The sequence below is a fragment of the Papaver somniferum genome, chromosome 10 (genome assembly GCF_003573695.1).
Source record: "Papaver somniferum cultivar HN1 chromosome 10, ASM357369v1, whole genome shotgun sequence".
Taxonomy (NCBI): Eukaryota; Viridiplantae; Streptophyta; class Magnoliopsida; order Ranunculales; family Papaveraceae; genus Papaver; species Papaver somniferum.
In genome coordinates, this window is record NC_039367.1 from 54,382,400 (window position 1) to 54,454,488 (window position 72,089).

The 72,089-nt window shown below is 37.2% G+C and overlaps 4 protein-coding genes and 1 long non-coding RNA gene across 6 annotated transcripts; 2 read left to right on the forward strand and 3 right to left on the reverse strand.

Annotated features, from left to right (window-relative positions):
* Positions 1–9,125: 9,125 nt before the first annotated feature.
* Positions 9,126–16,383, forward strand: LOC113318076 (protein STRUBBELIG-RECEPTOR FAMILY 8-like). The gene is made up of 16 exons (XM_026566201.1): positions 9,126–9,469; positions 9,579–9,711; positions 9,825–9,896; positions 9,999–10,064; positions 10,143–10,214; positions 10,339–10,410; positions 11,602–11,673; positions 11,764–11,829; positions 11,922–11,987; positions 12,148–12,461; positions 13,566–13,813; positions 14,271–14,542; positions 14,628–14,763; positions 15,031–15,170; positions 15,290–15,446; positions 15,881–16,383. The coding sequence occupies exons 1-16, from the start codon at positions 9,346–9,348 to the stop codon at positions 16,031–16,033; spliced, it is 2,163 nt and encodes a 720-aa protein (XP_026421986.1). The 5' UTR covers positions 9,126–9,345; the 3' UTR covers positions 16,034–16,383.
* A 750-nt stretch (positions 16,384–17,133) lies between these two features.
* Positions 17,134–18,476, reverse strand: LOC113318077. Of its 2 annotated transcripts, none has more exons than XM_026566203.1 (2): positions 18,097–18,476; positions 17,134–17,970 (listed from the first exon to the last, which is right to left on the reverse strand). In XM_026566203.1, exon 2 carries the CDS (start codon positions 17,949–17,951, stop codon positions 17,436–17,438), a length of 516 nt encoding a protein of 171 aa, XP_026421988.1. In that variant the 5' UTR covers positions 17,952–17,970; positions 18,097–18,476; the 3' UTR covers positions 17,134–17,435. The 2 variants fall into 2 exon arrangements, with proteins under 2 accessions (XP_026421988.1, XP_026421987.1); XM_026566202.1 differs by having other exon boundaries at positions 18,092–18,476.
* Positions 18,477–27,798: 9,322 nt separating this feature from the next.
* Positions 27,799–29,200, reverse strand: LOC113315650. Its single transcript, XM_026563913.1, has 2 exons — positions 28,271–29,200; positions 27,799–27,966 (listed from the first exon to the last, which is right to left on the reverse strand). Exons 1-2 carry the CDS (start codon positions 29,198–29,200, stop codon positions 27,799–27,801), a joined length of 1,098 nt encoding a protein of 365 aa, XP_026419698.1.
* A 36,871-nt stretch (positions 29,201–66,071) lies between these two features.
* LOC113317791 (ATP synthase gamma chain, chloroplastic-like) lies at positions 66,072–67,651 on the reverse strand. The gene has a single exon (XM_026565923.1). The coding sequence runs from the start codon at positions 67,518–67,520 to the stop codon at positions 66,399–66,401; it is 1,122 nt and encodes a 373-aa protein (XP_026421708.1). The 5' UTR covers positions 67,521–67,651; the 3' UTR covers positions 66,072–66,398.
* Positions 67,652–68,266: 615 nt separating this feature from the next.
* On the forward strand, positions 68,267–69,073 carry LOC113319257. The gene is made up of 3 exons (XR_003345276.1): positions 68,267–68,313; positions 68,805–68,879; positions 69,010–69,073. It is a non-coding gene; the product is annotated as an uncharacterized LOC113319257 (long non-coding RNA).
* Positions 69,074–72,089: the final 3,016 nt, after the last annotated feature.

Below are 72,089 nucleotides of genomic sequence, written 5' to 3' on the forward strand. Positions count from 1 at the left end.
CTGCAAATTCCGTTATTGCAACTTTTCTTCTTTCTTCTTTCTTCTTTAATCTTTTTAAGTTCTTCTTCATCTTCATACTATTTCTTCTGCAGATTTTCATCGTTTGTAATTTTCTTCGAAATAACCTTCCTGCTACTGTTTTCCATGGATTCATCAAGGTTAGTTTTCTTTTTTCTTCTTTACGGGTTTTGCTGAAATTGATCTTGTTTATTGTCTTATTTGATGTTGTTTATGTGATTCCCATACTCTTGTTATTTCAGCAAAAGCGCCTCCAACACTAGATTTACAGTTCAGAACCTTAATATTCCCAAACCGTAGCATAAGGTTGTTGCGCATAAAAGAATGTCTGCGAATGAGAAGGTAGTAAGAAACACTATCCTTTTCTAATAACAATATTGTTGCCTCTGTTTCTTATCTGGATTGTAATTCACAGGGTGATAAAGATGTCAATAAACCTCTCAAGAAATCTCGCCACCTTAAAACTGTTCCAACTTTTGTTCCCTTCCACTTACTCATCTCTTCTAAATCTCCTGCGACATCTTCGCAAGATAAACCTTTATCTCCAATTCGCGAAAAAGCTGCCTCAGACTTCATTTCTTCAGCTGACCTTTCAATGATTGAAACCCCCCTTGTTGATCCTTCTGTGAATGAAACCTCTTCTCTTCCTATTGAGAATGTTTCCCAACCTTCTATCACTACCAGTTCTCTACCTAAGTCTCTTCCTCTTTCGAAAGAAACCATGGAAGGAATAGATATTGCTTTCAAAGTTTTATCTGAAGTCCTTGATGATGGCAAGAAGTCTTCTATTGATCCTATCAAGTCTAATGTTTGCGAAATTCTGAGCAAGCATTTAGGTTCTGACAGAGCTGCTTCAGAGACAGCTTTGGAAAAAGAATGTAATGCTCTTCGTCTCGAAAATCAAAAGCTTCAGAATGTTTTGCTGGATCGTGACAATCTTCGCAAGAAGAATGATGAATTGAGAGGTATGATTTTCTTATCTGTGTCTTTAATTTGCCTTTTTAATGGTTTTATCCTTCCCATATTTAATTATCCTTGAAATCCCTCTTTCGCATGTTAAGTCTTAAACCAGAAACGAATAATGGAGAGATAGCAATTTGAATCTGCTGTTGAAGAAGCCCGTGTTGATAAAGAAATCTTGAAGGATCAATATAACCAATTAGATAACCTTTATTCATATTCTTTTGATCATATAAATAATCTTACCAATGAAAATACCCAATTAGTTCAAAGACAAGATTTATTAAGTAATGAAGTATCTCGCCTTTCTTATTCTTTAACTAAAGCTAATTTAGGGATGGAAACTTTATCAGATGAGAATAAAACCTTATCTCAAGAGAAGCGAACTTATTTAAACAAGATGGCGATATCTTCGCAACAACTTAGTATTCTTCAAAAATTATGTGATGACCAAAAGCAATCTCTTCGCTCTTTGAGAAATGAACTTAAAGAAGTAACAGAGTCATCTATCGCTGAAAGAGATACACTCATTCAAGGTAGAACAACTTTAAGTGTAAAGGCAAATCAGCTTAAAGAACAATATTCCAAATTAAAAGAATCTTATTCTTCTCTTGCGAAGAAAAATGCCTTTCTTATTTCTAAAGAGAAAAATCTTCAATCTCGACTTAAAGGTTTAGTTGGAGATAAATTTTATGACGCAATGGACCGTTGGGAGAATAGTTGCATGTCCTTGATTCAACACCTTATTTCGCAAAAGGAAGGTAGTCATAATAGTTTGACTGCCTTAATTATGTTTTCTTTATCATATCTTTCTGAATTCTTCATTTTAATAAAATTTTGTATTCTATCTTTCGCAGAGTCTGAGAAGAATCTTCACTCTTCCATTTCTGTTTTGGAGGCTAAATATGCCAAAATTCGCAAAGAAAATGCATTGCTCGTCTCTGCCCTTACTGGTTCTCGTGACCGAGCAGAAAGAAGACTTGATTATCTTGCTTATTTTAAGGATATTCAAGATAGGAATCATCAGAGAGCACTTCTTCGTCAAGTTCATCTCCGGGCTGAAGTCCTTGTAAATGACATTTTATTGTCCAAATCTCTTCCTCCTACATCAATTGATCCTTTAGAAGTAGATAATGATGAAGTTCCTCGTCCTGCTGATAGTGATTATGATTACGAAAGCAGTGCAGAGGATAATTTCTTGGAAGATGAAGAAGAGATTCCTTCTAAAGAAGCATCTGCTGGTGTTAATCAATATGAGAAAGAAATTTCTCCTAAAGAAGTAATTGCTGACGATAATCAAGATACTAGTCAAGGCGAAGATCAAAACCGAAATGAAGGAGAGGCTTGCGAGAATATTGGCGAAGAATTTATGTTATCTCCTGCTACTGAAATTAATATTGAAGCTTGAGCTTCTTATCTAGCTTTGTCTTCTTAATCTGTCTTATTTTTATCACTTTTGCGAGTTACATTTTTCAACCAACTTTGGAATCAACTTTTCCTTTTAATATTTTGTTGATGAGAAAGATAATGCTTCTTGTGTATTGATTCCCATACTTGCCTCTCATTATCCTTCTTGCAAAAAATAATCTGTTACGAATACTTATAAATATTTTGTTTTATCATGTGGTCTTATTTTGCCTTCCTAATTAAAGGTCTTATTATGCCACCTCTTGTCATTGCGACAAAATCGCAGGACGTCCTTGCACTTTCATGCAAAAACCCATTGATCTTGCCTTAACTTTTTCTTTTGTATTATGGCCTCTTCAGGAATGTTGCGACAATATGACAGGCCTAAATATTCTTGCGAAAATAAATCCCCATGACATTGCCATCTTGCGACGAAATCGCAGGACGTCTTCGCACTTTCATGCGAAAACCCATTGATCTCGTTTTATCTTTTTCTTTTGTATTATTGCCTCTTCAGGATTGTTGCACAAATATGACAAGCCTTAATATTCTTGCGAATAGAAAGCCTCATGACATTTGCGTCTTAAGACACTTATCAGCTCCCTAATGGAGGGTGCCTCCCTTATCTCCCCCCTGGTTGCCCCTTCAAGGAGGCGTACTTCTACCATACAAGGTTAGCTCCTCCCATCTAGTCTTAACAACAACCAGTTATTTTCGCAGCCTCTTATCCCTTTTACCTATAGGGTTTATGGTTACGAGACTGCACCCTAAGTGGGGTTTTTTTCGGGCCGAGTGCAGTATAAGTCAAGACTTGTCAAGAATGGCAAGGTACGCTTCAAACGTCCCTGGCACTCTTGACTCAACCGTGTACCTCGGCGCCTTGATATGATCTGCACTCCTTGGGAGAGTCCTTATTATCTTAGTCTCCCAACCCAAGTCATATGCTTAAGCTGAGAATCCAAGGTGCCTCTCCCGGATGGGCTTTATTGACCCCAAATCTCCATGACTCAGGTTCCGGTGGCGGTGTACCCTTTCCCTGAGCCATGCAACAGGTCCCCCCTAATATGACGTACTTTAGGTCTTACATTTGCCTCTTACGAAATTTTATTCGCGAACTAGGGTGTACGCCATAAAGGTTCGCCCCTTTCTTTTATGTCATTATTCTGTGATTATCTCTACGAAAATTTCGCACATCATGATCTTGTTTTGATATGAGTAGTCTTGCAATTATTCTTTCAGAATCCATAACTTCTCAAAGCTTCTTACGGATAATATCTTTTTAAGTACAACCAGTTCCATGGTCTGTCTAGTCTATGACCAACATCTCTACCTTCTGGATCCATTAATCTATAAGCTCCTGTTCCAACTATCTCCTTAATGATGTAAGGTCCATCCCATTTTTTCGCTAATTTTCCACCATTTTCTCGCTGATATATTGGTGTATCTCGCAAAACTAAATCTCCTGGTTGAAATTCGCGTATTTTGACACGTTTATTATATTCTCGGGCTAATCTTCGCTGATAATTCTCCATATGTTGTAAAGCTTTTTCTATTCTTTCTTCTAATTCATCAAGTTTATTTAAGATCAAACCCGAACTAAGATTTTTCTCCCAAGCTTCTCTTTTTGTTGTCGGAATAATAACTTTTGTTGGTAACACCGCTTCACCTCCGTATGTCAAAAAGGTGACATTCCAGTAGCTTCTCTTCTAGTTGTATTATAAGCCCATACTGCATTATTTACTTGTTCGCACCATGCTCTGTGATGTCCTTCCAATTTGTTCTTTAATATATCTGCAATTGTTTTGTTTGTTGCTTCTACTTGCCCATTAGCTTGTGGATACAAAGGAGTAGATTTTCCACATTTTATCTTGAATGCATTAAGTAGCATTTTTATATTCTGTCCTTCAAATTGTTTCCCATTATCAGATACCAACTATGCAGGAATTCCGAATCTGCAAATGATATTTTCGAATATGAATGTAAAGATATCTTTGTCGCGAATATGTTATATTGCCTTCACTTCTGTCCATTTTGTGCAATAATCTGTTGCGACTACTAAGTATCTTTTTTGTCCAGATCATGGTAAAAATGGCCCCACAATATCTAAGCCCCACTTTCCAAAAGGCCATACACTAGTTGAAGATGACAATGGTGCTCTAGGTGCATGTGTTTTCTTTCCATGCCGCTGACAATCTTCGCAACGTCTTGATATTTGTTTTGCATCTTCATGCATGTATGGCCAGTGATAACCCTGCATTTTTGCTCTATGTGCCAAAGATAATCCTCCACTATGATTGCCAGCATCCCCACTATGTAACATTTTTAGCACCTTTTCTCCTTCCTCTCGTGTTAAACATCTGAGTGATGGTCCATTAAAGGACTTTCGGTATAGCAACCCATCTCTTAATTCATAATTCGTTGCACGGCTTTTTAACTTGTGTGTTTCCAATCTATTTCTTGGTGTTTCTCCTTTCGCCAAATATGCATGAAGTTCCATTCTCCAGTCTGCGATATTGTTCATTTGTTCTTCTTCTTCATTGTCTATTATCATCACATCCACGTCTTCTTCTTCTTTATTGATTGATGGTGACAGAAGTGTTTGTATTTTTATGCATCTCGCAGTTGGATCTGTCATCATGCTTGAGATGAAAGCAAAAGCGTCTGCGAGTCTGTTATCCTTTCTTGAAATGTGCCTCCATTTTATTTTTGGGATTTTCGCTGTCAAATCTTCAACCAGATTTTTGTATTTCTTCAAGGATGGTTCATTTGTAGTATACTCTCCCTTTATTTGGCGAATAACTAGCTGCGAATCACTAGTGATCCTGACATTTTCTAGTTTCATTTCTATTACGAATTTTAAGGCATGTATCACAGCTTCATATTCTGTTTCATTATTAGTGGACGCAAATTCCAGTCTGAATGAAAAAGCCATCTTTATTCCTTATGGCGAAATTAAAACAATTCCAACTACATTTCCTTCTCCATTTGATGATCCATCTACCAATATCTCCCATCTATTTGGTTCTGTTAATAAATCTTTTGGATCTCCATGCTCTTCTTCTACATCCATCATTTCTTCTACTGCTTCATCTTCTTCTAAAGGAAATTCTGCCAAGAAATCTGCAACAACTTGTGATTTTGGTGAAGACAAAATTTCATATTTAATATCAAAGTGGCCTACTTGTGCATTCCATCTCTCCACTCTTCTTGATCTTTTAGAATTCTTCATCACTGATTCAATTGGTACTTTTGTTAATACCTTTATCTTGTGCGCTTGAAAGTATATGCAGAGCTTAAATGATGCATAAACTAATGCTAAGATTAGCTTCTCAATCTTTGAGTAATTCTTCTCGGCAATATTTAAAAGTCTTGCTAATGTAATAAATGAGTTTCTCCACTCTTGCGTCTACTCGCAATAACACGACACTTAATGCATGTGACGTCGTCGCAAGATAGATCAATAATTCTTCTCATGATTCTGCTTTTTGTAAAATAGTTGTATTCATAAGATGTTCTTTGATCCCTTGAAAAGCTTTTTCACATTCATCAGTCCATTTAAATTTCGCACCCTTCTTGAGTATATCGAAAAATATTTGCATTTGTCTGATGATCGCGAAATGAATCTCCCCAGCGAAGCTAGAATCCCATTTAACTTCTGTACACCTTTTATTGTTGCCGGTGTTGGCATGTCACGAACTGCTTGCACTTTTTCTGGATCAACTTGTATTCCTTCCTTTGATACAATGTAGCCTAAAAATTTTCCCGATGCAACTCTAATAGTACACTTCTCAGGATTCAATTTAATGTTATACTGCCGCATTTGTTCAAAAATCTCCCTCAGGTCTTGTACATGGTCTTTAGCTTCTTTACTCTTTACTAACATGTCATCCACGTATACTTCTAATGTTTTTGTATCCATTTTGCGAACACCTTCTCTACCATTCTTTGGTATGTCGCTCCCGCATTTCGCAAACCAAATGACATTTTCGTGTAACAATATAAACCTCTAGGGGAAAGAAAGCAGTATGTTCTTGATCTTCTTCAGCGAGAGGGATTTGGTTATACCCTTTTTACCCATCTAAATACGATACTCTATCGTTTCCCGCTGCAGATTCCACCATTTGAGGAATATCTGTTAACGGAAAACTATCCTTGGGGCAAGCTTTGTTTAAATCAGTGAAATCTATGCAAATCCTGATTCCTTTGTTTTTCTTTTGGACAATTACCATATTCGCTATCCATTCTAGGTATTTAGCTTCTCTTATGATTCCCGCATCAAGCATTTTCTGTAGTTCTTCTTCTATTTGGGAATGGTAAGTTGTTGCAATTTTTCTTATTCTCTGTTTAAATGGTCTTACGTTTTTTTTAATCTCCAACTTGTGGCATGCAATTGATGGATCTATTCCCGGTATCTCATCCATGCTTCATGAGAAAACATCTTTATATTCTCGCAACAAGTTAACAGTTTTTTCTTCTTCTTCCACATCCATTTTGGTTCCAATTCTCAATATTAGAGGTTCTTCTATAGTCCCAACGTTTATTTCTTTTGTTGGTTCTGCGACAGTGTAACTGGGTTTAGGTTCTCCCACTGGTGTTGGTTCTTTTATTGTTTTCATAGGTCCTTCTCCTTCTTCCGAAATTTCGCTGGGTATTCCTTTGCCTTCTTTTGCCCTTATCATATATACTCTAAATTCTTCTTCTTTCTTTGCTTCCTTTGCCAACTTTCTGCGAAATTGTTTCTTTTTTCTTGTCCTTCATAATGCTTTACTTCAATTTGATGACATAATTTCGCATTGTCAACATCTCCTTTGATTTCACCTATTCCATTTGGTGTGGGGAATTTAATACATTGATGCAACGTTGATACTACAACTTTTATCGCATGTATCCATGGTCTTCTTAATAACATATTATATGGTGATTCCATATCCACCACGCACAGTGTTACATGTGTTTCGATCTCTCCAAGTGGAATGCGTACCACTATCTCTCCTTTAAGTTTTGTTGTGGATTTTTCAAAGACGTGAACAAAATATGTTGAACTGGACATTTCTTCATCTTTAAATCCCATTCCCCAGAATGCATGATAAAATAATATATCCACTGAACTTCCTGTATCGATTAAAGTTCTGTTCAATATCCATTCTCCCATGGATTTTGTTGTTGTCTCCTTATCTTTTCGCGTAATAGGCACTGTGATAACCAATGGAGATGTGTGGTTCAAATTTTCTTTTGGTACTTATGCCGCCATGAATGTAATTTTTTTCTTTTCCCAATCTTTCAATGGTGATGTCTTTTCTACCGCCATAACCTTCCTTCCTTCAAAAATTCGTTTATGTATTCTTCCTTTGATGTTTTCATGGAATTCATTAACCATCGTTTTTGTTATCATATTACACTCCAATCTTTTGTCATCTTCATTAATTATAATCATCTTTCTTTTAACTGGTTCACTGATTTATTTAATCACTTTCTTGATTTGAATATTCTCAACAACAATCTTCAACTTTCGATCTTCAAGGTCCCTGTTTCTAGCGCCATTATGTAGTTGCAGGAAATCCTACACTACACCCCTCGTATGATTTCATTATTAATCAACTCATTTATAGGTTTATACTCTTAATTTTATTGATCAATCTTTAAATGTTCTTACAAGAAAAGATAAAGAAATCAAGAATGACCTCTGCTCTAGACTTTCTCTCTCCTATTTACTTGTTTCTTACTCAAAAAAGATCTCTCCCTTCTTTACAACTTGAACGACTATTTATAGGAAAACACATAGTGGATGACAGCTAATCTGTCCTTTATTTTTGGGTATGGTCTGCGACATTCTCGCAACCTTACAAATGTTAATTTCGCAAGTTCTCTAATTTTCGCAGGACTATCACATCTTTCTCGTGATCCTAGCTGGCGTCGTTTATCGTATCATTTCTGAAATTGTTCTGCGACGCTGTTGTGTTGTGTTGTTGATAATTTCGATAAGATATTATTGTTGCGAGATTCTGATCCTACACTCCTTCTTCGTGTATCACTTACTTGTTTAGTGGGTCTTCTCATTCTTTACAGTTTTTCGTTGCTTCTGACTTCTGCTTCTCCAGAGGTAGAATTCAGAAGCAGAACTATTTTGATTCACAAAAAGCTAACTTTTCTGCTTTAAAAGTCGTTCTGAAATATTATTGTCAAACTGACTTCTGACTTTTTAACTTCCAGAAGTCGAAAAATAACTTACGAGTGTGCATCCAAACACACTATAAGTTCTGTCATCGTATATTTTATGATATGAGTGGTTTTACTTTCAATTCAAAAATAAAATTTCCACATATCTAGTAGATAAAATGACTAAGAAAGCATAAAAAATTATACAATTAATTGGGGGATATTTTACTGTAGCTGCTGGCATGATTTTTCAATGCCGGCAATCCATCGACCATGCCGACATCATTGGAAAATCATGCCGGCATCTTATCCCCCAATTGCGCACCACAAAAACCTTTTTTTTTTTTTTTTTTTTGAAGGCTGATCTCCGATCAAAACCTCTTGTATCCTTTTTTAAAATAGAGGTCGCCTGACCGTGTATCTACACTTTACCTGACGCGGCGACCTATTCCTCAAAATCTCCAGGGTCTCATGAGTCATGAGTCAGTGTTACCTTTATAGTAGGACTGAGGACCCACAACATTTAATGAAAAACATACAAACTCCATTAATAAAATCCCCTTTTCTTTGTTTACTGTGTGATAGCGAATTTTGTTTCTTACCTCCATACCTTTCTTTGCCTAGTATAGCCGACAGACTTCCACACTCTCTCTCACTCACTCTTCAAAGCTTCGAATCTCTCTCTTTAATGGTGAAGAAGAAGAAGATCTGAACTTATAAAGTGTTTTTCTTCTTCTACTCTGCATTTCAATGGCGGCTTTGCATGTCTATTAAAACCAACAAATCATTAAGAAAACAGTAAAGATGATGGGCAAAACATCAAAGTTTTCTTATTCTTTTACTTCACCTTATTTCTTCTTCTTCACTGTTACAATCTTGATTTTTGTTTGTGGTTCTCTCATTGAAGCTACTACTGATCCAGCTGATGGTAAAAATTTCTCATAAATAAATTAAATAAAAATAATAAATCAGATTTTGTTTTTTTAATTTGAAAATGACTGACTAAGATTTATTTATTGGGATTTTTGGTTTTGCAGTCAGAGCTCTACAAGTCTTTTTTACTTCATTGAATAGTCCGTCTCAGCTATCTGGTTGGAAATCAGATTCTGGTGATCCTTGTGCTGAATCATGGAAAGGGATTACTTGCGAGGGTTCTTCTGTTGTAGCGATGTGCGTTTTTGATTCTTTTGATTTCTTTTCATCTTCTTTTTTTGATTCTTTCTGTGATCGATTTTGATGTCTTGTTTTGTTTTTTACTCGTGTACTTGAAAAAACAAAAACAGTCAGGTTTCAGGATTGGGGCTAACTGGAACTTTGGGATATTTGCTATCAGACCTTTTCAATTTGAAAACACTGTAAGTAACTTTTTCCTTTGTAGAATTTGTCATAAATTTGATGGATATGTTAGATTTAACTTCTGTCTTGGCTAATTTGTTTGGTTGTTTTGTGTTTTGTAGGGATTTAAGTGACAACACTATTCATGATTCAATACCATATCAATTGCCACCAAATCTTACAACCCTGTAATGTCCAATTTCATTTTTTCTTTTGTTGATTTGGTCATGAATTGTTTGTTTATTCAAATGTTTATTACAATGCAGAAATCTCGCAAAGAACAATTTAACAGGAAACCTGCCTTACTCCATTTCTCTCATGACTTCGCTTATTTACTTGTAAGTTGCTTTTAAGTTTTTTGGGTCTCTCGTGTTTTTTCTTTTTTTTTTTTTGTTTTCTTTTAGTAAAATTCAGATCATATGCTCGGTGTTAAAATTTTAATTCTAATGTTTTAAATTCCAGGAATGTTAGCCAGAACTCTCTGTCACAGCCAATTGGGGATATACTTGCCAATCTTCAGGCTGTCTCGCTCATGTAAGAATTTTTTATTTGCTTTGGAAATCCAATATCTTGACTGCAAAGATTTTACTTATGCAGTTTTGTGTTCGCCTATTTACTCTTACTGATTCTGGAATGCCGAAATAACTCGTGTCACTAGGTTTGTTGTGGTGTGCCTTGTGTGTTCATGTGAAATAGAGTATGTTGCATTATAATGTAACTTTCAGGATCCACAGTGGCTACATATTAGATGCTAGAGAGATAAAGCATTGTGTAGGTAAAATCGAAGACGAGATTTCCCAGATACTAAGAATGAACAGTCTAGGAAGCTGTCAATAGGTAAATCTCAGGACAGCATTCTACCGAGTAACGATACTTGAGTGGAAAAGCAAGGAGATTCCCTGAGTTATTCTTCTTATGCAGCATGAACGACATGCGCATAATAGATGTAAGCACATTATATGGGCAATGTATATACAGGTTCAAAGTTATGAAGCAAATCCTCAGAGGCATGCATTATGCTTATACTGCTTGTATTTTGTGGGGAGTGTCTCCAGTTATAAGTACCAGTTGACAGCTTGAAATCTGAAGTGAAAATTCCTAGAGTGCGACGGATGTCTTTTTATGCTTCGATTTCTGTGGCTTAATAATTGAAAAGATGGTACTGTAAAACATCCTATTTAATGCCATCCTTGTGAGCGTATTAGATTAGCGAGTATCAAATGTTTATCAATAACTATTATCTGTATGTCATGCCCCAGATATAGAAATCCATGCAAGAGTTATTCATGTATCATACCCTCGTCTAGATTTATATGCAGGAAGAATTCCTATGTTAATTTCACCAATGTAGTTTTCGTATTTCCTTCATATCCTCTTGTGCAAATTAAAGAAAGGAAGTTGTTAGGTATCATAAATGATAAATGTAAGCAAAGTGTAACTTTCTTTTATTGCTTGTTATCTTAGATTAGCTTGATCCCTATGATCTATAAATAGTGGATCATTAGTCTTTGCTCTGTAACCTTTTACACACTTGAATAATTTTGATGTAGAACTCTATCAGAAGTTATAGGACATGGCCAGTGGGTACAGGTTTTGTAGTTAGTCATTCCAGCTGCAGAACAAAAATTTGACATATATCATGTGTCCGGCGTATGCATTTGGTTACTTCGATTGGGAACTGTTCTACCAGTTTATTTTTTGCATGTGGGTGTTTTGTTCGTGCAGGGATCTGTCATTCAACAACTTCGTTGGAGATCTTCCAAATTCTTTTAGTTCCATGTCCAACCTTTCTAGCCTGTGAGTATGCCAGGAACACTAGATCTGCTTCAAGGTTTGTCTATATAAGTATTTGCGGGTTTGTTATTCATAAATCTAAATATATGGCAGCTATCTTCAAAACAATGAGTTAACAGGTTCGATTAATGTTCTTGCTGGTCTGCCCTTAACCAATCTGTGAGTTCCTTGCATTTCTCTTCTTTTTGTCTTATAACTTGAAGTGTCAGTAACTGAAGCTCCGTTGTCTCACACCTTTCCTTTTGGAACAGAGATATTGCAAATAACCATTTCACTGGCTGGATACCATGGGAGTTTAAGTCAATCCCTAATCTTATGTAAGTTCTATGCGTCTTAGTATGTGATGCATGCTGTCCAAATTGCTTTAAAAGCATGTATATGTTGTTAGTAGTTGGTATTTTATTTACTTAAGGTGTACTCCTATTGGCTTCATTACAATAGACTTTTGCATTCTTCTGACTTCACAATAACTAACAGATCTGATGGGAATTTGTTCGACAATGGCCCTGCTCCTCCCCCACCACCATACACCTCACCTCCTCCAGGTATATCTCATGATAAGCATAACCGTACTCGGGGGGATGGATCTGACAGCGGGGGTTCACATTCGAGTCAGCAGAAAAAGTTGAAAGTGGGTCCTATAATAGGCATAGTTGTGGGTTCTATAGTGGTGCTTGTATGTGCAATGCTAGCTCTTGTTTTTTGCTTCAGAAGATTTTCAAAAGACAAACAAGAGGATGAAAGGAGTTCACGGGATTTCTTAGGAGCTCTTTCTCTTGGTGCGGATAAAGGTAATCTACATATTTGTATTTTCACACGTCCAAATTTTTTCATCTCTGGCCAGAATTCCTCTTTTATTCATTATAACAACTATGGGTTGCTAGTACTGTTTGATATTTTACTCTAAATGTAAAACTGGTCTAATTTGCATGCACCTTGCTTTGACGTCTTTCCTCCTTGTTTACCACTCCAACTTCTCTTTTTGAAATAATCCTTCAGGACAAGCACAATATTTAGTACTGAGCTAGTGTTGAATAGACTTTTCTTTAGGATTTTGTACGTTTGTGGTGTAGGGTGTCAGTACAGGAACAATAAATCACACACTTAGATAAAACTTCTCAACTGGAAGCAAGTTTAATAATCCTTAATTCCATGAATAACAAAGAAACAACACAGCCTTTTTATAGGCTTCTAAAATCAAATGCTATAACCCTAGAAAATAAAGCTACTACAGAACTATAAATCTAGACAAATGTAGAGAATATGAGTCCATGCCATCAACCAGCAACAGAATCCTTATTCCTTGCTAAAATGACTCAAAACAAACCAAACTCAGACTAAATAACCAAAATTAGTTAACGCTCCTGTGTTCGGCGCTCCCCTTCTTCTAGGTACGGGGTTCTGCCGTTTTGTGTCCTACATCAATTTGCTAACACTAGATGATCAGATGGAATTGTCCGTACTGGTAACTTGGAGAACCATTGCCTGAGAACGTTTTTGTGGCAGCCCACGTACCTTCATATACCACATAGAGATGACAGTCAAGAATGTCTATTCATATTGATATCAAGTATTCATTGGGATAAGGTATACCAATAGCGTTATTTTTGTTAAGTGGGGTAGTTGCCTTCATTACAGCTGCATCATGCTCAAATTTTTGAATGTCAAAGTTGAATAACATGGAAGTCATTGAATAACTAAATTTCATTGGTCAGGATATCAGATAAACGTGTAATTTTAGGAGTATGATTTGGCACTTCTCCCCTCCCTCATAATTCCTCTTCTTTAATGGGTCTCATTTTGAACAAGTCTGGATGGATGTTCTCTAGTTATATGAAGGTGAACTTTACTGTGGACCAGCTGATTTATCATTTTTCCCCTTGTAATTAATGCAGAAGTTCAAGACCCAAGGATCAAAAGTACGGCCACTACAACAGATCTGAAACCCCTGCCTGCAGAAATTTTGATGGGCGAGCGAGCATATGGTAAACCTGGGTCTGTAAAGCGAACGAGTAGCCCTATTACTGCAACTTCCTATACTATCGCTTCTCTGCAAACTGCAACAAACAGCTTTAGTCAGGAATGTCTAGTTGGTGAAGGTTCTCTTGGTCGTGTCTACAGGGCGGAGTTCCCCAATGAAAAGGTAATCAAGATACTCCTTCAATAAAATTCTTAAAGTAGCCTCTGATCTTTCTGCATGTATACATCGCATAATATGAATTTCTGGGCATTCCTCTGAAGATTAAGTAAATAAGGTTTCCCTCTGGCTGTAAAATGCATTTGTCAAATTGTCATTATCTAACCCATCATCTCTATTACCGTGTATGTGTCTATTTGAAACTGAGTAATTTACAAACTAGCGATGCCCTATCCTAAGTTCTTTTGATCTTAACGATGCTCAAATAGAAGTATATAAGAAAAAAGTTGTTATGGGCATAATTTATCAGATCCATCTACTTCTGGCAGCTATATTCGACTAAAAATTGCCAAGAAAACCTATCCATGGCAATATTTTGGCCAGATGCAGTTGTAACCACAATTCATCTCTTTTGGTTCAGTTTTCTCATAAGTTACTGATTTCGCTCTTGTTCTTTTGATAGATTTTGGCAGTTAAGAAGATCGATAGTGCGGCATTGTCATTGCAGGAGGACGATCATTTTGTTGAAGCTGTTTCAAACATGTCCCGTCTTAGACACCCTAATATTGTTACACTGGTGGGGTATAGCACCGAGCATGGACAACGCATTCTGGTGTATGAGTATATTGGAAATGGAAATCTACATGATATGTTGCACTTTGGGGATGATAGTGGCAAATCACTTCCATGGAACGCACGCGTTAAGGTTGCACTTGGCACTGCTAGGGCTCTGGAGTAAGTACACTTTGGAGTACACCAGAGATCTGTTATGTTGTCACCTGCATATCTTTCTAAAGAACGTTTCTTCTGCTGTCTCCAGGTACTTACATGAAGTTTGCTTGCCATCTGTTGTGCATAGAAACTTCAAATCTGCAAACATTTTACTTGATGAACAGTTTAACCCCCATTTGTCGGATTGTGGACTAGCTGCATTAACACCAAACACTGAGCGGCAGGTAACACAATATCAGATTGGTTGGGTTTAATGGATTGCATGGCATGTTAATGTTTTAAGAATATCGAATGCCGTAGGATAAAATCATCCTATTGGGCTGAATTTACCCTATTGTTATCCAATTTGAGGCTCCAATAAATTAATCATCTGTTTCTTTAGTCGCAACGCCTCATTCCTTCGTAGCAACAAATTTTGCAATAAGTTGTGTGCTATTGGGATTATTGTGTGAATTGGCCTTCCGTCTGATGTTCTCATACAATTTATACAGGTTTCCACTCAGATGGTTGCTTCTTTTGGTTATAGTGCTCCCGAATTTGCTATGTCAGGGATTTATACTGTCAAAAGTGATGTGTACAGCTTTGGAGTTGTTATGTTAGAGTTGCTGACGGGTCGGAAGCCACTTGATAGGTATACTGCGTAGTATTTTTGTGATGTATTGCTCTTTTTGCTGGAAATGTTTTCATGACTGACTCAATCTCTTGATGCTGTTATTTCTGAATGATCTTTGAATCTTCAAATTTGTGCAGTTCAAGGCCAAGAGCTGAACAATCTTTAGTCAGATGGGCAACTCCACAACTGCATGATATTGATGCGTTGTCTAGAATGGTTGATCCTGCATTAGATGGCATGTATCCTGCGAAGTCTCTTTCACGGTTTGCTGACATTATTGCCTTATGCGTCCAGGTTTGCTTCTTTACTAATGCTCATGATGAACAGTTTTCTGAATCTCTCTTTCCAAATGTTGAAAATTCCAGAAACCCTCATTTGACTAGAGACATGATAAGTCTAACCTTAGCAAAGCACTTGGTCTCTAAAAGTAAACCTACGCACGTAAGTATAGAAATTCACATGGCATGCAATACTATATTTGTTGGGTCCTTAATTCCAGAAAGCAGCTGCCTTGCTCCGGGCTAGAGTAAGCTTGTAAAAGGAAGTACTGAGTATGAGATATAATTTTCTATTTTCTTTTCATTTAATATAATTATGAACACACATAATCCTTTACAGTATATCCAGTTCTATTTGATACGTTATTTTGTGCTTTACATGAGGAAATCCTTTCTTTCTCTTCCTACATGAACGCGTTATACAAACTGTGTTTTTTTATGATTTTGTAGCCTGAACCAGAGTTTCGGCCTCCAGTTTCCGAAGTAGTGCAAGCATTGATTAGATTAATGCAAAGGGCAAGTGTGGTTAAAAGACGTTCAAACGAAGAATCTGCATTTCCATACAAACTTTCAGATTATGAGGCCATCGAGATGTCATTTTAAGTGCACGACTAATTCATTGAGTTGATAATCATTTTGTAAATGGCATTTGCAATTTTGCGGAAGAGAGTGCAAGTGTCAGAGGTTTCACACCACAATTTCTATACACACGAGGGAGGAGATGCACAAGACATCAACAGAAAGTAAGGGTAAGTATGACGGTGATGTTTATAGGTAATTATTTGGTACAGATTTCCTTGATTGGCTGTTGCTATGTTAGGAGATTCATATCAAGTTGTATAGTTCTTACAGGGTATTATAATAAATTAACATTAATACACTCATTTGTATTTATAAAGGAAAAATCTTGAAAGTGCAGTTTTCTGGCTTTCTGTTTTGCGGTTTGGATAAAAGCCCTTCTGATATATTATTTTCTTCCAATGAAAATAAAAGGAAGACCAGAACAGAACAATGTGATTTTTTCAAGACCAACAAAGAGTTGAATCACCTTGAGCAATAATATAGGATTAGAATAAGAATCACCTTAAGCAATAATATAGGATTAGAATAAGAATCACCTTCATCATGATTATACCTAGTGGGCTCAGATATAATCAATACTAGACCAGTTTGGTGAGATTGGTGATACAACAAAAGAAAGTCTGATGCTGCACTTCGTTTTCTTCAACTAACTAAATTTATTAAGATTAAGACATAACTATCCATTTGGAGATAATTTGTTTGAAATGTCACTTGCAAACAATAATTGGTGAATTAAAAAAAGGAATGCGCCTTAACCAGCAACAACACCTACCCTAAAAGCCTACAACCTATCATCCCATCAATGAAATCAATTCCAATCTTCTTCTTTTCAATTCCCGGCCAACCCACTCCTAGAAGGGGATGCAACTTCCCCTCCTAGAAAGTAGACAATTTTGCAAAATGGTTACCTATAGGTATTGCAAAATGCAAACAGATGTGGCTCAACTTATCATCAATAGAAATGATGCATCTATAAAAAAAAATTAGAAAAAAAATGGGATGAAAATAATTAAGATTAATTAATTAACTAATTATTATTGAATTTTACTTTCTTCACCAACACAAAGGTAGCTAGATGGGGATTATATATTCTACCAACACAAACAAAAAAGAATCCCACAAAAACAAAATCTCAGAGACTTCCCTAATATATAATAATTTTTAAGTAATCAAATGGAAATCCCCAAGTTCCCATCATCAACCAAAATGCACCTCTGACTAAATCAGCATTTTCGACTTCTACATTCATTCCATTTCACTGGAGGAGTTCACATCCGAACTAGATAAGAACTTCTAATAATTTAGTTTATAGTAATATAAAAACCAACAAAAACAAAATTATAAAATTAGAGATAGAGATCATGGAACCCATGATGAACTAGTTCCATGATGCTGATATGTTAAAAATAAATAAAAATAGTTATTACTCTAGAAAACCAGTTCTGGTGAGAACTGCATTTCTAACTTTGCTCATGTCTCTCCCTTTCAAAGTTCTTCCAGCGCCTTCACAAACAGAAAAAGATGAAATCTGCGATTTTTCAAGTTTTTTAGCAATCCATTCATGAGGAGGAACCTTAACACCATTTGCATCAACCCCATCATCTTCATCATTCTCAACAGTACCAAAACCATTACCTTTAGAATTTTTCATGTAAATCTTTGACCAGTCAGGAACATTAACAGGTGCAGATGATTGCTGATGAACTTTTGCTTCATTATTGATTCTTTTTGGAATAATCATTCGTGCCCCAGTTGGAACTCCTCTTAAAGCAAAAGATGATATATCACTTGATGATTTTTTGAGCTTCCTTGGACTTGTTTCTCTTCTTTCTTTTCCTATATTCCAAATATCCTCTTCATCAAAATCTTCATCATTTTTATCTTCTCTTGAGCTCTCACCCTTTGAACCCTGACTGAAATAACCATAAGCTCCTGCCATTGCTGATGATCAGTAATCCCTGAAAACCTCAAAACAAACATACAATGGAAAACACAGTGAGCAAAGGGGTGCCATTTTTCTTTCTACCTGATCAATTGATTAAATAAGGGAAATTTTCAAATGGGGTATCCAGAATATACCTTACTTTTTGCTTGGAAACCTCCAAAAACTAACAGCTTTAATTTCTTCAACAGAGGCTAATGATTTTAACGTATCTCTATATCTAAAATGTAATATGTGGATGGTGGGTTTTTATTGAAGTAATCAGTAGTTCAGCACAAAATCCAAATCCTACTGAGAAGAAAGAGCAGTGAGAAGAGAAGCTGTTGCTACAAACTTTCCACGACTTGATAAACTCCAAAAAATGATTTGCAGCTTTTGACAGACTTTTATTGTCAAATATGTAAATCTGCTGCAAAATAAAAGAAGGGATCGATTCTATTAAAAGACAATTTTTTCGAGAAATGGTTTTCTTTTGTCCCAGATAGTCAAAAAGAGCAAAGAAAGTGATGGGGAACCCAGTAGTCTTTCTTCATTCTCTGCAAACCTAGACAGCCAAACCAAACATGGTTTTTCTAAGAGCGTCCAAAGTTGTCGACTAAACCCAAATATTTGGTCTTTTGAACAGACGTAGTGGAACGTACTATCGATCAAATTTTGATCGACGACTAAAACCCAGAATATATTTGGTCTGGGACCAAAACTAAACCCAAATATAGTCGAGCGTTGGTATAGTCCACACCCCACCACCAGGCGGACGTATAGTCCACGTCCCACACCAGGCGGACGTATAGTCCACGCCCCGTATCAGGCGAACGTATAGTGCATGCCTGATTTTTTTTTTCTTTTGTGTGGGGCGTGGTTTATACCAACGCCCCACTGTTTAAAACTTTCAATTGCATGGGGCCGGCTTAATACCTCCGCCCCATTTTCTTCATTCTTTTTTTTTTTTTTTGAATTTCTCTTCACCGGGAGAACGTATAATCCCCGTCCCACACCAGGTGTTGGTATAGTCCACGCCCACATCAGGCGAACGTATAATGTACGTCTGACCGAATTTATTCTTTCCACCGTAGCGTACTAAACCCAAAATTTGGTCTTTTTTTCCCTCTTTGATCTTTGGTTATACTCGCACCACTGCAATCGCTCTAAAGAGATAGAGAGAGTGGTGGTGAAATGAGAGAAGAAACGAACCCCAAAAGCCCACGGAAAGAGACGTTTATTTTTATTTGAATTTTTTAACAACTTATCCAAAACTCTTCCAAATAAAATTTTCCATCTTTAGAAAATCCTTTGATTTTAGGAGGAAGGCTATTATTGGGGCGCCAAACTCCTTTAGAGGGGCTTCACTTGGATTCTTAGCGTCCAAAAAAATGGTTATGGGATATCCTAATACCAAAGCAAAATGTCTAGATTACCCTTGAACTAACATGAAAACTTAAAAACCTAATATTTTCTATTTTAATTCAAGAAAAAAACTGCTCCTCTTCATCTTTCTTCTCTTCCTCTCCTCGGAACTTCAATTGTAATTCTATTCAACTTCAGTTACGTTTCTGCTGGTGTTACGTCTGGGTTCGGGTTTAATTTCTAAATGTAAAATTTGATTATGAAGAACTTACATCTGGGTTCGGGTTGAATTCAACCGTAAAATAGGATTTGCATGTCGTCTTACGTCTAGGTTTTGTTTTAATCAAACCGTAAAATATAGTCTTACGTCTAGGTTTAGTTTATTCAAACCGTAAAATGTAGTCTTACGTCTAGGTTAGTCTTAATGAAACCCTTTAGTGAATATGGAGAAAAAACATCCTCTGGGTACCGAAGTATGCTTGTAACTTAGTGAATGTTGTTACAAATGGCCTAAAATATCATCAAAATCAAAATTGTAACAAAAAAATTTCAACCAGGTCAACAAAGTTCGGTTAGATTATATGAAGAACATGTAACCGAACTTTCTGCAAATGCAGTCCAGTTAATAAATCCAAAATCACAGGCAACCGAACCAGAGCTTTAATGGAGTTTTTGTTTGTTCGGCTAGCTAATGAAAAATCAAATGTAATCGAACTACCATGCTTGAGTTTACAGAGTTTGTTCGGTTCAGTCGACTCGAACACGTTGTAACCGAACTTTAAACAAAAGAGTTGGGTAAGTTCGCAAAAAAATTTTTTTTTGCGATTAAACCGAACTCAACATTTGGCTATACAGAGAAGAGTTCGGTTTTGAAATTATTTCTGCGAGTTAACCGAACTCATTATATAGGTTTTCTGAGTAAGTTCGGTTAGGATTTTTTTTTGCGATTAAACCGAACTCAACATTTGGCTATATAGAGAAGAGTTCGGTTTTGAAATTATTTTTGCGACTCAACCGAATTCAGGTGTTTGGTTAGGCAAAAAAAAATTCTTAGCCGAAGTGTTCTTAGTGTTCTTCATTTTTAAAAGTTCGGTTGTAAAACTAGGGTTGTTTTCAAAATTATCCTAACCGAACTTATTACTGTAACCTCCAAATTCAACATATTTTGATGACTACGGCTCAAAATTTCAATCAAAAACGAATTAGAAGTAATGGGTTTGTGGGAAAATATTTATGGATAGGTTTGTTTATAAAAGATTGATTAATCGACGATGAAAACTCAATGAATCGACGACGATGAAAATTTGATGATTTTGATTAGATTTGTATACGATCAGGTTTAGATGATCATATATTGATGAAGAAGAGAAGAAGAAAAATTGTAGAATAGAGGAAGAAGAAGTTGTGGATTAGTTATAATTTTAATTAGGTAAAAGGGTAAACTAGTCATCCCCACCTTTTAGGACACCCCTTATAATTATAGGGAAGGTGGCCTAATCAAATCATGGTCCCTTAAAAAAACCCATGGTCTCCAAAAAATAATTCTATCAAAAGCTTTTGATAAATCTAGGTTTAATGCCAGAAACCCTTTTTTTTTCTTGGATGTTTTCATTGAATGATGAGTTCATGAGCAGTTGTGATGTTATCAGTGGTTTGTAGGCCTGGGAGAAAATCCGATTGGTTGGGAGAGATTAACTTGCCGAGAATGGGTTCTAGCCTATTAACTAAGATTTTTGATATGATTTTATAAATGGTATTACTCAAGCTAATAGGTCTGAAATCTCCCGACGTTTGAAGGGTGGAAATTTTTGGGATGATAGTTATGAAGGAGTGATTAAACTTTTTGTCAAGAACGCCCGAACGAAATAATTCCTGGACTGAGTCAATAATATCTTTTCCAAAAATATCCCAGCTGGCTTTAAAGAAACTCGGCTGGAAGCTATCTGGGCCTGGGGCTCCCCATTGGTTCAAGTTAGAAAGGGTGTGCCATATTTCTTCTTTGGAGGGTATAAGAATTAGGGAATTATTCTGTTCACAAGAAATGCAAGGATTTATGATGCTTGATAGATCAATTCGAAATTGCTGTCATGGGACAAGCCTATTAGTTGAAAATGTTTGATCAAAAGCGAGTTGATTTGATCTCTATCAATAAGCCAAAGCCCAGAAGGCTCTCTAAGGGAAATAATCGCATTAATCCTTTTCCTATTAGGGGCGAAGCCATGAAAGTATTCCGTATTCTGATCATATTCCTTGAAGAATTTGTCCCTAGAAAGTTGATGATAATAATCGCTTTTTATTTTGTACCATTTTCCTAGCTCTGCTTGAAGATTTCGTAATTTTTCTATCTTTTTCGATATGCTTCTGGATCTGTGGATGCTGTCAATTTTATTGTTTAGGGACTTTATATGTTTATGGATGTTCCCAAAGGTATTTGAGTTCCAATGGGTTAGATCTGATCAAAGCAATTTTAGAAGTCCAGAAAAAGTTTTCTCTCTGGAATTTTCCGAGTGCAAATTCCAAGATGCTTCAACAACATAGGGTAATGTGGAGTGAGTTAACCGGGATCTAAGACACCTAAAAGGTTTCTGAAGCCTGCATTTCTCGAGATTTGAATCTAATAAAATAGAAGTATGATCCGAGCCTACCTTCGGGAGGTGAGTTACCTTAGTATCCGGATAATTCTGTGTCCACAAGAATGAAGTTAGCGCTCTGTCGATTCGTTCCCAGATGTTTGCCTCCCCCTTTCGATTATTCGACCATGTGAAAGGTGATCCTTCATATCCCGCATCTTGTAGGCCCAAAGAGTCGATAGTGTCGATGATGAAGGACTTACTGCTGGATCCTGCTTTATTACCACCTTGTTTCTCGTCTGGGTCCATAATAACATTTAAGTCCCCTATAAGAACCCAAGGCTTGTTTACTTGTTGCGCAATGTCCAAAATATATGTCCATTGTTCTATTTTATCATCTGCTTCTACCGCTCCATATACACATGTGATCATTATGTCTGTATCTCCTATCTTAGAATCAAAATGACAAACATTGAATTTAAATGATATTAGTTTCATCTCAATATTGTTGTGTCATGTAGTTACGAGGCTCTTAACTATTCCCACGGATAGCACGATGAACCGGTCATAAAAAGAGTAATTTTTGAAAAAAGAGTCCATACGAGACAATGGGGCTTTTGTCTCGGCTAAGAAAACTATATCTGGCTTGTAGTATTGGCACAAATAATGAAAATGATCCTTTGTGATGGGAGTTCCAAAACCCGAGACATTCCGGGATAGTAACTTCATTGAGGAAATTAAAACTAACCTACTAGATAAAGAAGAAAGAAAGGGAAAGTAAAAAAACTGAAATAGAAAGAGGGACGGGAACCCAGAGAAAAGACTTACAATAAGAAGAGCCATTTAATATGAAAGGTTTATAGCACCATTTCGGAGTATTTTATTTAAAAGAACCATTTAATATGGAAGGTTTATAGCACCACTCCCGATATTATTATCCGTAAATAATTTTGAATAATGGAAAAATGATGGATAGCTCTCAACTAAGATTATAAATAAATGTTTTGTTTGCTTGGCTGGAGTATCTACAACTCCGTTACAAGGTATAATAACAAAGGAAAATCTCTAAAAATTGGAATAAGAAGCGGCAGGCTTGCCTCTTCCCAAATAACGCTGAAATTAATGAAGTCTTTCCCCTTTCCCCTTTGCCCACTTCTTCTGGATTTGATGTTGGTGATGGTCATGCTCTTCGATCTGGATTAAATGTTGATGATGGTCCCGCTCTTCGATCTGGATGTGATGTTGATAGTTATGTCAACGGCTATAACCATGGCATTTTTGATCATTGTGGCGGTTAATAGTTGACCGCTTGGTGTTCGGCTAAGTCATGTACGCCAACAACAATAAGTAGCTAAAACCACAAAAGAAAAATGAAATCCACCCACAATTATGTGGAACAAGGAAGGGGAAACTTCACCAGCAGAAATTCAATATCCGCCGTAATGCTCCTCATGCACTAAGTATCCGTTCTAAAACATGATGATATATAAATATTTGTTTGGCATTTTAATCTAACACACAATCATATAAAAAAAGCATATTTACCTTATGTTTTCGAGAAAATAAATCAAGAAGTAAATATTAATTAGTTCACAGACGCATTTGGAATATTTTCTTATGGCCTCTTTTCTTATGGCCTTTTTGGTTAAAAAGGAAGATAAATTCTATATTAGTTATTCAGTTTTTCTGTAACGGCCATATTTCTTGAAATATTTGATTCCAAGGTCGTTTTAAATCTTTTTGAGTGTTTCTCCATATAAAATATCCCAATTCTCGAATACAACATAATCGTAAAAGTGAAAACAATAAGGGTACCAAAATACACCACCAATTTTTTCGCAGGCAATCTGTATGGATAAACTCAACACAACTCCGAGAGTTAAACTATCAAGGAAAGTTTCTAGAGTTGTATCTCTATCTCTCTTGCGATTAGAATGTTTACATAATTGAATCTGTGAACCTAATCACAAAGAGAGTTCTAGGATGGTACCAAAGACCAATGTTTAAGAATCAATCAACTCGTACCCAACAAACTAGGTCGGACTTCTCTACTCTGATTGATCAACGCACAACTTGTGAAATTTCAATTATAAAGATAAATAATATAATGTGGATAAAGAAATAACACAGACACCAGAAATTTTGTTAATGAGGAAACCGCAAATGCAGAAAAGCCCCGGGACCTAGTCCAGATTGAAGACCAAGTTGTATTAAGCCGCTACAGACACTAGCCTACTGCCAATTAACTTCGGTCCGGAATGTAGTTGAGCCCTAAAAGGTATCCCACTGATTAAGGTACAGTCGCACTCTTTACGCCTCTTGAATCCCAGCAGGACTCTGCGCAATTAATTCCCTTAGATGACGTCACACCAACTAAGAGTTGCTTCAACTCAATTGAATACTTTAAACCAAATCTGCCTCCCACAAATTAACCCCATATAATTGATTTCCCGATCTATGATCGAACGGATGATCAGATCAAACATAGGATCCAGGTGATGGAAATCGATAGCTTGACAAAAGTCTGGCTATCCTCAAAATCCGGACCTATGCAACCCGAAGTGCAGCCTAGATATACCACAATCTAGGCTGCACTTCGGGTTGACAAGGGTATCCAAATATACCACAATCTTTCGTTTTGATCATAACCTATTCAAGACCCACCGTGTATAATCCTCTTTAAGTAACAATCACTAAAGGAATATTTCGGTGTCCACTTAAAACAGGGTTAGTCTGGACTAGTCTAAATGTGAAAATATCAAAGACAAGTGTCTAAGATCAATCAAGTATTATCCAACAAACAAGGTTGGATTGAACAACAATAATTGATAAACGTATGACATGTATTATTTCAATTATATATACAAAATATAATGCGGAAAAGAAATAACACAAACACCAGATATTTTGTTAACGAGGAAACCGCAAATGCAGAAAAACCCCGATACCTAGTCCAGAATAAACACACACTGATTATAAGATGTTACACCAATTTCTTAATACCTATTCAGACTAGATGCAATACTTATTTCAGCTGTATTCAAGCACTCGTAGAACTCCTAGCAGAACACACGATTCTCTTTAGGAATTCTTCTGTAAATCTTCCAGCAGATCACAAATTCTCTTTATAAGTTATTCTCGAAAATCTTCTGGCAGAACACAGCTCTCTTCAGAAGCACTCTCAAAAATATTCTAGAAGAATGTTAGTTCTCTTTAGAAGAAGCAACAACACCGTTGATACTTTTCGATCTTTTGCTTTCACAAAACACCAGTTTGACTTCCCTTTAGATGTGAATCAAGGTTTTGGAAATCTTGTGTTTGTTTCGAACAACTACAAGATAAAAGTAGAGATACCGAAACCAACTTGTAGGTTAGGGTTTCAACTTACAATCAGTATGCATACACACAAGGAGTCCATGAACCTAATTTTCGTAAGTGAACTTAGGCGATTCCAATGATCAATTTCCAAGTTAAGAAAACCCTAATAATTCTACAACAAGAACAACTAGAATTAATCTAGAGATATCTTGTATAAAACTTCTTAAGGATTTTTACGAGATACCTTAATCGAATTTTTCTTTCTAGCTATGATTTCGACCAACTAGTGTCGGTATACGATCGAGAACTGAAATCTATCAAAACCTAGGGTTTATGTTCAACAACTCTTGAATGGTCTTATATCAGAAGAGAAGACCTTAGAATAGACAAGAGGTGAAAAACCTAGATTACAAGTTGCGTAACTATCACGAATATTATTACTAACTCGACTTTGCGATCCTCAAAGCAAAGACTTAATTATCTCACTCTTGTTCATGAAGAACAGAAGACATGGAAAACAACCTTATGAAGCTTACACCAATTTTCCAAGGGATGAAAAAGTGTAGTATTCACGAACCCTTTATTTATAGTGAATAAGGTATCTTGAAAGCTAAGGAAAGGTAGCTTGAATCCTAAGCAAGTTTAAGCTATTTTCATTTTTCAAGACTCTCCTAATCTTGGGAGTTTTTCCTAAGTTACAACTCTTGCCTAAATAATTATATAAATAATTACTTTAGCAGATATTGTATTTATGTGAATAAATCACAATTTAACTTAGGAGGGAAATCTAAAATAGCACAAACACTTTAATATGGTAATCAAATATGTTTGAAATAATAGCATCTTGCCTAGATAAGGAAACATCACAAACTTGACTAAAAAAGCCTTTAGTCACGTATTTGAGCTCAAGTCTGTGAACCGTTACAAACAGTTCGTGGATTGTTTCCTACTAACGAACTGCAACAGTAATAACAACACTTATAACTGTTGCTTTAATAAATTACTCATAACTTCTTCGTTATAACTCGGAATCGAGTGATTCTTGGCTTGTTGGATTCGTAAGATCATTCCCTATAACATAAGAACCTTTCTAGGGATAAAGGTTATTGTCACAAAAGTCGTGGATCAAATAACCTCGAGATATACATAAATGTACATTTTCCGTCATAGGATTTGTTCCATAGAGTAAGCATTTGTTTAGATAGATTAAAAAGGTATAACTGAAAAAGAATCCAAATGAAATAAATCACCACATACCTTTGTTGATGAAGTCCTTATTGATTTCTTCTTGTAGTCGTCAGTCTTCATCCTTCAAGGATAGCTTCGATTCTACTTTTAGACCTAATCTAGTTCGAAACAAACTTTAGTATGCTAAATCAAAAATGTGTTTTGGAAACTAAATTTGACAACTAACTTGACATACCAACGCTAGTGGGTTCAACCGAGCAATGCTTTAATAATTCACCTCACAAGTATAAAACTTGTGGAATCACAAAGTTGAGACGAAGAGAACTTTGTGAATCTATCTATCTTGTTCAAATGATAAATCAACAATCGAACAAGATCAGGATACTCAAGTTATCAAGATAAAAGATAACTGGACCTGGCTTCACGAATCCCAATGAAGTCTTTAATAGTCGCTAAACTCTAAAAGGGTTTCTGGAGAAGATGACTCTAGATACAACTAGGACATACCAAAAGTAGTGTCAGGATTCAAATATCCCAGTTGCCAAGAGTTCCTATTATATAGACATTCAAAGCTTAGGTTACTTTAGGTTTAAGATAATATAGCTTTGGAACCAAGCAAACAATATTCACCGTTAGATGAAAATATTGAATCTCATTCACGTAAACCAGATATACATTCTGTTTCAGTAAACCGTAACCGAACCGTGTATAAAGACTATGCCCAACACGGTTAGCCGAAACTAGCTGATTTGAACTTAAAAGTTTAACACTCATTTTCATGTTCACAAGATATTAATCTTGAGTTACAATTATGTGATCAAATGAGTCCGGTGTTTATAGAGAATTAATCAAATATAAATCATCTCATATAAATAATTTATTCGCAATTGAATCATAATCGACATAGTTGGTAAATGCACAAAGTACAAATACTTGACTCGTTCGTTAGTCGGCTGAGTCAAGGTACACGGACCAGTTTGCAAACTTAAAGGAAAAACCGAGTTCCGGAGTTGACAGAACTTTTTCAGTTTACGTACCGGTTTGCAAACTTAGGCGCAACACTAAGTTCCGGAGTTGACAGAACTTTTTTCAGTTCACGTACCGGTTTGCAAACTTAAGACTTTTACCGTTTCTGGAGTTCACATAAATTTTTCGACTTGCGTACTGGTTTGATACTAAACTGGTTCTATAACATAGAACTGTATTGGTTCGCATACCGGTTTGAATACTTTACCTGGTTCCCTTACCACAGTTCCAAAATGGTTTTCATAAGAATATGCATACATATCCGGATCACGAAACAAATATATTTCCCATGATGTGCATACGAGTATGCATATCACACAAATCTGAAAGTCGATATATAGCTACTCCGCTACGTGTACAAGTACATGTAATACGACTTCATACATATAACAGTTTTCTCAGTTTGTAGCACTGATATCACTGTCTTGTATTCCGAATATAGTAGTTCTATATTTCTCTACCAGAACCAGAGCTCGTTTTCCAGTAACAAGTACTGGGTCGAGCAAAGATAAACCGCGTAACGATCTTATCTCCATATATGCTGCTAAAGTTTTTACACCAGCTGTCTGCAGGCCTAGGCGCAACTTACCCGAAGACAAGAATAATTCCTTAACACATCCCGTGTCTTGTTCGCTTTCGGTGCAGAGGGTGCAGTGGCCATCACTTCAGTGGGATTGCGCGTTCGCAACCATTTAGGTGATGTATCCACATGTACCATGTCCCGGCTGCAGGGCTATGGTGGGTGGGGTGGGTCCCCCTATTCACAATTCTGCCATGGTTGTTTACATGTTCGCAGTTTAGACAATCTACTAATAAAAGAGACATAAATTCAAAGGTAATAGGGTGAACTCACGTACCTCGTGTACATACCTCCTTCACATGGATCGCTGCTTTCCACACACTTCTGTCAAGCGCCAACTCTCTCTCCAAGCCTCGGTCAGACAAGTCCCATTTAATCAATTCATCCCATGTTAGTTTCGGTCGTCCTGGACGCTTCATTCTACCTTCAGCCCCTGTGATGCGTCCTAACCGAACTGGGGCGTCCGGTGGTCTTCGTTGGAGATGCCCGAACCAGCGTAACCGATGTTGGGACAATATATCCTTCACTGGTGCTACCCAAAGTTTCATATAGACACAACCATTTCTGATTTTATCGCGCCTTATGTGTCCACATGCCCACCTTAGCATCCTCATTTCCGTCACATGGAGCGCCATGAGGTGCGCGCTTCTAGTTGCCCAGTATTCCGCTCCATACAACATCGCGGGTCTAATTGCTGTCCTGTAGAATTTTCCTTTCAGTTTAATTGGGACCTTACGATCGCAGAGGACTCCAGTCACCAGTCTCCATTTAGCCCAACCTGATTGGGATCTGTGTCTAACGTCCTCCTTTATGTCCCCATCACTCTGGATCATGGATCCCATATATCGAAAGGATTCTTTCCTTGGTACAATCTGGCCGTCAAGTAACAATTCTCCATCATCCAACCCGGTTTCGTCAAAGTCCCACTTCGGATACTCAGTCTTTGTTCTACTGAGTCTGAAGCCCTTCGATTCCAGAGTCTGGCGCCACAACTCAAGCTTACCTTCTATCTCTTGCTTGGACTCCCCAATAAGTGCCACATCGTCCGCAAAGAGCATACACCAGGGGATCTCCCCCTGTATATCCTTTGTGACTTGGTCCAGTACTAGCGCAAACAGATACGGGCTCAATGCTGACCCTTGGTGTAGTCCGATTTTGATAGAAAAGTCATTCGAGATACCGTCACATGTCCTGACCCCTGTGACCGCTCCCTCATACATATCCTTGATGAATTTCTCCAAAAGCTTCGGTTGATCTTCGCCTTCAAACGGTATAACACAAATGATGACTGGTTCGTTTCTCAACCACACTATCCTAGACCGAGGCTTAACTAATTGTAGACTAGAAATCTAGATAGAGTTTTGACAACTAAATTTGACAACAAGTTTGATATAGAAACACTTGCGAATTAGACCGAGCAATGCTCTAACAAAAAGAATAATTTTACATTTTGGCAGAAAATCTTTCTCATTCAAGACTACCCAATAGCAACTGATACGGAATACGAAAATACATACAGGTTAGTGAAAAGCTCAAATTTTTATACATGATGAAATTTGATTTACACACTCAGACTCGGAACAGAGCAAACATACATCTGAAGAAAGTGGTAGTGATAAAACCGAAAATAAAAATAGAGGTGGAGGTAGACAAGTATATACTTCTAAAGAAATTCATTTCAACGATAAATCCCTAATAATGCAGTTGATACTCAAGATTAAGATTGTGATGCTAAACAACAAGATCGATGTATTTTACAATGCAACGTGTTGACTTTATCATCTTGATTATTAAGGTTAGCTTTATTAACTGACATCAATAGTCAATATGATACGCAGTCTAGGTATTCGAGCGATGAATCAAAATTCAATATTTTAAGCCAGGGAATGCATCCAATGTAACCCAATGATCCATCTTTTTTTCTTCAGAATAGGGGTTTAATGGAATTTTGATCAAAAATCTCAATATCCAATGCATGAGTATTGCAAGAAACAAGAAGGGTCCTTCGAAAATTCATCTGGTAACTATAATTATCCTTTAGTAATATGACACTAGTGTTTTGAAGAAGTTGACTCGAACTTTATTTTTCTGACCAGTACTGGTGACAATGAAATATTATCAATAATATGTAATGTAATAATTCGTGTGGAGTATAATATTTTTCGTATCCAATGATTCAGTCATATATATTTATCTTTTTTTTTATTGTACTTCAAAGTTTATTTTCACATCAAATTTATGCAAATCCGTATGATGGACATCAATATCAAATTTATGCAAATGCGTCGCTGGTCATCTTGTGAATTATCGACTGATATTACACACCCACCCATGATGGAGTTTAACTTTTAACATTTGGGGACAAAAGTAAGAAGATTCCATATGGAGGGACATACAGATTAAAGGTGGGCTTCTGCTGCTGACTACTGACCAGAGTTTTGAATGATCTAGCCTAAGAGATCCAGGATCCAACCAAAACCTTTCGACCTAGAAGAGGGAAGTAAGAAAGAGGGTCGAAGACTTTCAGAAATAGAGCCACTGGTGAAGACGTATCACTGACATTAAAATAGAAAAATACAAACATTGCACTTCACCCAAAAAGCTGAGGAAAAGTTAAAAAATAAATTGCAAAACGTCACACAGGAAAAGTAATGCATGCCGCCAAAGAAAGTCTGCCAGAACGTAAGAAACAAAAATCTACATTTTGTTTAGTTTTCAGGTGGAAGCGTGGAACATTGAAAACAAAAGATTGCATGTATAGGTTCATTACTAGCTCTTAGATCAAATAATGGGATTAATTAGCAAATGGTAAGATCCATCGTCCACGAGAAGCTGACATTTAGAGTTAGTTTTTTTAGGAGAGACTTTCTTTTTGTTTTTTTTCTCTACAAGAGGAAGAGAAAAACTAAGCAACATGATTATCGACTTGTAAACAAGCCAAAATACAAGAGGGGGTTGGAAGAAAACCACCACATATTGGAATGGTGATTTAGAGCATACTTAGCTAGAGTATGGGCCACGTTGTTCCCGTCTCTGCTTTTATTATCAAATTTCACCTCAGTCATTTTCCTTGCCTTGACTATGATTTGGAAGATTGACTCCCGTAATTTTCAGGGGATATGCGCTATTTCCTCACTCAGAATCTTAACAACCTTTTCAGCATCACTTTCAATTATAACTCTTTGCATCCCATTTATAATAGCAAAGTCAGTGGCTAACAGAATAGCCCTGCTTTCAGCTTCGATTGGACTCAACACCACGTGAGACTTAGTTCCACACCCACTGAACTTGGCTTCATAGTCTCTAGCTACCATGACCAGGCCTTCCTTAAAGTCATCAAAAGCAGCGTCCACATTTAGTTTTATCCAATTGACATCAGGAGGTTTCCATTGCGCTGCAGTTTTCCTAGCTTGAGTAGTATGGGGTTGTACTTCATCCTCCGGTAGAACTGGGATAGAATAATTGAACCAGAAGATTTCTTCCTTGATGATGCTATGGATTGAATGATTCTTACAGTTGAAAACTTTGTCATTTTGATTCTTCCACAAGTCCCACATCACACAACTACCCATTTTAGAAACTTCATAGTTCCCCTTCTCCTCAAGCCACCTCACAATGATTTTTTTGCAGCTCAAACCATGATAATTTTCAGTTCTGCAACCGAGAGGAGAACCAAAGAAAATTGTTGCAGCAACTGGGCAATGGAAAAATATATGCTCAGTATCTTCAATTGGAGCACCACATAATCTGCATTCTTGATTTAAACCTGTAATGTGTTTTCCTAGGTTCTTGAATGTAGCTAGGCCCTCGTGGACAACTCTCCATATAAACATAAGAATTTTTGGTGCTAGATCTTTCATATTCCAAAACTTTTTCCAGGGGAAAGTATTGTTATGCACACTAGAGCAGCTAGGTTGTTTATCTTTGAGGGTTTTTATAAATGATTTGCATGAGAACGTACCATTTGGGTGAGGTTTCCATAGCAATTGATCTTCGACACCTTCATCAGTATCTGGTAGATAAGTACTAAGGATCTGTGAAGAGGATCTGTCTTGGAAAAGCTGCTTTATCTTGTCTTCATTCCATCTGGTGGGATCTTGGAGTATCAGGTCATAGACCTTACAAGTATTTTCCAGAACAATGTTCTCTTTTAGAGAAGGGTTGCTATTTGAATGATTATTGATCCAAGGATCTTTCATAACCTGAACTCTGTCTCCTTTTCCAATGTTCCATATGCAATTGTCCTTCATGTCTTCTCTAACTTCAGTAATAGCTCTCCAAGTGGAAGAACTTCTCGAGTTTGTTGTAGCTTCCCAGAAGGATTTATCTTTGAAATATTTAGCCTTCATTAATGAACCCCATTCACAATTTTCATCTTCAATTATTCTCCTGAATAATTTTTCGATTTGAGCTCTGATAAGATGAGATAATGATCTGATTCCCAACCCACCATATTCTTTATCATCGAGAAATATGCTCCAATTGATGAAGTGAGTCTTTCTGGTACTATAACTATGGCCCCACTAGAAGTTACGAACAATCCTGTCCAACTTCGAAATAACACTCTTAGGGAGAAGGGAGGTGGCCATATAATAAGGGGAAATAAGACCCAAAACATGTTTTATCATCACCATCTTCCCATCATGATTGAGGTGAATTCCTTTCCATCCAACAAGTTTGTTGGCAAATTTTTCTTCCAGGAAATCAAAAGATTTTACTTTGTGCGCAGACTTTAAAAGCTGGAAGCCTAAATATTTGTCATTGCTCTTCATTTGACTTACACCCAACCAAGGTAGTTAATATCGCGTATCGGTCTCGTATCGGCCGGATCTGATACACCTATAGAAAAGATATTACCGGTTTTTATCGGTGATACATCATTAAAATTAAAATTTCAAATATTTATAAGATCATAGAAATAATAATAAAAATCATACACGTATCTCAAATTATTAAAACATAATGTGGCAAAATTTTACGCGTTGTGCCTGTTGTCCAATTTTTCCGGTAAAATCTTTCTACAATCACAAATACAACTACGTAGCCAATAGCAACGGCTCAAATTCTCCACTATGTTCTGTCGTCCACCGAGGTACCCAAACCCATTCAAATTCCTCCTCGAGTATGGTGTCCATCTTATATCCTAGTATAGTCATTGATTTTATATCTTAAATATATTAGGGTTTTTTACATTCTTTAATTGACATTGTACTTATCTGTAAAGACTAGATGCATGTTTGTCGAAAAAGTTATTCACTTTATTTGGTGGCGATTTTGATAATTGATTATACTTGATGGTGCTTATTGTTCCCTTCATAGAATTCATCTTTACCACAGATGATACTGGAATGCCTAATTTTCCCTTCATAGGTTTCATCTTAACCAAAGATGATACTGGAACCGATATTATCGGTGTATAGGTAAAACCAATATATCGGTCTGTACCGGCCTGCATGAACGTTTTTATCGTTCCATCTTTGTATCGCTGATATTTTCGATATTGTATAGGTATTTTCTGATACCCGATAAAAACCCTGTAATGTTGGCATGTACAACCGATATTAACTACCTTGCACCCAACTTATCAGCAACTTCCCTCATTCTCTCGGCTTTTACTCCTTTACTGAAGTAGATAGCTGATTTCTCAAGGTTTGCTTGCTGCCCCGACCATCTTGCATACACTGATAGGATGTCTTGCAGGTTTTGTACAGTTTCTATCGTCAAGAGTTCCGAAGAAGAATAAATCGTCAGCAAACATTAGGTGAAAAATGGAGGGAGCCCACCTATTTACTCTATATCCATTGTTAATGCAGCTTGCTTGCATCCTCCTTATCATCCATGATAAGTCCTGGGCACAAAGAAAGAAGAGATAAGGTGAGAGAGGGCATCCTTGTCGTAGCCCTCTCCCACTAGAAAATTAACCCTCCGGGGTACCATTTACAATAATAGAAAAAGTTGTCGTAGTTACACAGTTCATAATGAGTTTATAGGCATTACCATTTATACCGTAAGCTCTAAGACACTGGCCTAAGAAACTCCAAGGACTCTGCCATACGCTTTGCTAATGTCGATTTTAAGCGCAAAAGCACGTAAGACAGAGGTTGACTGATTCATAGAGTGAATTAGTTATTTGGCCGTTAAGATATTATCTAAGATTAACTTACCTGGCACGAAAGCCGACTGAGATTTATCAACTAGGTTATTTAGCATAGGCTTTAATCTTTGAGCATGATTTTGACCACTATCTTATAAATAATGTTACATAGAACAATGGGTCTAAACTCAAAAGGTTCCGACAACGGTCTCATCTTTTTAACTAGGGTCACTAACAGTGGCTTCTGAGAACTTTTTTAATAAAATTTTCTCATATTTCCCCAAAGTCAATGGAAATGCACTTACTGATTTAAGAATTTGTCTCTAGTTAAATATTTTGTGAAAGTGCATCTAGTGACTTACGAAGGTGCTCATGCAATGATTTGATTTGCATTTAATCCAAGTAGTGAGCGAGAACAATAATCTCTGATATGGTGTTCGAATCTATATTCACAAGTTTTTTTGTTTTTTTAATACCCTAAACCAGTAGTCCTAAACTATTTCCAAATATTTTAAATTGTAGTGGATATTGCCAATTACGGGGTTCGAACACCTACCTCCACAATAGGAGGGAGCATGATAACCATTCAGCATCAGAAGTTGCTTTTTAATTTTTGAAAATCAAAAAAATCAGAAATCAACTTGGTAATATCTTTTCAAAACGATTTTTTGTAAAAATAAATAATCAAACTTTTTATAAAATAAAATAGTTTTGTTTGTAAATTGGAGGAACAATGACACTTCTGGCATCAGAACCGGCTGTAAAAAATGTCTTTTCAGTTCGAAGGAGAGCACTGTGTTCACCAAATGAAAGTCCATGATGACGCTCCCTTCCCCTCTCCTTTCTCTACCTTATCTGGTATACATTGGACTCCGCACTGAACTTTCTCTTTTTTCCATTTGGCTGCCAAAATTTTGAGATGACAATCGGCCAACTGGATAAACAGAAGAAAAAGTGCGCGCGACTACCCAATCAAACGCATGTCTAAAGACTAGATAATGACACTTTTGGAGATCAGAAGGAGAGACAGGTGTACAATCGAGATTGTGTATTCTGTACACAATTTTGTTTTTCTTGATTGAGTTTTCTCATCTCAAATCATGATCCACTGACTTGTAATTTACAACAGCTAGCTAGGAGATGCTGCTGTGGGACAGTAGTAAGTTAATTATGTACATTATCCCCCCACGTCGCAAAAATGTTAACTTCTTATAACCAGTTCTGCATCTGACGCTAAGGATATTGTGCCTGGGTCCCATGTAATTTTTGTGGACAGATGTATCAAAACTAATGGTACTGAGAGAAATACAGTTCAATCATGTGTACAACTCATGAATGATGGAGAAATGGTATGTCCGGGTTACCATCAAGCACGTCAATTCGTGGACCAACCACTCACTGCCGCTTCTCAAGTTTAACACAAGAACGATTTTACACCGGGGGCCTAGTTAGCGACTCGGGATACGGAAAACTAGGGCTGTCAACGGCACTTAACATAACAAATAATGGCTCTGCCGCTACCGTTGCCATTAAAATTAGCGGTTAACCGATATCCGTTAAGTGCCGACGGAATTATGAAATTCAAAACCATTGCCGTTACGTCGGACTTATCGGCTAACGGTTAATTTTCCGGTATTAACCGGTATGTCACAGGACAACACAAAAGCAGGTTTAAAACACAAACCAATTACATAAAATAGTTCTAAATCCAAGCAAACAAGTTCTAAATCCATGACACACAGAAAAAAAAACATACAGATGTTCATGTTCTAAACCAAATTACATGTTCAGATCATCACATGTTCTATCAAAAGAAAAAAACCAAGTTTTTGCAAAAGAAAAGACAAAGGGATGCCATCTGCAACTGCAAATGCATTCCTTCATCTCTAAATTCTCCACTGCCAATGCCAACTGCATTCCTCCTTAGTCCTCAACTTCTGCATTTTGAAAGGAAAATGAAAAGTGTTAGACAGTGATGTCAGTGAAGCAACTTAAGTTGGCAAAGTGGCAATGTCAGTGCAATAAGCCAATAAAAGTGGCAATGTCAGTGCAATAAGCCAATAAAAGTGGCAATGTCAGTGCAGTCACAACTATCAGTAAAAGCTAGTAAAATATTAAGATATAAGGAAACTTACCAGTAACACAACTATTGCTCTCACTGAGAGTGAGATCTGGCATCCAATCACCCAAACAAAGCAAAGCTTCAACAAGATCTGGAGCTAATGAACTCCTGTGAGATGTGAGAACTCTGCCACCAATACTAAACATGGATTCTGATGCTACACTTTTCACTGGAACAGCCAATACATCTCTTGCAATCCTTGAGAGAATTGGGTACTTAGCAGAATGATTCTTCCACCAACTTAAGATATTAAACCTCATTTCTTCAGCAGCTGTGCCTTTAGGAAGAACTGGTTCTGCTAAGTATGTCTCCAATTCTGACTTCTCAACCTCAAACATATTGTTTTCCATAATGAAATCATCATAACCAAATCCATATGATGTTGTTGTACTTGTACCTGCACAGCTCTCAAATGCAGTTGAATGCATTGCAGTATCAAAATAATCTGGAGCTGTAGTGTTTGTTTCATAAGCACAGAAAAGAGCATTGAGTGCAAGCTCAAATTTGTTATAGTGACTTTTATAGTGATCCACACCATATACTCTCTTCATAACAAACTCCACCCATTTAGCTTTGTACCTAGGATTCTAAAACAACCCTAATGCCCATCAAAGTGTTACTTTCTTTCCAGTAGCTATCAAATTTCATCCTCATATTATTGGTCATGTCTCTGATGTACTCATGCTGACTTGATTCCCATATCATAATGCATCTATTAACTTCTTGCACCCCATTATAATATAAATTTGCTGTGGGATACTTAATCCCAGCAAATTTGGTTGAAATGACATCAAACAATTCCAAACATTCACATATGTGTACTCCTTGTTCCCACTCCTTAGAGGTTGGTAGTATCTTGAAGTCATTATCTAAATCAGCTAGCCTAACAAAAGCTTGTCTCGGAAAGATTGCATCCTTTAGCATCTTATAGGTGGAGTTCCACCTGGTATCCACATCTAAACCCACAGACCTTGAAGAAGGAAGCTTAACTTGAGCAATAGAAAATTCAAATCTCTCTTTTCTAGCCTGACTTGCTTTGACATATTTTACACACTCTCTAACTGCATCTATAAATGGAGCAGCCACTCTCATTCCACACCCTACAATCAAGTGTAATACATGATTACTACACCTCATTTGGAACATATCCCCATTAAGAACTAAACAGTCTTTGCTATCAAGCCATTTCTTCAGATGGTCCATCATAACATTGTTGGAGCTAGCATTGTCAGCAGCAACAGCAAAAAGCTTAGTATCTATGTTCCAATCTAGACATACTGATTTCACTACAGATGCTAGAAGTTCTCCTGAATGTGGTGATGGCACTAAAGTATATGCAAGTGTTTTCTTAATCAGTTTCCAATCATCATCTATGTAATGCATTGTCACACAGCAATAACCATCCTTTGTATGCTTACATGACCACATATCTGTTGTTAAACTACACTTAGATGTAATTGTCTCAAATTGGTCTTGTAATTCTTTTTTGAACTCAGTTCTTAGTTTCATGATATCTTCCCTAACTGTATTCCTAGTGTAAAGTTTAGCAGCAGGATTTAAAGACTTCACAAACTCAACAAAATATGGATGCTCAACTATAGTGATTGGATAACCATGTTTAGCAATCATTTTGGCAACTAGTATCCTAGTAGCATCAGCATCATACTTCCAATTAGCAAGCTTAGTTTGTGCATTACCTGTTCTGACTGTAGTAATCTTTGTTTGTCCTTTCTTGTTTGCAGGCTTTTTTTGGCAAGTTTTGGCATGGTAATGCAATTTGCTGGTTCCTTGGCTACTGGGTGAAGTCATTCTCTTATTACAATGTTTGCATTTAGCTACAAGTATCCCAATCTCCTTACCTTTTACCATCTTCTTTTCAGTTAACCTTTCAAAATCATCCCAAACATCAGACCTTACTGCACGCAGTTTCTTCTTTGCTTCAGCTATAATTGGATCTTCATCTACTTCTATTTCTTCTACTGCTTCTTCTGTTGCAACAGCAGCAGGTGTTGATTGAATTCCTGATTGTTGAACTTGAGATGCAGAAGGTAATTCAGATGCAACTGAAAGTGATTGAGAGGGATGACTTCTTTTTGATGAACCAATGCAATTGGATGCTCCTCTTTCGCTTTGGGTCATGATTAATTTCACGAATTGAAAACCCTAATTTCAATTTTCAGAAACCCTAAATTGAAAATTTAGTTTTTAGGATTGAAATTAAACTCGAAATAAAAAGTACAAGATAACCTTAGTTTTCTAATCGAATGAAGATGATGATTTTGCTCGAATTGAAAGGAAGGAGATGACTTTTCTAATCGAATTGAAAGGAAGGAGATGACTCTCGTTTGTGAGTTGAAGAACAGAAGAAGATGAAAATGATGTTCATTCGAGTATAGTAACCTAGGTATAGATGAATGTTACACGTGCTAGGCACACGTTAGCGGTTAACGGAACTAAGGCTAACGGAAATAGGTCTTTCGTTGCCGTCACCGTCGGATAAAATTAACCGCTAGATTATCGATAACGGATAACGGATAACGGATATAATGGAACTAAACGTAACGGCAACCGGGTAATCGGATTCGGCTAACGGTTAACGGATTTCCATTGACAGGCCTACGGAAAACATTCGGAACGGAATACATACGAATATTTTAAGGATTCGTAAAAGTCAAAAATCCGGTCTAACGATCTGTGGTTCGGCAGTAATACAGAACGACATACGTACTTGTATAATTCGGTTTAGAGATATAAATTCGACATATATTAAACTGTTAAAAAATCATTTTTTAATATAATCTTTCCGTCGATACATAATTTAATAATTGACATGAATTATAGACATGATATGTGTATTACAATCGGCAAATAACATGTACGTTGATGGTATTGGAATCAGATTGGTGTATGTGAAATTTTAAAAGTCAAAAATGTAATAAGGAATGATAATTTAGTGATGATGTGGCAAAGTATTATACGGGTTGTGTGATTCGGTAATTCGTAAATACACGTATAATTCGTTTTGAGTTGGAAATTCGCGAATCTAAGTCGGGGTTCCAGTTATACGACTGATATGGACGGGTTCGCCAATTATACTCTTATAATTCGCTAACTTACTAACTAGTCCCCAAGGTCTATCATGTCTTTTATCCCGAAAATGCTTTATACCCCACATTTTCTCTCCCATTTTTTTTCCCAGTAACGTGTTGCTCCCTCACTGGTGCGAAGCATTCACTCCAGGATCCACTGCATGCTCCAAAAAGTCCAAGACTTCAAGACCTGACAGGAAACATGAAAGATCGTGAGGATATATGTGGGAGTATGTAGTAGGTTCAATGGGTTTGTCCCAAAAATTCTAACATTGGGATAAGCAAGGGCATAGTGGGCCTCTTTATGTGTATATTATGGAATTTATCCCAAGAGAAAATCCCAATAAAAACCTAGTTTGGTCAAACACAATTTTTATAAACTAAGAAATTGTTCTCTTACTTGGTGCCCCAAACTTCCCCCTAATATTTTCGTAAATGACGTGTGTAATAACCCTAGTTCTCTTTCACATGGATGTTCACTTTTCTCTATTTCTAATCTGCCTGAGATGTTTTCGTGTTATACTCGTTTCTTAAAAACCTGTCTTAGTGTCTTATAACCCCGGATTATATTTTACGCTAAGGGAAACCTAACTAGTCAAAAACACTTATACTCTTGACATACACACTTACAAAATATAATTTAACCTACAATGTTTGGTGCTGGGTGTTACATTCTCCCCAACTAAAAGAATGAGTTCGTCCTCGAAATTTAATGCTCTTCGGAGTCAAATAAAGATGGATATTTGGATCGCACATCATATTCACGCTCACAAGTAGATTCGTCCTCTCCATGGTGATTCAATTGCACTTTGACTAGGGATATACTCTTGTTCTTCAGCTCATGAACCTTCTTGTCAATGATACGATGCGGCCTTTCTATAAAAGTGGCATCATGATGTACCTTGAGGTCCCTAAAGTCTATCAACTGAGTTCAATCCCCGCCTCTCAAGTGTTTCCTCAATATTGATACGTAAAGCATATCATGAACCAACGACAACTGCTCCGGAAGTGCTAAACGGTATGCCACCGTACCAACATGTTCAATAATAGGAAGCGGTACAACATACCTTGGAGCCAACTTCTATTTCTTCCCAAAACGCATCATTCCCTTCATGGGTGAAACTTTTAACAGTACCTGATCTCCAATAGTAAATTCCACATGCCTTCTGGTCAGCGTAACACTTCTGGCGACTTTGAGCTGTTTCGAGTCGTTCACGAATTAAAACAACCTTTTATGTAGTCTCTTGAACGATTTTAGGTTCATACAAACTACTGTCACCAACCTAAGCCCATCCCACCGTTGAACGACAAGGTCTTCCATATAGGGCTTCGAAACGTGTCATGCCTATACTTGAGCGGTAATTCTTGTTATAAGAAAACTCAATGATTTTAAGATTATCCTCCCAGCTACCCTTAAAATTCATAACACGATCTCTCGACATATCCTCTAAGACTTGATTCACTTTCTCGGTCTGACCATCCGTTTGCAGGTGGAAAGCAGTACTTAGTTTTAGTTCTGACCCGAGAGCCTTTTGAAAACTATTCGAAAACCTTGAAATAAAGTGTGAATCTCTATTCGACACAATGGATGAAGGAACACATGCAATGCGACGATGTTTTCAATGTACAAGTGTGCCAACTTGTCTGTAGTATATGTAGTCTTCATAGGAATGAAATGAGCATACTTCGTCAAGCGATCTACAACCACCCATATTGAATCATGACCTACTTTCGATCTTGGTAATCCAACTATGAAATACATAGATATATCGTCCCATTTACAGGTTAGAATATGCAAAGGTTGTAGCATGCCACCTGGCTTTTGATGTTCTATCTTCACTTGCTGACAAGTTAAACACTTGGAGATATGAATATCGATGTCAAGCTTCATTCCCGACCACCAGAAATGGCGTTTCAAGTTACGATACATTTTTCAAAACCCAGGATGTACCGTATATTTACTACGATGGGCTTCATCTAGGGTGTCCCGTCGTAATTCTGCATCTACATGTACACATAACCTCTCCATGAATCGCAACCTGCCATCAGAACCTACTACCATCTCCGGAATAACACTAGATTCCATGTCCTCAAGTTTCTATTGGCACCACAAATCCTTTGTTTGAGAAGTAATAATCCTCTCAATCAAATTTGGTTGTACCAATAATCGACCCACAAATGATGGCTTAGAGTTTCCTGGGGACAAAATAAAGTCAACTCGTGCAAATTCTTGTAAAAAACTCCATTCACGAGTCATTAGGAAAGCGAGCACCCCACGCAGTTTTCTACTCAAAGCATCAGACACTACATTTGCCTTTTCTGGGTGGTAATGTAGTGCGAACTGGTAGTCCTTCATCAACTTCATCCACCTATGTTGTTTGATATTGAGTTCTTTTCAAGTGAATAAATACTTGAGACTCTTATGATCAGAGAATATCTCAAACTTTTCTCCCAACAGATAGTGCCTCCAAATCTTCAAGGCATATATGATTGTTGCCAACTCCAAGTCATGAGTTGGGTAATTATTTTCGTGCAAGCGCAGTTGTCGAGATGCATATGCCACCACCTTTCCATCTTGCGTAAGTACACAACCTAACCCCTGATGTGAAACGTCCGTATAAATCGTTAGACCACCATCATCAGTTCGAGGAAGCGTCAAAGCATGTGTTGAAGTCAGTTTCTCCTTTAATGTATGAAAAGCTCGCTGAAATTCTTCCTTCCACACAAAAGGAACTCATTTCTTAGTCAAATTAGTTAATGAACCAGCTATGCTTGAGAACCATTGAATAAATAGACGATAATAACCATCCAATCCCAAAAAGTTCCGCACTTTTTTCACTGATGTTGGTTGTTTCTAATCTAACACAGCAGCAACCTTGTGAGGATCCACACCCCCCCCCCCCCCGTTTGATATAACATGTCCAAGGAATTTGACTTCTTGCTTCCAAAATTCACATTTGGATAATTTAGCAAACAACTGATGTTCTCAAAGAGTTTCCAGTTCTATTCGTAAGTGTATAGTATGATCTTCCTAGCTATACGAATAAACTAGTAAACTAGTATGTTATCAATAAACACAATAACGACCTTACCTAAAAACTCTCTAAATACTCTATTCATAAAATCTATAAACTCCGCTGGAGAGTCAGTAATCCTAAAGGGCATAACCAAGAACTTGTAAGTTCCATATCTCGACAAGAAAGAATTTTTAGAGACATCGCTCTATCTAACTCTCAATCGATGGTACTGAAAACTCTATCTTAGATATTAAGGTCACCCAAAACAATCTCAATACTTGGTATGACAGAGAAACTGATTATTGGAATCATCTCTCTAAAGATAAGTTTATGAAAAACTTTAATAGAAATACTGCGTTTTTCACCAAACTACTAACAACCGAAGGAGGATTAATCATATTCATTCACTCATAGATGAAACTGGACTTTGGATTGACAATAATGATCAAATTCATAATATGATAATAAAACAATTCAAAAATATCAGTACCTCCACTAAGGTTCAACACCTTGACATTCTTGACAACCTCATTGAACCCTGCATTAATGATGATGATAACAATATGCTAACAAAAATTCCTGATGAATCTGAAATAAAAAACACCCTCTTTGATATGAATCAATGGGGCTCTCCTGGTCCAGATGGTTACCCACCTGGATTTTTTAAAGAACATTGGGATATTGTTAAATGCGACATTATTAACCTGGTTCAGGGTTTTTTAAGAAAAAATATCTTTTCAAGGAAATGAACTACACCTATATTACGCTAATTCCTAAAGTTCATAACCCTTTTAATCCTAGTGACTTTCGCCCAATTAGTCTAAGTAATGCTACTTATAAAATTATTTCAAAGATTTTAACAACCAGATTAAAACCTCTCCTTAATAAACTTATTTCTCAAAACCAATCCGTTTTTATTCCTGGGCGTCAGATTATTGATAATATCATTGTGGCTCACGAAATTCTCCATTTCATGAAAATCTCTAAAAATAAAAATGGAAACATGGCTCTAAAAATTGATTTATCCAAGGCTTTCAATAGAATCGAATGAGAATTTATCAATAAAGATCTTCTAGCTTTTGGTTTCTGCAATGATTTGTGTCATCTTATCATGCAATGTATAATCACTACCTCCTTCTCTGTTCTCTTAAATGGGATTCCTGGTGAAAAATTCTTTGTGTCGAGGAGTCTCAGCCAAGGACACCCGCTCTCCCCTTATCTGTTTATTATTTGCATGGAGGTCCTCTCCAAACTTTTTTTTAAAGCTAAAAAGGATAAGCAGATTTCTGGGATCAAAGTAAAAAAAAAAGCTCCTTCAGTTTCCCATTTATTTTTCACTGATGATTGTTTTCTTTTTTCTAAAGCTAGCCTTTTTGAAGCAAAAAACATAGTTAACATTCTCCATTTTTTTGGAGAAATGACTGGCCAAGTCATCAACTTTCAGAAATCTTGGATCTATTTTACTCCAAAAATTCATAATAAACATTGCAAAATCATTTCGAAAATTCTCAAAGTTAGAAAAATCAGTAAAAACGATAAGTATCTAGGAACTCCACTTTTCTTTTGATAAAAATAAAGTTAATAACTTTGAACCTTTGCTTAACAAATACTATGCTTCTCTTCAGGGCTGGATTGGTAAGATGTTTAACCATGCTGGCCATACAGTTTTAATCAACTGTTCTTAGTGCTTACCCTAACCACCAAATGCAATGTCTTGCATTCCTTAAACAAACTTTAGATAACTTAGACAAAATTCAGAGAGACTTCTGGTGGCAAAAGAAAAATAAGAAGAAATGTTATTATCCTAAGACTTGGCCCAGTATTACTAAAGACATTAGGGAAGGAGGTTTAGGATTCCTCATAAGCATAACCCTGCGTTAATAACTAGATTGGCTTGGAGATTGAATCATAACCAAGACCAGCTTTGGGATAAAATCCTAAAGCATAAATATTTCAATAAGGATAACCCGTTAAGAAAGCGCAGAAATTATAGAATCTCTTGGATTTGGTCTAGTATAATGAAAGGATTGGAGATTATTAAGACAAATAGTGTCTGGCAGGTTAATAACGACATTGATATTAACATTTGGACTGATTTATGGCTTCATAATCAATCTGCTCTTCTAACTCCTATTAACATTGATAATAATCTACCTATCTCTATTAGTAATCTGATTAATAGAGATGGAAGTTGGAATATGAATATAATTTACTATATACATAAACGCTTCTTTTATAATGTATAAACTCTATTACTATAGAAATTAACAATTCTGACAAAATCAGGTGGAAATCTACTAAGTCAGGTGAACTTACTACCAAATCTGCTTATAACTACCTCACCAATCTAAACATAAATAAGAATGAAGCCTTGTTTTGGAAACATATTTGGAGTCTAAACATTATGCTTAAGGTTAATATGTTCTGTTGGAAAATTGTTTCTGGAGCTCTCTCTTTGGCTCATAAGATGTCGAAATATGTAAAGGATTCAAACCCTTTCTGTTTAATTTGTGATAATAGTATTATAGAAGATGAAATGCATTTGTTTGTTGAATGTCTGTTTACTAGGAAAGTCTGGGATTATTTTGGTTTTAACAATATTTACAACTCTAGATTTCATAAGGATATTCAGACTTGGTTTAATTTCTGGATGAACAACAAAGATTTTAAAAATAGTCATGATAAAAATTTCTTTCATTGTTTGGTCTATTTGGAAATTCAGAAATAGCGTTAACTATGACAATATTATGGTAGTGCCCCAAAATCTGATTGAGTCCATAAATACTACTTACCAGAATTATGCTAGCACTATGAACACTCTTGTTAGAAGCACACAAAAAAAAGAATGAAACTTCGAGCAAGACTTCTTGTATTGAAGGCAACAAATCTTATGATTGGTTTATTTTATTTTGATGCTTCATATCTAGATGCTGACTTCACTATGGGTTATGATATTTCAATAATGGACAATACAGGAACCAACAAATACTGCAGAGCAGGCAGCAGCTGGGCTTCCTACCCCTTAGAAGCAAAAGCAAAAGCAGGAGTTGAGGCTCTTAGATGAACTAAGGAATAAAATCTCAGCAACGTCTGTTTTATTAATGATTGTCAAACATTGATGAAGACGATAACTGGAGAATTAAGCCCTGAAGACCAGCCTTGGAGATCTCAAATCAGCATCAATAGATGCAAATTTTCATTCAATACTTTAATTCGGCATCTTTTCTGTATAAATCTAAGGAGTATGTGGAATTTGAAGATAGACTTGCAAAGTAAGTAAGATCTAGGAAAGTTATCTCCTTCTCTATGGAGAATTTGAACAATTATGAAAAATCTAAATTCCTAGAAAGGGATAACCTCAGATTAGATCCCATCTTATGTAATGTTAACTTCCTTTTATAAATAAATAAAATTCTTCTTATCAAAAAAAAAAAAAAAATCTCAACCGATGATAACCGGACCTTTGGTCAATCTTACTAAACCAACATTTTCCCCGTAATTGATCAAATAAGTCAATCCGCGGTAGCGGGTATTTATTTTGAACCGTGGCTTTGTTCAGCTCTCGATAATCAATGCATAAACAAAGTGAACCGTCCTTTTTTTTAACGAACCATACCGGCGCTCCCCAAGGAGATGTACTACAACAGACAAATCCCTGGTCCATCAGTTGTTGAATCTGCTCCTTTAGTTCCACATTTTTACAGGAGCCATATAATAAGGTGCTTTGGCAATCGTTGAAGTACCCGGTAATAACTCAATACAAAACTCAACCTCCCTATGCGAAGGTAACCCTGGAATCTCCACAAAGACACCTCCAAATTCTTCTACCACTGGAATTGGATCATGATTACTGCCCACGTCAATACAATCCTCTTCTCACAAACCACAAAAATGAGCTTTTGGGGCAGCCTCTTTTGTAGTCGTTAGAACAAATAATTTTTGTTCGTCGGGTATCGAGAATGCTACAGACTTGTTGTGGCAATCCAAAAATGCATGATATGCAAATAACCAATTTATCCCCAAAATGACATCATAAATGACCATATCAAGTACAAAAATATCAGTAAGAAAATCTAAACCCCCTAACTGAACCATACAAACTTTAAGTACGCGATCTATCAAAGTTGTTTCTCTAACGGTGACATCACAGATAAACTTGTCTCGCAATGCACAGGTTCAATAAACAATTCACACACAAAAGCAGTAGCAACAAACGAATGAGTCATGCCATAAGTTCCCAAGCTTGTTGTGGATGAGAAACATACCTTCCACCACTCCGTCAGCCACTTACTCCTGATGAGGAACTAATGCATGAAATTTGCCTTGGGTAGGATTGTTCTTGTTTTTCCCATTGTCACCTGGCATTCTAAATGGTTGTTGAATCGGCTTAAGACAGTTCTTCTTCTTGTGTCTAGGTTCCTTACAATGAAAACTACGAAAAGGAAATGGCTTTACATCCTCAATATTCTTATCAAGATCCTTGTAGTTGTTGGTCCTTTGCTTTTTCCAACCATTTGAATTGTTTCGGTCATCTTGATGCCGGTAACTACTCTTCTACTTACCATTACTTGCCGCCTTGATGCAATTTGTAACCGGCCATCAGTTACTTTGGGAACCAAGGTATAACCGGTTACAAGATGAATTGGGAAGTTAGATGTAACCGATCACAAGCTACCTTTGGGAAGCAAGGTGTAACCGATCACAAGCTACCTCTGAGAAGCAAGGTGTAACCGGTCACAACCTGGTTTTGGAAACATGGTATAACCGATCACAACTTACATTGTGAGGTTGGTACAACCGATCCCAAGAAGCAAAAACGAGTTTCCAATATTCACATATGTCTGTAAGTTTTGTGTGAAGCTTGAAATTAGGGTTCGCTAAGAAACTTGTAGATGTCGACATATTTGAACGTGTACATAACTTCTATCGTTTATTGTTCAAAGATATTCCTTTATACTCAAGGTGATCCCTGGTCCGAAAAAGTGAAAAGCATCTAATTATGATTTTCATCATATATGTTTTAATTACAAGCATTTAAAACACATCCTCTGGAAAATATTATTAGTTAATGTGCTAAACTAATAATAGAAGTTTTTCTATGAGAGATTTCGGAAATATTGGTTAACATTAATTGGGAATAGGAAAGCCGAATTTAGGTACTTTAATGCATATCTTGAGAATATTTTCGGTTTTGGAATTTCCTTGTTGTCCAAACAACCTTGGTTTGTAAATACTTGAGTTTGCATTTCTTGCAAACTATCCTAAGGGCTAGACAAACTTCATTTCTTGTTGTTTCTGGTGGAGCCGTCTATTCGGAGAGGAAAGTATCCTAATTAGGTGAAATCTCTTATGAACGCTTGTTTAAAGACTTATGTGGGATCAAGAAGCTGTACGAGTGCCGTCGGTGAGAAACTAGATATTTGTTGTGTTATTAGTTTTCGATTATTGATTTGATTGACTAACGGTTGTTGAAACTTTGATTGCACCTAGTTTGTTTATTCTTGAGAATCTTCTATTTTGATATAAGATTCACTCAGACAAGATCAAAGTATCGACGGGATCTTTTTAACCATCTTCGGATCTAAAGACATCTTGTGATAATCCATTGTTAACAATCTCTATTCTCTGCATGATTGATCACAAGAGAATTCAAGGGCTAGGGCATGGCCGGCCGGCTAGTGGCGCGGTCCCACAAGTTTTTCATAATTTTATTTTATTTATTATTATATGATGATTTGTGCAAAAATACCATGAAATCAAGGAGTTTTTTAATGAAATTAGAATAATAATAATAATAATAAAAAAATAATAAGGAACCGTGGGGTGTGGGGCAGGTTGGGACCAAGGCATGGTCGGTTGGCCAATGGTCACGCCCCACACTCCTTTCCTTAATTTTATATTATTTTTTATGGATTTATGGAAGTACCATGAAACCGAGGAGTTTCCTCGAGACGAAGGAGATTTGATAAAATGAGAGAATTTTCATCAAATCATGGAAAATAATAAAAATGCATTAAAAATATAAAACTGGCGTGGGATTGACCACGACACGGTCGGTAAGTCATGTGTCCGTGCTCCCATCACCCTGGTCAATATTTTTAATTATTTACTATTTTCTTCTCTATTTTGCATAGGTTCATCGTTTCGTTGTATTTTTGAAATACTCGTTCGTGCGGTGACTGTTAGTGTATCGTCGTTGAATACACCTTCATCATTTGAATCGGGCTTACTTAGAGGTATCTCAGACGCCCAGTTGTTGATTATTTATTACTAATTATGGAATTCGGCGGAGAATAATTCACAAAACTGAGCAATAAGATGTTTATTACTAATTCATAAGATCAGCTGAGGATTCGACTACGAATTCAGAATAATAAAGTGAGCATTACCATTCCATGGGATCGTAAGATTATCGGAGTAATTAAGTTTTATCTATTACCATTTATGAGACCAGTTGTGGATTCGATCATGAAATCGGAGTAATGAGATAATATAGTTATTGCTATTCTATGAGATCAAGTTGTGGATTCGATCATAGAATCAGAACAATTGTTTATTGCCATTCCATGGGACTAGTCGTGGATTCGACCATGGAATATGAGCAATTGTAATTAGGAATAATTAACTTTATGGCTCTATACTACTAGAGAAAGCTGTCTAGGAGCATTAATTATCCCGATATGAGCTTGTAGGTAAGTCACATCCTTTATATAGTCAGAGCAAACTCGTTGTTTGTTCCTGAAGACATTATCGCTCTATACTAGCAGAGCAAGCTGTCTAGGAGCCGTCCATCTCGTGATACTATACAGAAATAATCACTGAAAGTATTCAGTATTCATGAGATATGTCGTTGTCCAGTCGTGAGACTACATATCTACATGTACTCTGAGAGAAAGTACTCTCCGTTGAGAATTCGATGAGAGAGACGTGTCTCGATACTCACATCTGATTGCTGAATCAGATCTTCGTATAATTATGAGTTTACGATTTTAGCCTTTTTCGAAAATCCACCATCTACATAGGTATATCCACAACATCGTCTTGATGAACATCAGCCAAGGATATGTTAGAAACATTTGGTTTTTCCAACTTCTCTAGTACTTTGCTTTCTTCGTTTTTCAATAATCAACTTTCTGCAGATTCAAGTTTGGCCATTGCAGCTTGTTGTCTCATCTTAGCTTGCTCAGCCGCATCATCCAACTGTACAACTTTTATCTTGGCCACATCATAGGCTTTATCTTTGCATAACCAACTTTTAACTCCATATTCCCATCGATCCATGCTCCTAACTCCTTGACCCATGATCCCCACTCCTCCAATCACCATACAATAAAATCTGGTTCATACACTCGCTCCACATGTTCCACATTTTACTTGGCAAAATAGCAAACCATAATGACGTGTTTGGTTGCGTCGGTGCTATATTCATATTGTTCATGTCTTTCTTGTTGCTTCGTATTGTCTATGTCATGATCCTGAATCGAGCAAGTATACTAGCCATCCCATGGACAATATCACGTCCTCGAGTCATCATATTCTACTTTGTTGCATCCTAGTATCGTATATGTAGTTGGCGTAGCTCTTATTTTTGTGTAGCTTTATCATTGGACTTATGGAACTTCACACAAGGGGCTAACACTTGTGCAACTGTGCCATATAGTTCCTCGGTGAGAATTTCGATATCTACTTCCAAAACTTTCTCTCATTTCTCTTGAAATAGAAAATGAAGATTCATCAGGCACCAATATCACAAGAGAGAAAAATGGGAGAATGTTATCTACCACAATTGGAAGGAAAACAACTAGAGTTACTAAAATTCTACCGAACAATTACATTGGAAGATATGATAATCCTTATCGACTTTTCAGTTCTTTGTAAACTTATAACTAGTCTTGACCAATAAATATCTTAGATAAACTACACAAAGAAATGACTGTATTGGATGCATGGATTTGTGGTTTCACAGGAAGCCAAAATGACCTAGAATATGTCCGTTTTATCTCCTTGTAGGTTACTATGACGGGTCGGGAAAGTGACGCACAATGATTGCGCGTTACATTGTTGGAGGCCAAGTCAGTGTCCGACAACGATTGTGCGACATTGCATAGACTGTCAAGTGCTAAGAATGGCAAAACCCTGCATAGCCTGTGAAGCATAAAGGTGGTGCTACACTGTAAAGACGTTTGGCTAAGTAACGAAGCTTATTGGCCGACACAATGAAGCTTCATTGAGGGAAAGGCAAGACATGGCCAAAGTAACAAGATGCAACATGTGATGTTGGCATTAAGGCATATCCATGGAATTGAGTTGGCCTAAACTCAAGGATGATGCAAGAAGGTAGAATATGCCAAGAGTTGGTCTACAACATTAGTTCAAGACTGGCCAAAGCTTGAACAGTGTAAACAAGCTAGCATTGCAAGAGTGACATTATTATTGTCAAGCAAATTGGTTAAGTGATGCATATGACGCATGAGCAACCAGAATGAGCTTAAGGAGTTGTCCTTGATGATTGAATCACAAGGATTGTCCGTGCATTATCTTAGAGAAAGAAGTATGCAGGGCCAAGATGGTTGAGCATTGGATCGATGCCAAACTCAGTAAAGTGCAACAGTTGTGGAATACAACTCAAGTGACGGTTAGGAGTTGGTTATTGATAGGCCTCTAAAAGGTGTAAAAAATTATCCCCGGCCAAAAACTTGGTGGGCCCGGAGATATGTATAAAATTAAGCGCAATAAAAAACGGGGGCCTACAGTAATACCGCAAGTGCACGGTCGTCAGTTGTAGCTCGTGCAAGTACGGGTCGATCCACAGAGATCGGGTGTGTTTTGGAGTGTTCTAGCTAATTGGGTTCCTAAATTGCTATTGGGCTATGAAGCCTTTTTGGCTTCAATTGGGCTTAATGGGTTTGTTTCAATAAAATGAACTGAGTTTGGGCTCAGTTAGTCTTTGAAGTGCAAATGGGCTTTGGGCCTTTGATTGAGCTTTGGGCTCAATTTCACCCTAACAGTGAAGTGATCTTTCACTGTAATTTGGCTTTGGGCCTTCTGGAATGAAATGTATTGGGCTTGGCTAATGAACTAGGCCTTTGGGCTTCACTGAATTGAACTTGGGCTTAGTTGGCTTGGAGAGGCAGCAGCAGTAGCAAGACTGCACAGCAGCTGCACAAGCAGTGCAAGTAGCAGCAGCAGCCTAAGCAATGAAAGCAGCTACAGCAGGGCAAAACAAGGCAATGAAAGGCAAAGCAGGGCAAATAGTATGATGCAGCAGCAGCACAAGTGCTGCACAGCAGGGGAATTCAAAGCAGCAAGGCAATGCAGTGAAAGAAAGAAAGCAGCAGCAACAGGGTTGCAGCAGCAGCTGCAGCTGCACAAGCAGTGCACAGCAGCACAAGGCCAAGAGAAGAAAGCAGAGCTGGCAGTGAAGCAAAAACAAATGAAGAAAAAAAATGCAGCAGTGCAAGGCAAGTGAGAAAGAAAAGATGGCAGTGAACAAAACAGTGAAGACAGTAAAGAAAAAACAAGCAGAGAACAATGCAAGAACTAAACAAAGCAAATACTAGACATCAAAGAAAAATGATAAAACAAACCAAGGCCTAAGGCCAAGGGCAGGGATGATGGTGAAACTGAAATGAAGCAAAACTAAGGCACTCTTCTAGAGTGGGAAGAGAACTAGCTTGCTCATTGTCACTAGTGAGCACTAGTTTCTCCCCACTACTCAATCAGCTCAGTGCAACCTAAGCATACACAAGGAATGGCAAGAAAATCAGCTTGCTATGAGCACTGATTTCTTCCATTGCACAATCAGCACAACGCTTCTAAGATATCTAGCCTAGCATTTCATCAAATGTGACAGCAAATTAAACACAACAATGAACATGTAACTGACAGTGAGCAACAACAAACATGAACACAACTAACTGAACTAACAATGAACATTTAACAGAAACACTAACAGGATACAACATAACAGGACACAAGTAACATGAACATGAAACTGAACTAACAATGAACATTTAACAGAACAGCAAATTGAACTAAAAAGGAACAACATTAACAGACATGAACTGAAATTAACATGTGAACTGAAATTAACAGGACATGAAAGTCCTGGATGTCGTCTAATCCAAACATAGTTTTTAACACAACCCAACACTACATATTTATACCCACAACACAATTAGGGTTCTACAATAAAAATCCCCAAATTTCTTCAAACTGACAGAGCTAGGGTTTGGTAAATTCTTACCTAATTTGATGTAGCAACATCAAATTGAACTCGACCCATGCTTTGTAATTGCTCCTACTCCATTTCTCATGCGTCAATTGCAACTCTAGGTTACCTAATTCATCAATTTTTCACGCCTAGGGTTTCAGGCAGAGAAGCGTGAAAAAGTGAGGAGATAGGGAACTAGAGGGCTAGGGGGGAGATGGGTTTTGTTGCTGGGTGATAGGGTGATGATGGTGGAGGTGTGGTGGTGGCAGTGAGTTGGTGGCAGAGGTGGAGAAGGTGGTGGACATGGCTTCTGCAGAGCTGCAGAGGGGAGGTGATGGAAGAGGGGCTCGATGATTTGGGAGAGACGGGGGGTGTCTGGTTAGGTGGTAGGGTTCGGTTGCTAGGGTGTTAGGCGGATTCATCAAATTGGATGAACAGCGAGGATGAGCCGTGGGATGTGGAGCTGGTAGGTATATCGGACGGTGATGCGGAGGCAAGCGATGAGCGACCGTTGGATGAGGAGATACAACGAAACGAACGGTGCTAGATTAGGTTAGGTGCTGTAGTGTAAGGCGGAGATATCAAACTTCGATGCACAGCAAGGGAGCGACCGTTGGATTCAACTACCATCTAATCTGAAGGCTTGGAATTTCAGCGCTGTGGTGCTTGGCAGAGACTTCAGATTTTGATGCTCTATGAAGGAGCGACCGTCGGATGCTTCTGAGAACTGATCTGATGGCTGAGAACGGAGTCGCTTTTGTGTGTAGAAAATGAGGTTGTGCGCACCATTCTTCGCGGTTTCCTTGCGTGATTTCTCCCGGCTTTTCACTACTTTTCTGCTCTTTTCGCTCCGCGACTCATCCGAACTTTATTTATTACCTAAAAATGCAAAATTAATTAATAAAAATATTTATTCTTGAAAACAATGAAAATACAGAATATGGGATAAAATGTAGAATTAATGCATAAAAGATGAGTTAAATGCCAGCAAAAAGGGATAAATATATACAATATTTGGCACTCATCAAATACCCCCAAACCTGAATTTTACTTGTCCTCAAGTAAAACAAAACTAAGGAAATCCTAACTATACCACTGTCGCTGGTCTCTCGAATGCATTTAGCGTATGCACTAAGCCTTTTAAACCACTAAGTGTCCCTAGTGGACGAGTTGAAGTCTCGTGAAGGTTTGCTAGAGGTGTGCCTACAAAACCTAAGAACAAAATATAAGCTCATATTCCATCAAATGTGACATGTGCAAAACAGTTTAAGCTCACAGCAAAATGGAGATGTCAACCTAGCTATTAAAGGCACAATCCTAGCACTGATAACAAAAAAAGACATGTGATAAGAGTGTAAAGTGTATCTACACATGTGTAAAGAAAGATCTGAAGTCATGACTACTAATCACCAAGAGATAGTTTCTCAGGCTAAGAACTGAGGTCGAAATCTAGCTAGCTGTCCGGACTTTACGAGAATTGTGAATGAGTTGGAGGTATTTCACAATTACTCGCGTTGTACATCAATGGCATACACCCTCCTTGCTTATTACAAAAAACAACAAAAGATGACTCTTTACATGACTCTTATTTACATTGACTATTCTCTTTTTATTTTTGGAACAAGAGATGATGGAATTGATAAATACTTGATTTTTTTTTTTTTTTTTTTTTTTTTTTTTTTTTTTTTTTTTTTTTTTTTTTTTTTTTTTTTTTTTTTTTTAAGAAACACTTTTGATACAAAAAGAAACAAAAATTACATGACACTTTGCAAGAGGTAGCCCTTTTTGATGCACCCAGTTAAATTCGATGGTTGTCTTTCTTAATGTAACCTCCACCTTCTATCCCAACCAACCAAAGAACAAGCTAGTCAAGTTTCGTTCAGTATTCTAAAGTGATTGGCAATCGTAACTTCCTATCAACACCTTGAAGATCGAGGCCATACATGTATTGGTAGATCGTGCGCGTGCAAATTTCTTATCACTATGTGAATTGTGCTAGAATCAGGGTGCCTAAATATCTAGACTAAGACTCCTAATAAAAACATATTTGCACAAGAGTCAACATTTCAAGGTAAATGAGCTCCATTTTTATGATTTTTTTCATTTTTTAATTTTTTTTTTTAATTTTGATTTTTCAATTTTTTTGGAATTTTTCAATTTTTTCAAAAGAAGAAGGAGTTCGTTTTCAATTATAGCATATTATCGTGGTCTACTCTATACCCCCAAACCTAAACTAAACATTGTCCTCAATGTTTCAAAATATGGAAAGAATTAAAATGCAACATATGGAAAGGGACATGCTGAGTAGAGTAAAAGGAGAGAGAATACCCGATTTCGGCGAAAGCAGAATTAAAACTCCGTTATTCAAGGCAAAAATCCAACATATTTCAGCCGAGATCATATTGGATTAGCAAAATATATACAAAAGGAACAAAAGGGTTTTTAAAATTTTATCTACTGGATTATATACAAAAAATTCACCATACACTAACAATCTAAAGAGTTGAGGATCAACCCAAAAGAAAAAGTGTAGAGACAAAGAAGTTTCAAAACACTAAAATTGGACTTAAATGGGAATGAGAGTGAAAAACCGAATGAATCACCCCTAAACCTAAATTTTCAACAGGTTTACTTTTAAGCACAAAATCTAACAATTTTAGGGTTCAGGATTCAAAAGGTCTAACTCATAATGGACTGTTTTCGGGATGGGCAAACATGCAATTTCCAACTGTGGCTCTTTAAAAGTGTTATATTTTGAAGCAAAATAGTCCAAGAGGACTTGGGAAGCACACAGTTCCAATCCTAGATTAGGAATTTTCAGAAAAATTGGTTTTACAATATGGACAAACCAAATCTAGGTTGGGTGGAAGGCCATCAGATTGTGACTTAGGTAGAAGAATAGGCATATCATTATCAATCAAATCAAAATCTCTAACTCATCTACACATGTCACATCATGCTCACAATCATCAATCAAATTGGCAAGATTACAATCAGAATTATCAACATCATCAACAGATTTTTTCATGTATCGGCACATCAGGGGAAACATCACATGGAATACTAGAAGAAATATCATGCATTAAGGTCGGGGCAGAGAAGCCTAATGTATTTGAACCCAAAGGTTCCATAACATTTTCAGTATAGACATGTTCTTCTAACATAACATCATAATCATCATCATCATGATAGGATTTTGCAATCTAGGATAATTTTCAATCCTAAGGTCGGAGCTATTACAAGAATAAAACTCTAATTCATGGGGATGACTCATATCATGTGGTGTTGTTCCTGTTTCCCTAACGGATTCCCATTGATGGGTTTTTTCTGCAATCTCGGCTAAAAAATTCCATGCATCATCCACAGATTTATCAATAAACTCACCATTACACATAGACTCAACCATGGTTCGAGATTTAAAGTCTAGTCCCTCATAGAGGATGACGACAAGTCTCCACTTCTCAATTCCATGGTGCGGACATTCACTCAACAAATCATTAAAACGTTCAAAATAGTGAAAAACAGTTTCCTCATCCAATTGGACAAAACAATTGATATTTGACGAATAGCGATGGTCCTATGGTGTGGAAAAAATTTTTGGAAAAATTGATTAGTGAGTTGTTCCCAAGTGGTGATTGATTGTGGTCTCAAACCGTAAAACCATGTTTTGGCCCTTTCTTTTAAAGAAAATGTAAACAAACGCAATTTCAGAGAGTCTTCGGACAAATGATCAGGTTGCATAGTCCGACAAATTTGTTCAAACTCTCTTACATGAGTATAGGGGTTCTCAGAATCGAACCCTCGAAATATAGGAAGTATTTGTATCATGCTTGCATTTATTTTAAAAGGGTTATTGGTTTGAGGTAAGACAATACATGATAATGGAATTTGTATTGATGGATACATGTATTCATGGAGAGCGAGGTTGGTCCATTTTGAAATGACACAAAGCCCACTATTTGGTTTTAAATGGGAAATTTAAAAATTTGGTTTATGGGAAAATTTGGTTTTGATGGGCTGTAAAAGAAAATTTGGTTTAAAATGGGAGCAAAAGAATTTTTTTTTTTTTTTTTTTTTTTTTTTTTTAAATAATAAAATGAAGAAAATAAAATTTGGTTTTTGAAATGGGAGCAAGCCCACTGTGCAAGCCTCTAATGAAATGGAAGGAAGGCTGCGGCCCACGAAACACTAAGTTTTAATTTTGAAAGTTTAATTTGGCCCAGTTGGTTAAGGCCCGACGTTTGTTTTAAAACTTTGGTTTCGAGGTCCACTCTTAAGTGGAAGCAAGTCCACAATCAGTTATAAGCTCAGCTGGGTTTAAACCCAGAGTCCAAAATACAAGTCCAATGAAAGAATTTAAACAAGCCCACACAAAATAAATACAAGCCCACAAATTAAACGACAAGCCCAAAAATAAATTATTACAAACCCAAAATAGAAAAATAAAAAGCCCAAAAAATTGGGTTAATTATTACAAGCCCACAATTAAAGAAATTTGGAAGCCCACAGGTTGGGTTCTCTCAATTGAATGGGTTTAGGCTTACCTTTTTAGCACAGCCCAGCTGCTCTGATATTGTTGCAAAAACCCAGTTGGGTTTTGGTTCTTTTCCTTGGTGGCGTCCCAGCAGAGGAAAAACAGGTTCAGAACGGCAGGTCCAACAGCAAATGAAATGAAGCAGATGCAGATGCAAATGCTATGCAATGAAATACAAAATAGCTACGAAAAACACAGATAAAACACAGCACCAATCCCCGGCAGCGGCGCCAAAAACTTGATAGGCCTCTAAAAGGTGTAAAAAATTATCCCCGGCCAAAAACTTGGTGGGCCCGGAGATATGTATAAAATTAAGCGCAATAAAAACGGGGGCCTACAGTAATACCGCAAGTGCACGGTCGTCAGTTGTAGCTCGTGCAAGTACGGGTCGATCCACAGAGATCGGGTGTGTTTTGGAGTGTTCTAGCTAATTGGGTTCCTAAATTGCTATTGGGCTATGAAGCCTTTTTGGCTTCAATTGGGCTTAATGGGTTTGTTTCAATAAAATGAACTGAGTTTGGGCTCAGTTAGTCTTTGAAGTGCAAATGGGCTTTGGGCCTTTGATTGAGCTTTGGGCTCAATTTCACCCTAACAGTGAAGTGATCTTTCACTGTAATTTGGCTTTGGGCCTTCTGGAATGAAATGTATTGGGCTTGGCTAATGAACTAGGCCTTTGGGCTTCACTGAATTGAACTTGGGCTTAGTTGGCTTGGAGAGGCAGCAACAGTAGCAAGACTGCACAGCAGCTGCACAAGCAGTGCAAGTAGCAGCAGCAGCCTAAGCAATGAAAGCAGCTACAGCAGGGCAAAACAAGGCAATGAAAGGCAAAGCAGGGCAAATAGTATGATGCAGCAGCAGCACAAGTGCTGCACAGCAGGGGAATTCAAAGCAGCAAGGCAATGCAGTGAAAGAAAGAAAGCAGCAGCAACAGGGTTGCAGCAGCAGCTGCAGCTGCACAAGCAGTGCACAGCAGCACAAGGCCAAGAGAAGAAAGCAGAGCTGGCAGTGAAGCAAAAACAAATGAAGAAAAACAATGCAGCAGTGCAAGGCAAGTGAGAAAGAAAAGATGGCAGTGAACAAAACAGTGAAGACAGTAAAGAAAAAACAAGCAGAGAACAATGCAAGAACTAAACAAAGCAAATACTAGACATCAAAGAAAAATGATAAAACAAACCAAGGCCTAAGGCCAAGGGCAGGGATGATGGTGAAACTGAAATGGAGCAAAACTAAGGCACTCTTCTAGAGTGGGAAGAGAACTAGCTTGCTCATTGTCACTAGTGAGCACTAGTTTCTCCCCACTACTCAATCAGCTCAGTGCAACCTAAGCATACACAAGGAATGGCAAGAAAATCAGCTTGCTATGAGCACTGATTTCTTCCATTGCACAATCAGCACAACGCTTCTAAGATATCTAGCCTAGCATTTCATCAAATGTGACAGCAAATTAAACACAACAATGAACATGTAACTGACAGTGAGCAACAACAAACATGAACACAACTAACTGAACTAACAATGAACATTTAACAGAAACACTAACAGGATACAACATAACAGGACACAAGTAACATGAACATGAAACTGAACTAACAATGAACATTTAACAGAACAGCAAATTGAACTAAAAAGGAACAACATTAACAGACATGAACTGAAATTAACATGTGAACTGAAATTAACAGGACATGAAAGTCCTGGATGTCGGCTAATCCAAACATAGTTTTTAACACAACCCAACACTACATATTTATACCCACAACACAATTAGGGTTCTACAATAAAAATCCCCAAATTTCTCCAAACTGACAGAGCTAGGGTTTGGTAAATTCTTACCTAATTTGATGTAGCAACATCAAATTGAACTCGACCCATGCTTTGTAATTGCTCCTACTCCATTTCTCATGCGTCAATTGCAACTCTAGGTTACCTAATTCATCAATTTTTCACGCCTAGGGTTTCAGGCAGAGAAGCGTGAAAAAGTGAGGAGATAGGGAACTAGAGGGCTAGGGGGGAGATGGGTTTTGTTGTTGGGTGATAGGGTGATGATGGTGGAGGTGTGGTGGTGGCAGTGAGTTGGTGGCAAAGGTGGAGAAGGTGGTGGACATGGCTTCTGCAGAGCTGCAGAGGGGAGGTGATGGAAGAGGGGCTCGATGGTTTGGGAGAGACGGGGGGTGTCTGGTTAGGTGGTAGGGTTCGGTTGCTAGGGTGTTAGGCGGATTCATCAAATTGGATGAACAGTGAGGATGAGCCGTGGGATGTGGAGCTGGTAGGTATATCGGACGGTGATGCGGAGGCAAGCGATGAGCGACCGTTGGATGAGGAGATACAACGAAACGAACGGTGCTAGATTAGGTTAGGTGCTGTAGTGTAAGGCGGAGATATCAAACTTCGATGCACAGCAAGGGAGCGACCGTTGGATTCAACTACCATATAATCTGAAGGCTTGGAATTTCAGCGCTGTGGTGCTTGGCAGAGACTTCAGATTTTGATGCTCTATGAAGGAGCGACCGTCGGATGCTTCTGAGAACTGATCTGATGGCTGAGAACGGAGTCGCTTTTGTGTGTAGAAAATGAGGTTGTGCGCACCATTCTTCGCGGTTTCCTTGCGTGATTTCTCCCGGCTTTTCACTACTTTTCTGCTGTTTTCGCTCCGCGACTCATCCGAACTTTATTTATTACCTAAAAATGCAAAATTAATTAATAAAAATATTTATTCTTGAAAACAATGAAAATACAGAATATGGGATAAAATGTAGAATTAATGCATAAAAGATGAGTTAAATGCCAGCAAAAAGGGATAAATATATACAATATTTGGCACTCATCAGTTATTGGCTTTGCGAGCATGCAAATGAAGTGAGACAAGGTAGAACGGTTATAAAATGTATTTTTAACCATATTAGAGTGTTCATAACCAACAAGAACAGGTGTGACACCAATTGGCGTGACAACACAAAAGGTGACAGTTGAAGTTGGCGGTTATGGAAACTACTTGGACACTTGGCTGTCCAAGTCTTGTGCAAGCGGTTGCACAGAAAGTTTTGGCCTGATCCTAGTAGTATAAATAGTCCACGGATCAATAATGTTGGTGTTGTTCAATTGAGAGAAGAACCACTGATTTGTAGAGAGTGTTAAGCATTCACCAAGAGGGTGAGTGGCCTGTTTTGGTCCATGTGATGGCAAAGTTTTGTAATCTTCCTTCAGTGCAATAAAATGGGTTTGTTGCAGTATATCTTTGTGTTCTTATGTTGCTGATTTGTGTGAGATTATCAATTGGAATTAATGCATGGCAAACCTCTTATGCTTATGGGGGCATGAAGAGTTAGAGAGAAAGAAGATGAAGACTTCTGTTACATATTGCCTTACGAGTGAAGGCAAATGCATATTTTGATGCAAGTGTGCAAGGTTGAGTACTTGTGGGTGAAGTTGATTCACTGAACCACATAATATTTCCGGTCATGTCCCATGGAAATTTTAGGCGATTAAATGGACATGTGACAATTACCTAGGGATGGCCATTTTCCCCACCCAAACACATCCCCGTGGGTACCCCCCGTTTGGGTAGGGTTTTACCGGCACAAATGGGGATCGGGTCGGGTATGGGTAATACCCTAAACCTAAGCTACGGGGATGGGGCGGGGATGGGATTCAAGATCCCCGCCCCATACCCGCCCCGTTGCTTCCATATTATAAGGGTTTCGACTTTTATGCAAGAATTTGTATCAAATTTTATACTTTTACAACTTAGTCGAGCTTTTTTACATTTATTATATTCTTGATCGTTCTTGTATATTCATCACTTTCGTTTCTTTGTTGTGATCAGACACATTCTTTGATCGTTCTTGTATCGAAAGGACAAAGTAGAAAAACTAAGAAGTCATTTAAAGATTCTTTTGTTCACCTTAAGATTAATTTCTAAATTTAAAATTTTAAAATGCATTATTCTTATGTTATTATTTTTGTTTGCTTCATATTTAAGTTTTAATTATAAATAAAATTATGTATTAATTCCGTGTTACGGGTAACCCATGGAAAACCCGCCGCAAACGGGTATTCCCCATACCCGCCCCGCTCCAATTCATGTGGGTGACGGGGCGGGTATGGGTATTTTTTTTTACGAACGGGACAATGACTGGGAATTGGCATACCCGCCCCATGAGCAGGGACAGTGACTGGGTATTTTTTTTTAGGAACGTGACTAGGTATTTTTTTTTACGAACGGGACAGTGACTGGGAATTGGCATACCCTACAATTACCTAGGTACGCCCGGTCACTCTAATTAATGCACTCGTGAACAAGGATGGTTTCTCCATTGCAATTCATTTATCACAAGGCACAGCCACGCCTAGGCCTGTCAATGGATACCGATTTTCCGTTATCCGATACCGATAATCCGTTAGACGTTACTGCTACCATCCGACATAGCGGTAAACGGATATCCGATACCGATAAGCTAACGGATAATCCCTTCTTAACGTAACGGTAGTGGCAGAGCCTATTTCCGTTAGGTTTAGTTCCGTTATCCGCTAACGTGCGTACTGCACGTGTAAATTTTTATACGTTATGTATTGTTTGGTTTATTTCATCTCATTCTTCTGTCTTCACTTCGAGTTTCGACACAACAGAGAAGTTCTCAGAGAGAAAAAGAGAGAAACTACGGATGCTGAATCAAGCATCGTCTTCTCTGCCTTAGAAATCATCATCTTCTCTGTGTGATTACTGATTAGAAACTAGGGTTCTATTCTTCAATTTCCTTTGAGTTTAATTTCAATCTTCAAAACTCAATTTCAATTTAGGGTTTCTGAAATTAGGGTTCACGATTTCAGATTTGTGAAATTAATCATGTCCCAAAGCGAAAGAGGAGCATCAAACCATGTTGGGTCTTCACAAAATCTCTCTATTTCAGTTGCATCACATTTACCTGCTGCTGCTGCTGCTGCATCCAACCAAGTTCAAGCTTCTGGAGTGAATTCAACACCTGCTTCTATTACACCTGCAATTCTTCCTAGAGAAGAAGTAGAAGAAGATGTAGAAGTAGATGAAGACCCAGTTATAGTTGAAGAGAAGAAAAAAATGCGCTCAGTAAGGTCTGATGTATGGGTTGATTTTGAAAGGAAGGTTGGAAAGAAGACAGTAAAAGGTGGAAAGGAGGTTGGGGTACTGATAGCTGAATGCAAACACTATCACAAGAGAATACCTGCTCCCAGTAACCAAGGAACCAGCCGCTTGCATTACCATGCCAAAATCTGCAAAGAAAAGCCTGACAATAAGAAAAGACAAAGCAAGATTACTTCTCTCAAAACAGGTAATGCTAAAACCAAGTTAGCAAATTGGAAGTTTGATCCTGTTGTTACTAGGACACTAGTTGCCAATCACTATAGTTGAGCATCCTTATTTTAGAGAGTTTGTTAAGTCTTTGAATCCTACTGCTAAGCTTTACACTAGGAATACAGTTAGGGAAGACATCATGAGACTAACAACTGAGTTCAAACTGCAATTACAAGAACAATTTGAGAATATTACATCTAAATGTAGCTTAACAACAGATATGTGGTCATGTAAGCATACAAAGGATGGTTATTGTTGTGTGACACTGCATTACATAGATGAGGAGTGGAAACTGGTTAAGAAAACACTAGCATATACTTTAGTGCCATCACCACACTCTGGAGAGGTTCTAGCATCTGTAGTGAAATCAGTGTGTCTAGAATGGAACATAGACAATAAGATTTTTGCTGTAGCTGCTGACAATGCTAGCTCCAACAATGTTATGATGGAACAGCTGAAGAAATGGCTTGATAGCAAAGACTGTTTAGTTCTTAATGGGAATATGTTCCAAATGAGGTGTTGTAATCATATATTGCACTTAATTGTTGGGTGGGGAATGAGAGTAGCTGCTCCATTTATAGGTGCAGTTAGAGAGTGTGTAAAATATGTCAAGTCAAGTCAGGCTAGAAAAGAGAGATTTGAATGTGCAATTTCCCAAGTTAAGCTTCCTGCTTCAAGGTCTGTCGGTTTAGATGTGGATACCAGGTGGAACTCCACCTTTAAGATGCTAAAGGATGCAAATTTTTTTAGACAAGCTTTTGCTAGGCTAGCTGATTTGGATGATGACTTCAAGATACTACCAACCTCTAAGGAGTGGAAACAAGGAGTACACATATGTGAATGTTTGGAATTGTTTGATGTCCTTTCAACCAAATTTGCTGGGATTAAGTATCCCACAACAAATTTGTATTATAATGGGGTTCAAGAAGTTAATAGATGCATTAAGCTATGGGAATCAAGTGAGCATGAGTATATCAGAGACATGGCCAAGAATATGAGGATGAAATTTGATAGCTACTGGAAAGAAAGTAACACTTTGATGGGAATTGGAGTTGTTTTGGATCCTAGGTACAAATCTAAATGGGTGGAGTTTATTATGAAGAGAGTATATGGTGTGGAACACTATAAAAGTCACTATAACAAATTTGAGCTTGAACTCAATGCTCTTTTATGTGCTTATGAAACTAACACTACAGCTCCAGATTACTTTGATACTGGAATGCATTCAACTGCAATTGAGAGCTCTGCAGGTACAACAACATCATATGAATTTGGTTATGATGATTTCATTATGGAAAACAATATGTTTGAGGTTGAGAAGTCAGAATTGGAGACATACTTAGCAGAACCAGTTCTTCCTAAAGGCACAGCCACTGAAGAAATGAGGTTTGATATCTTAAGTTGGTGGAAGAATAATGCTCCTAAGTACCCAATTCTCTCAAGGATTGCAAGAGATGTATTGGCAGTTCCAGTGACAAGTGTAGCATCAGAATCTATGTTTAGTATTGGTGGCAGAGTTCTCACATCTCACAGGAGTTCATTAGCTCCAGATCTTGTTGAAGCTTTGCTTTGTTTGGGTGATTGGCTGCCAGATCTCACTCTCACTGACAGTGATAGTTGTGTTACAGGTACATCTTAATCTTTATTTTTTTTTTGCAATTTATTGGCTTATTGCACTGACAATGACATTGCCAGCTTAAAATGTCTAACACTTTTGATTTTTCTTTCAAAATACAGAAGTTCAGGACTAAGGAGTAAGGTAAATGCATTTGCAGATGCAGTTGGCACTTGGGACTTGGCAGAGGAGAATCTGGAGATGGAGGAGGAATGCATTTGCAAAAAAAACATGAAGATTATGAACTTGTTTTCTTGTGTGGCAATGGCATGAACATCTGTATGTCTTTTTTTGGTGTGGCATGGATTTAGAACATGTTTTGTTGGATTTTAAAGCTGTTATGTGTACTTGTTCTGTAACTTCTGTGTTTTTAGCCTGTTTTGTGGCTGTCCTGTGACTTACCGGATGACAGCGGAAAAATATCCGTTATCCGGTAAATCAAACGTAACGGTAACGTTTTTGAATTTCTTATTTCCGTCGGAAATGAACGGTAACGGATATCCGCTAAATTTTAACGGAAACGGCAGCGGCGGAGCCTATTTCCGTTACGTTAGCATCCATTGACAGGCCTAGCCACGCCTATTTCACCAGCAGTTCTCACTAACCTCTGCAGATAAACAACTGGTTTATCATTCATGTAACGTTTCCCAAGGTATAGTGGTATACACTTATACTCCCTTGCCACCGTTTTGGGCCTGTTCACTTACTACAGTAGTGGGCATAGGAGCATTTCCCATCTTGAGGCCGCTTAAATTTAACTCCGTAATTTCACTTTTCATAAGACGGGCCTATTTTCAGGGAATGGAAACCGTCAGAGGTGAGGCCGGTTTTCAAAGTGTTCACGGAATTTTGAATGGCGTCCTTATGTTTTTATAGCACATATAATTGGCACTTTCCCTTGGTAAATGATGAGGCAGAGGAACTACTTGTTGTTGGACCAGAAGAGGTAGCATTATAATCTTTCTACAGTGCTTATGAGCATGCGGGATCTTTAGTTCAAATGATTCTTTAGAATATGACCTTCCTCATAGAGTTGCTAGACAATTTGGAATTAACCAAGAAATTCCAGAGAAGTAACTGCCATCAGCAAAATTCAAACTAGGCAACAGTGTGGAAACGTTATGAGAAATCGAACAGCTATGGGAAGCTCTCTGGCCGGTCTAGATTCTCGTGACCTTGTCTGAATCTCACTTAAATTTAGAATGCAACATGATACCCGCCCGGACTTGTAAAAGAAAGTCTACTGCATCCTAGGTTCCAAGCAAAAACAAGTTCATAATCCCATGAAGACAGTAATTCTTCGGAAAGACAGTAAGACTGTTCATAATCGCATGTTTCCCAAAAGCTAAATTTTGAATATTCTTCGGGAAGGTAGTAAGACAGGTAAAGATGACTGATAAAAAAAAAACCTGGCTAACATTAGAATGCGACATGTTAACTCTAATTTGGACAACAGCTCCACTAGAGTTCTGGCAGATGAGGAGTAATAAGAAAAGATTCCAGGTATCCAACCTGGAGAAAAGAATGTAGATGGAAAGTCGATGGAACCTGTAAAAAAGATGCTGACAGAGAGAATGGGAAAGTCTGTGGGTTCCAAGGGATACCCAATAAACATGACCGATGCATAGCCATGCGCCACAGGAATAGGAGAACAAAATACTTGGGAGTCTTATCAATGAACTTGGCTGGAACTGATTGTGTTTTGTTAGTAAATTTGTCTAGTTCCTTACTGGTGCAAGTCCTGTATCGTCTCACTTCGATTCATTTTCATAAAGGATTTTGTAAAGTTTCAAAAATTGATAAAGGAACAGTTCCTGCTGATGCAGTTTCTTCTGCAATGAATAGTCAAAGACTGAACTGCATACAGTTTAAAGACTGAACTGAAGTAGGTTTATATACTTTCCAATCTAGTTAAAGTTTCTTCTGCAGTGACTAGTCAAAATTTGTCACATATGCAACAACATGCTTCATACAAAACTTCAAATTGCAAACCAATGAGTTCCTAGGAATCAGATAAATTCAAGCTCATAAAAATTTTGTGGAAAGAATTGCTGAAACCATCTAATTTCAACAAAGAAGAACTCCAAATTATACTATTATACTCCGGTTATCCAAACAACCATGAGACAGATTGAACTAGAGAAGAACTCTAAAATTATACAGGTATATATGAAGAAGGAGATGAACATAATGACAAGGAACACATTTGTTCCGAATCGACATTGTTGGTTTTACTCATTGTACAGAAAGCTCGAACGCAGCCGAAACTTACATTTATGAAGTTGTCGATTCTTAAATAACTAATTTCTTATACAGGCATACTTTAATGAATTAGGAAGCGGAACATCAAAAAGAAGAGAAGGAACAATAACATATAAGCGAAACTGAAGAGTTATAAGCAGAATTCATACTAACGCATCAGCACCAGCAACAATCTCCAATATCTCACCAGTAATCTTAGCTTGACGCCTTCGGTTAAACTGTGTTGAAAGAGCTTTCTTCAAATCACTTGCATTATCAGATGCACTGCTCATGGCACTCATCCTGGCTGCAAGCTCACTAGCTAAAGATTCCTGTAATGCCCTCAAAATTTGACTGTTTAAATACAAAGGCAGAAGTGCATCAAGAATCTGAACTGGGTCTTGCTCAAATTGAATGATAGGTGAAAAATCAATTGTTTTAGTTCGCACTACATCCCTTTCGACAGTCAATTTTCCTTCTTTGGTAGTCAAGCGGAAAAGCTCATCGTCTGCTGCATCAACACATGTTCCATTGATATCACAAATTTCTCCTTTAGGCGAAAGTGGAAGCAGTGTATGAATGACTGGATCTGATTTCACTAGAGAAACAAACTTAGTGTATAAAAGTTCGACTTTATCGACTTCTTCACTAATAAACAACGAAAACACATCATCTGCAATAGCTTGAGCTTCTTTAGTAGTAGGAAGATTTCCACCATCAAGGTATTTATCAACAGGAATATAAGGTCTACGAGAGAAATAAGTATTTCCCTTTTTCCCGACACTAATAATAGTGTATTGCAAACCAAGACTCTTCAATTCTGCAATTCTAGCTTCAGCTTTTTTCAAGAGCTGATTATTGAAACCACCACAAAGACCTCGATCACCAGTAACAACAACTAATGCAACTTTCTTAACAGGACGAACAGTTGTTAAAGGAATATCAACATCTTCATTCTGAAGTTGTTCATTAAGACTGTAAAGTACTTCAACTAGGGTTTCAGAAAAGGGTCTACCACTTACCACTGCTTCCTGAGCTCTTCTAACTTTCGCAGCAGCCACAAGCTTCATTGCTTCAGTAATCTTCTGGGTATTGGTTACAGAACCAATACGGTCACGGAGTTCACGAAGATTGCAACTAATTTGAGATGAAGATCGAGATGACGGGGTTGTTGAATTGTAAGTTGGGAGACAAAATGGGTTTAGGGCAGATCTAAATGAGAGTGCAGATGGATCAGAGAGACTTGATTTTGAAGAGACCAACATGGTTAGATTTGAGCAAGACATGATTTTTGCTGGGTTTTTTTTGCTCTCCACAGATTCACAGAGAGAAGAGGAAGGAGAAAGGGGAGATGAGAGTTGTTTTGGGGATTTTGGGTCTGTGCTTGGAGGGAAATGAGAGGTAGAGGGGGGTGGGAGATTTGGATTGGGTTTTTAGGGATAAGGATTTTATTGACCGTTGGAGATTGTGGTGAGATGAAAATGTAGGGTTTTTCCATTTTCTTTTTTGTGTTATCTTATCGCACCATTAGTCAATTTCTTTCTTTGCTTGATTTTCCAAAGTGAAAAATACTAGAACCCCCTACTATATGGGTTCAAACATATAGAAGCCCCACAAAATGGATCCTCCACCCTCAACTCCACACTTTCATAAAATGATATTACTAGGCCCGAAAAATCAAATTATCTTTAGATCAGGCCCATAATTAATTATTCCGAACTTTAATAATGGCAACATTGCCCTTTAGTATTTATACAAGGGAATCCCAGAAGCTTCTTTTCATTTCTCTATTCTCTTTCTCTTTCATCTTTATCTCTCTCTGTTGTAGAACAATGGTTTCTAGGGTTCTTGAGATTCATTTTCGACTGCATCAAATCTTCTTCGTCTTCATCAAATCTTCGACTGCAACAACAACGATTGATTGCATCTTCTCCTTTTATGCCTCTGTAGTTTCATTTATGTCAAAGATCGATTGAATCTGATCAAAAGATAGATCTTACGGAAGATGCAGATGATTTGTTTAGTCTGATAATTAACCAAAGAAATCGAAGAGAAACATCAGGAAAAACGAATTGAAAGGTAAGTTAATCTTCCTTTAAAGCTTTCATTAATCGATTTCGAGTTGAAATCAAATTTCTCGTGGTTTGATTTTAATGATTTTGAAAAAAAAATGAAAATTAATCTCGATTTCATTATCTGATCCGTAATTAGAGTTTAGATCCTTAATCATGGGAAAGATGAGCATGATTTTGCGTATAAGTATCATCTTCTCTTAAGGATTTTAGGGTTTTCAGAACCTATATCTTCATTTTTTTTAATTAACCTATCCTAATTGAAATCGAAGCATAGATCTACAATTTTCTACTCACTCTGGTTGTTTTGATTTAGATTTTTTGAAAAAACTTGAACAAAAAATCCATATCTATTCGTCGTAAATCTTAATTTGTAGCTACGATCTAAAATAATGTTTTGAGATTCAGTATCAAAGAATCATTGTCTCTGTTACCCATAGATTTGATTTGATTTTTCATCCACTCATATGAACTGGTCTGGTGATGTTGGTGGTGCAGGTAGGGGTTCTTTAGGAGGATGAGGAGGCACTGGTGATATCAGAATTGATAAATTGAATGAGAACTGCTTCATTGGTTAGTTTGTTTATCCAAGTGGCTATAGATGAAACAACAGAAAACACTCTTGAATCACAAAAGAGTTTGATTGCTCAATTGTTGTACTTTTCTGAGAAATTAGAAAGCTCTGATTCATCCTTATCACCAGGCTCATATGTGTTGACATATATGAAAGAAAGCAGTGCTGAGAAGTAGAAGTCAACTGATAAAGATGATTATAGGTACTTCATTTCAGATGCCATGCTGCCAATGTTTTGCTCTTGAGGTAAATTTTTTGGTTGTTTCTCACTGGTTGTGTCTTAGTTATTTGGTTGTTAGGTACTTCATTTTCCGATGTCATGCTGCAAATGTTTTGGTTACTCTGCAAATGTTGGAAGTATGTTTAATCTGTTTTTTACGTGGTCCTAGGTCTGTTTTGGTTACTCTGCAAATTTTGGTCATCATTGTAACTAATTTTGTTGTTTGATATACAAAGGTGTCCTCGTTAAGCATTTGATTCTCTGAAATTTAAGTATAATTTGTACAACTGACCCAATTTGATAAATTTCATCTAACATGCTTATCTGTTATATTTATGTAGCTGCTCTGAGATAGGAGATCACAGATGAAACAAATAAAGGGACATGACGCTCCAAATCTATCTCTACCGATCCAATTCATCTCAGTACCTATTCTCCCAATGGTAAGATGGCTTTAAAAAACACCGAAGTGTAACTGCGGCTTACACATGCCATATGCATGTGTAACTTCCTATTACATATGCTTATGACATATGTAACTGCGAATTACACATGATATATGAATGTGTAACTGCCGATTACATGTAGTACAGTTTTCTTGTGTATGAACTTTTACCAGGTTTCCCACTTCACAGTGTAAGGCTTTTTTACCAGCATAGTATTGGTAGACTATGGATGTGTAACTAGTAGTTACACATGCTAATTAGATGTGTAACTTCTAGTTACACAAGCTAAATTGATGTGTATATATTAGTTACACATGCAAAATAGATGTGTAACTATGCTAATTTGTTGGGATATGCATATGTAACCTAATATGAAACTTCTATCCGTTATTAGTTGATTGAAATAGTTTCAATCGACATATTACTTTAACATTGCTGCTGCAATTGAAGCTGCAGAATGAACTTGGTGGTGATATTAGATGTATGCTTAGGTTGCAGTTACAAAGTTCAGGTGCAATCTAGTAAGGCAGCAGGATGAGCAGCATTTCGGACATCACCATGCAAAGCAATCTGTTGAGAAGCTGGATACTGAGATACTCATAGTACGTATGCAAGAAGTATATTGTTATTGTGTAAAAATATAACTTTCTAATAGACTTGTTGATATTCCCTTATTAATGTGTAAAAATATCAACAAGAAGGTGTCCATTCTGCTCATCAATGTGCTAGCACAAGGTTCTCAGGTGTTTGTATTATTCTGCCAGCATAATTACTGTCTGAAGCTTTACTTTCTGTTGCTTAAAATGTCCATCGTCATCGATAATATGAAAATGGCTTAGGTACATCTAGACTAGCGTTGTAAAACGTCTTTCTGTTAATACAGTGCTAACAACGTCTTTCTGCTGAAGCAGTCGTATCTTAATTAAGAGCTTCTCATTCACTTGCAAGGTTAACTGTATTATTTATGACTGGTAATTGCTTGATAGTCACCTCTCGTTTTTGCTAGTGTTATTCATTTAGAGATGGATTTGCTGATTTTATGTTGACATATCCAAGTCTGATGCATGTGTAACTCCTAATTACATAATTCAGATGCATGTGTATCTGCAAGTTACACATGCTAATTAGATGTGTAACTTTTACTTACACATACTGATTTTGGGTACACATACCAATATGCATATGTAACTCCTAGTTACACTAGTCATATGCATGTATAACTTCTAGCTACACTAGCCAGATGAATGTGTATCTCCTAGTTACACATGTTATATGCATGTGTAACTCTCAGTTACACAATTCAGATGCATATGTAACCGCTAGCTACACTAGTCAAATGCTTGTGAAACTGAAATATACATTGTTTTATGTACTGTTCATTTTAATCGTATAAATACTGATTGCTTGTTGTTATATTTCAGGTTTTAGATAACTTCATAAAAGATAATTGCTTAAACGTGGTAATGGTCTCGCTGGAACTGGAGTTGACGCTGAATACACAAGTCAGATGCATGTGTAACTTTCAGTTACACTAGATAGACACATATGTAACTCTCAATTACACTAAACAGATGTGTGTGTAACTTCTAGTTACACATGCTAAGAAATTATTGTAAATGAATATTAAAGTAATAACTGTATTTTTTTTTTTTGTGTGTGTTTTTTTTATGTCTATTTTTTTTGCATATATATACAAGTGTAACTTTGCATTACACATATCATAAGGATGTGTAACTTCTGGTTACACATGCCATATGCATGTGTAACTTCTGTTTACACCTTCGCACTGTATTTTAATAATTTTGGGCCTAGATTTAATAATCTTGGGCCTAGATTTAAATTTTATTTAATTATGGGCTTGACAATATGCATAAGGGTATCAAAGTCTTTTAAAAACTCGGGGCCTAGATTTAAACTTTTTTTAATTAAGGGCCTCATATTATGGGTTATCCGTGGGTTGGGCCTGAACCTAATTTCCCCTTTTCCAAAACCCTTGCGGGGTGATTCATTCATGGTTTCGACGAGTCTGGCTCTTTTTCTAGCTTCTTGGAGCTTGGCTAGCGAAACAAACAGCTCAACCTTATTGATGTGGTGAAAAAAATGTCATCGTCACGTGGATTATAGGAACATTCGGATGTAACTTGGAGCATCTCCAAGAAAATGTGCTAAAAATCCTATGTGAATTTATCATCTAGTCTTTTTTTTGAGCAATTGCAACGTTGAGTTTCCATATTCCCAAATTCTCAAGCCATATATGGCTTTTTTGACTTAGCAATTAGGTGTGTGCCGTAAAGGCGTTTGAGTAAACTTCATCCCATTCACACGCAATTATAACTTGCGTTCAATTAATGCCGCCCAATTAATTGAAGAAACTTTATTAAAACAAACGTTTCAATAAACGTATTCTTAAATCAATTTCAAGCATAACGATTCTTAAATGCCGTCCAATGAATCAAACGTAAACTTAAAAAGAGTTTATAGTTCGGCGCATTTTATGACTTCCTTTGTTGTCCGCGCATTTTATAACTACGGGAAGCTATATA

Coding starts and splice junctions, on each gene's coding strand:
- LOC113318076 (XM_026566201.1), top strand. CDS start 9,346: ATGATGGGCAAAACATCAAAGTTTTCTTATTCTTTTACTTCACCTTAT. Junction 9,470..9,578: donor TACTACTGATCCAGCTGATG/GTAAAAATTTCT, acceptor TTGGTTTTGCAG/TCAGAGCTCTACAAGTCTTT. Junction 10,215..10,338: donor ATGACTTCGCTTATTTACTT/GTAAGTTGCTTT, acceptor TTTAAATTCCAG/GAATGTTAGCCAGAACTCTC.
- LOC113315650 (XM_026563913.1), bottom strand. CDS start 29,200: ATGTATGAGGGAGCGGTCACAGGGGTCAGGACATGTGACGGTATCTCG. Junction 27,967..28,270: donor CAGCGATCCATGTGAAGGAG/GTATGTACACGA, acceptor CTAGGCCTGCAG/ACAGCTGGTGTAAAAACTTT.
- LOC113317791 (XM_026565923.1), bottom strand. CDS start 67,520: ATGTCTTGCTCAAATCTAACCATGTTGGTCTCTTCAAAATCAAGTCTC.
- LOC113318077 (XM_026566203.1), bottom strand. CDS start 17,951: ATGGCAGGAGCTTATGGTTATTTCAGTCAGGGTTCAAAGGGTGAGAGC.